This window comes from Dipteris shenzhenensis, chromosome 17 (assembly GCF_047967505.1).
Source record: "Dipteris shenzhenensis isolate YYH24624 ecotype China chromosome 17, Dip_SZ_1.0, whole genome shotgun sequence".
NCBI classification, from domain to species: Eukaryota; Viridiplantae; Streptophyta; class Polypodiopsida; order Gleicheniales; family Dipteridaceae; genus Dipteris; species Dipteris shenzhenensis.
In genome coordinates this window covers 39439063-39511151 of record NC_141612.1, presented here as the reverse complement: position 1 = coordinate 39511151, position 72089 = coordinate 39439063, and the positions used below count along the sequence as shown (strand labels likewise).

At 41.2% G+C, this 72089-nt stretch overlaps 1 long non-coding RNA gene and 1 pseudogene across 2 annotated transcripts; both read right to left on the bottom strand.

Moving 5' to 3' along the window:
• Window positions 1–24628: 24628 nt before the first annotated feature.
• On the bottom strand, window positions 24629–68355 carry LOC147892096 (pentatricopeptide repeat-containing protein At5g39350-like; annotated as a pseudogene). The gene is made up of 4 exons (XR_015542401.1): window positions 68126–68355; window positions 67032–68060; window positions 65783–65794; window positions 24629–27291 (listed from the first exon to the last, which is right to left on the bottom strand). The product of XR_015542401.1 is annotated as a pentatricopeptide repeat-containing protein At5g39350-like (transcript).
• LOC147892097 (uncharacterized) lies at window positions 46394–47026 on the bottom strand. Its single transcript, XR_015542398.1, has 3 exons — window positions 46896–47026; window positions 46696–46767; window positions 46394–46601 (listed from the first exon to the last, which is right to left on the bottom strand). It is a non-coding gene; the product is annotated as an uncharacterized LOC147892097 (long non-coding RNA).
• Window positions 68356–72089: the final 3734 nt, after the last annotated feature.

Genomic DNA, 72089 nt, shown 5'->3' with positions numbered 1-72089 from the left:
CATGGCAAGTTTATCTACATCTTGCCACATCCTTGCTTGCCTAGTCAACAATGCTACATCACCATTCCACATCAGCACTACCATGTGGCACACACACTGCCATCTTAGCATAGATAACTCTGTAAAGGCACACCTTGCACACTGCATGGTACACCCACCTCGCACACCATTAGGGTGCTACGTCACCTTCTTTTTCCCTCCACTTTGATTAAGTCATACCTCTTGATCCAAGAAAAATTTGAGGGTGCTCCAAAAAAGAAAATCGATTGGTCTCTTGAGCCCTCTATGCTTGTCACCTCACATGTAGGTTTTGACACCTAGATCTAATACTTTTTAGCCTTGACATCAAAACCACTTCTTTTGCATATTGAGGCCTCTTCATTGACGGTTGGTGTAGCATATATTAGTTTACCATAGCGGAGATGTTTGAAATTATCCAAGAAGCCAATCAAAGCCATGCTCAAAATTCTTGACTAATTCTTATAAGTCCTTATGCTCATATGCAGTTTGACATCATAGCATGACCTGAAGCAACCTAACCATCTCTAGATGAGTGAGCAGAGTTCATTTGGAGGCATTGGCATTTGTATCTGGGGGAGCATTGCACATCATATCATTTTGCACTTCACATGTCTTCAGTGTAAAGCTTCTTTGGCTTTTTTTTTGGCATTTGTGCACATGTTTAAGCCTTGTAGAGCCTTCTAGGCTAATCTTGACATATTTTTCCATGTGAGACTTGTAACAGATTGGATTGTATTGTAGTTCTATGTTCTTTAGCAATTCAGATTGTAGTCAATACATGAATATTTTCACAGTCACTTTGAGTACTACTTTGCATCATGCCTACCACTAGCAATCTCAATTTGGAGGCATCTACTAAGTTAGACAATGCCACTTATGGTTACTTATACTTCAAGATAAGTGGGAGTATGTAGATGGGTCTACAGCTAAATCATCTGACGGTGCTATAGCACATCTCGCCATTGCCCAAGGATAGGAAGATTGGGACAAGAATGACAAGTATGCATATCATTTGATCAAGAAAAATGTTAAAGATTTGTCATGCTTGGACAACTAAACACAGTCACAATATCAAAAGAAGCATGGGATATTTTCTCGGCTCTTATGAGTCCAAGAATGCTTCCAGGTTTTTGACACTCAAACTAGATCAATCAAAGTGTTCACAACATAGCAATCAATTTGATCATGCCTACATACACATAATTAAGGATTACAACAATCAACTCGCAATAGCATGAGAGAATGTGAAGTCTACAGAGATGGTTTGAGTAATACTCAATGAACTAGGAGAGAGAGATGAGAATCTAATCTAGAGTATTTCCATTCAAAGGCAAGTTGCAACACTTGAAGAAGTACAATCAATGTTACTTGGTGAGAAACTCATGAATCAAACCAATCAAGCAAGGAAAGGTCAATCCAATGAGCAAGCATTCACAGCCTCAAATAGAGGCAAAGGAAGAGGCATACGAAGAGCATATTAGAGAAGTGGACATCAACTTCAAAATTAGCATCACTATAACAACATCAGCACTGAGCATCCATAGTAGCATCCAAGAGGAAATCATTTCAATAGAGGGAAAATTCAAGAAGAGGAAATGCATTCTTTGGAAAAACAAAAGAAAGAGGAAATGCATCCACCAAAATGTCAAACATTTATGAGGCATTCATTGGTGGATACAGGTCATGCATTGGGTATCTCCATATATTTTGTTGCATAGGATATGCCTACATACATGATGATCATTGTTGCAGATAGTTGATGTCAAGTCACATAAATGCATCATGGTTGACTATAGTGAAGAGAGCAAAGCATACAAGGTGTATGATTCCATCAATTAATAGGTCCTAGTCCCTAGAGATGTAGTATTCAATGAAGAGTAAGAAATGTTAGATATGCTCAATGCCCCACCCTCTTGGTAACCACCAGTGGTCCAAGGTGCTCAAGTTGTAAGGATCCCATATGAGGAGAAGCCATGTGTGAGCTCGGGACACTGGATGGATCCTGACTTGCATGTCAGATGAGGTCTATCAATGAGACCGTTGATGGTAGAAAGGTGATTGTGTGAGAGCCCCTTATTCTTATTGCTAGGGCCTAGGGGCCAGTTGGCCCCCAACTGGGGGGTTTCAGGGGGGCCAACGGCCTCGCTGGTGGGGGTGCGGGGGTGAGAGTCCCTGAGGCGATGGTATAGGGAATATTCCTTGAACATTCCATGGATGACTAGTCAGTTCCACTGACTAGGTTGACTGGTCAGCTTCATGGACTAGGTTGACTGGTCGGTTCCACTGACTACGTTGATCTGACTACCGCCCTCATAGCTATAAAGAGGCGACCTCCCCGGTCCATTGTATCATATCAAATCTTCCAGTAGAGATCTTCCAGCTAGTAGCTCTTCACCTAGTATCTGTCTAGATCGCCATCTAAGCTCCACTGTGGGAGCGCACGAGTGGACGGAGCCATCATCTATACTACATTAGTATTGAAGGAAAATTTTGTTCATCTCCAGTTTGTTGTGTACTCTCTATTCTTTGTTCAGTTTCTATTCCGCTGTGCCGTGTAATTTAACAAGAAAGGAAAACATTAAATACACAGGAAATTGTCACACTGATTACTCATTCACCTATAGAGAAGGTTGATAAAGAAGAGCAACAACAGAGTTGGTCGACAAGAGAAAGAAAACCATTGGCCAAGTTGAGATATGTTCAGAAAGGCAAAGCAATTTAGATTGAAACCACCAATTATGCTCTCATGAGACTACTATCATGGCTACAAAATAGCCAATGTACTTTGAGGATGCAATAGATACCTAGATGAGGAAGTCTACATGCAACAACCAGTAGCGTATGTTGAACCAAGAAAAGAGAATCAAGTATGTCGTCTCAAAAAAAGTCTCTACAGCTTAAAGCAAGCACCCAAAAGTTGGTATAGTAGAACTAACAAGTATTTTGCTAATATGGGATACATCAAGTCCTTGCAGATCATACTCTCTAGTACAAAGTTCAAGGGGAAGATATTAATATTGCACTTTTGTATGTAGATGATGTTATTGTGATAGAAAATAATGAGCTTCATTACTAATATGAAACAAGGCTTATCAATAGAGTTCAATATGAAAGATCTTGGACTTATGCACTATTGTCTTGGTATTGAGTTCTAGAGAGACTCAAGATAAAACCTTTATGATCTAGGAAAAATAAGAGAATATTCTCCTAAAGATGTTTCATATGGAGATTGCAAGATTGCAGCCACTCCCATGGACAAAGCGTGAAACTTACCAAAGATTTAGAAACCCAATAGTATCGACAATTGATTGGATGTCATATATTTGACAATCATAAGGATGATGGCAAATCATGTAGCCAAGATATTCTTGAGGTACATCAGAGGTACAAGACAACTTAGAATAGAATAGAGATGAAGTCATCCAAGGTTGCATGGATACTGCTATGTAGGAGATCATGAGACCAGGAGATCCACACAAGGATATGTGTTTTTCCTTGGTCAAGGTGCAATATCATGATTGTCAAACAAGCAACCAACTATTTATTTGTCTGCAATTGAAGTAGAATATAGGGCACTCACAACCAATGCAAGATAGATAGTGTCTAGAATCATGAGAGCAACACGTTGTTGGAATCCATCATAGCTCAGCTAGAAGCAAGAGAGAATCCATGTACTAGATGCAAAGGGGATCAAATGAGCTTTTTGGGACCATTAACATAGATCATTAGCACGAGGGCACACGAATCACAAGAAAATCCTCTTGGGCATTTTGAGACCAAGACATCAAGGAAAAGAGGCAGTCGAGATATTCTTACAAAAATAAATTGCAATGCTTCGCATTCAATGACTTCAAGCATTGTAGAAAGAAAGAATATTGCACAAACCGAGCATCCAATGTAAGGACCAAACTTCAACATATGGAAAGGAAAGAGATACTGGCCGATGAGTCCCAAATGCAGGTACGTAGTGAAGGGGGTATGGACCAAGAGTGATATTTGGCTAGAAAAACCAGACGAGTCCAATGGAGGACATACCGAAGAAGTTGGGAGGGGTTTATCCTCTACATATATGATGATTAAACCATCTCACTCGACTGCAAAGAATTTGTGAAAGCCATCAGACCTTAGAGGAGGCGGGTGGGGGGATTCAGTAGCTACTGCTGCACCAACAATCTAGGCATTGAGGATTCGCCCACTAGCCTTCACTGAAGGCAATCTAGATGGTATGAACTACACTCAGTGGAAGTTTAAAATTACTACTATTCTAGATTCATATGAGCTTCTAGAGACAGTACTGGGGACTGACCTAGAACCACAAGGAACCCCCGACCTAGCAAGTCCGAGGAGTATGATACCTCCTAATGCCAACCTTCTACGAGCTTGGAAATGTAGAACGCAGATACTCTATGTGCCCTAGTTACAAAGTACTACTGATAGTGTTTTGACCTTGATTCGACCTTGATTCAGCATACATCTAAGGCAACTGTGGCTTGGAACAAAGTTCTACTGATAGTGTTTTGACCTTGATTCGACCTTGTTTTGACCTTGATTCAGCATACATCTAAGGCAACTGTGGCTTGGAACATATTGAAGAGTCAGTATGAGACACGGAATCAGACAAGGATCCAGAACCTAGAGGATCAACGGAGGCGTTCATAACCTGAATCAAAAATCTACGTGACCAGATGGCTGGTGCTGGGATATAAAACACTAGCAAAGAGCTAGCTCGATAGTGTCTCCAGATATGTCCACCAAGGTTTGATGGACTAGTAACAGTGCTTAACACTCAGGTGAGACCCCAACCATACACTGATTCATGGGTGTTGGATAGTGGTGCCTCCCATCACATGACCTACAAGAAGGGTCTATATTGTTCCATGCAGCCTCTATAGGAACCCATCACCATGACGGTTGGAAATAATGCAAAATGCCCTGTTGAGGGTACAGGTACAGTTTCATTTGTTTCTATAAATGGAGATGTTGAGAAACTATCTAATGTGCTATATGTTCCACAAATCAAGAGAAATTTGCTATCAGTTGGTTCCATAACTGACCTTGACCATGAGGTGAGGTTCAACAAGACAGGAGCAAAAATTCTGGATAGTGTAGGCAATCTTGTTGGCACAGGAGTAAGGAGGGCACAAGCAGACTTTGGCACAAAAGATTCAGCCACATCGGATTTGCAGTGCTAAAGGAGATGCAGAAGCAAGGTATGGTTTCTCACTTACCTATAGACATAGAAATCAAAGAACTGTGTGAAGCTTGCATGATGGGCAAGCAACAGAGAAAGGCATTCCCACAAGAAAGCAAGAATAGAGCAAATGCTCCCCTAGAGTTGGTGCATGTTAACTTGTGCAGTAAGATGCCTACACAGGCCTTGGGGAAATCTTCCTATTTTTTATTGATTGTCGACAACTATAGTAGGAAGATGTGGGTGTACTTTCGCAAAAAGGCTCAAGCTTTTGGTAAATTGAAAGAATGGCTATAGCTTGTTGAAAATGAAACAGCGAGAAAAGTGAAGAAAATCATATCAGATGGTGGTGGTGAGTTTGTTTCTACAGAGTTTGGAGATTTTTGCAAGAGCAAAGGGATCAAGCGACAAACGATGACATCACATATGCCTTAGCAAAATTCAGTTATTAAATGCTGAATGTGGACCACCGTGGAGATGGGGAGGTGTATGTTGAAATGTGCTAGACTGCCAAACCACTTTTGGGCTGAGGCTATCAATACTGCGGTTTACATCCTTAATCGCATCTATATAAAGGCATTCAATGGTAAAACACCACATGACGCTTACAGCAGTAAGAAGCCATCTATCTGCTATGTGCATGTACTAGACAAAGAGAGAAACAAGATACAACCAAAAAGCACCAAATGTATCTTCTTAGGCTATTGTGATGAGAAGAAAGCCTATAAATAGTATGAAGAAGATCATCGCAAGCCGCGATGTGGTGTTCAGGGAGTAGCCACATGCAGTGGAGGCAAAGAAGAGCTCTTCCACTTATCATCAAGCAAAGAGATAATTCACTATGGACCTGTCCCAGGAGTTATAAAGGAGGAGGAAATATCAGATGATGAAGGTATAAGTCACCAACCTATTGTTACACCACCGGAAAAGCCATTGCCATGATGGGTAAGGCAGCTCTACGACCATGATAACCAGATGGCTATGTCTGTTGACCAGCATGTAGATGGACCAAGGCAGACTCAGAGAATCGAGGAGCAAAGGAGGGCTTTTGCTCATATAGTTAATATGGCCTTGATGGCTGAGATTATTATAGAAGTAAAGGAGCCTGTGAGTTTGGAGGAAGCACTTGTAGATCCAGATTGGAAAAATGCTAATGCAAGTAGAATATGACAGCATCATGAAGAATGAAACTTGGGACCTAGTAGATCGACCACCTAACAGAAAGGTTATTGGCACCAAGTTGGTTTAAAAGGTAAAGTACAAGGCCGATGGGACTTTGGAAAAGTACAAAGCCAGATTGGTTGCATAAGGATTTTCATAGGTTGAAGGGTTTGATTATCAGGAATCTTTCACTTCGACTGCCAGAATGACCACTATTCGCACAATACTATCGGTAGCTGCTCATGAAAATTGGCCAGTTTATCAAATGGATGTTAAATCAGCATTCTTGAATGGTGACCTCAAGAAGGATGTGTACGTGGCTCAGCCACCTAGGTTTGAGGCCCCCCATTCTGAGAACAAGGTATGTAAGCTGAAGAAGGATCTGTATGGGCTGAAAGAGGCCCCAAGAGCATGGTGCCAACAAATAGAAAAATTCTTTCATAAATTAAACTTCAAAAGATATGCCTCAGATGCTAACTTGTATGTGTACAGGAAAGGTGGAAAATCTGCTATTATTGTTCTATATGTGGATGATCTCCTTATTACAGGTGACTCTGAAGACATGATCTAGCAGACTAGAAAGGCATTCAGCATGGAGTTTGAGATGACAGACTTAGGCTTGATGCACTACTGTTAATTAAAGTCTGGCAAGAGCCAGCCAAGATCTTCATCTCTCAGTAAAAATATGCAAGGGAGATCTTGAAGGCATTTGGTATGTCCGAGTGCAAGGAGATAGCTACACCATGCCTCACCACTAGTAGACACCGGGAGGTACAGGAAGTTGGTCGACAGTCTCATCTATCTCTGCAACACTAGACCGGACATCAGTTTTGCTATTGGCATTTTGAGCAGGCTCTTCAATAAGCCCTGGGAGAATCATTGGAATGCAGGGATGCGGGTGCTCAGGTATGTGAAGGGCACTTTTGATTATGGCATCACTTATGGTACGGGCACTTCCTTGGCTGGTCATTGTGACTCAGATTGGGCTAGAGATGTTCATTCTAGGAAATCAATTTCTAGATATTGTTTCTCTTTAGGTTTAGGTATCTTCTCTTGGATCAGTAAGAAATAACCAACAGTGGCATTGTCTTCTACCCAGGCTAAGTACAAGGTAGCATGTTTTACTACTTTGTGAAGCAGTGTGGCTGAGGAGGATCTTATGGCACATGAGAGTGCAATACGATGAGGCAACTATGTTGAGGTGCAACAATCAAAGTTACATGGCCATTGCTAAAAATCTAGTGTTTCATGCATGCACAAAACATATAGAGATTCAATATCATTATGTGCATGATTTGATCGAGGATGGGATAGTGGAATTGGTCTATTATCCAATAGAGCAAAATGGAGCAGATATCTTTACCAAGGCACTCGGGAAAGATCAGCTTCAAGGTCATCTTCAGAGACTCGGCATTGGGCCGAGAATGTAGTTCAACTACGGGTGGACATTGAGGGGGTGTTTTAGATATGCTCAATGCCCCACCCTCCTAGTAACCACCAGTGGTCCAAAGTGCTCAAGTTGTAAGGCCCCCATATGAGAAGAAGCCATGTGTGAGCCCGGGACACTAGATGGATCATGACTTGCATGTTAGATGAGGTCTATCAATGAGACCATTGATGGTAGAAAGGTGATTGCCTGGGAGCCCCTTATTCTTGTTGGGGCCTGGGGGCCAGCAGCCCCCTTGGTGGGGGTTTGGGAGCGAGAGCCCCTGAGGCAATGGTATAGGAAATATTCCTTGAATATTCCATGGACAACTAGTCGATTCCATCGACTAGGTTGACTGGTCGGTTCCATTGACTACATTGATCCGAGTACCGCCCGCCCTCATAGCTATAAAGAGGCGACCTCCCCAGTCCATTGTACCAAATCAGATCTTCCAACAAAGATCTTCTAGCTAGTAGCTCTTCACCTAGTATATGTCTAGATCACCCTCTACGCTCTACTATGGGAGCCCACGGGTGGATGGAGCCATCATCTGTACTACATCAGTATTGAAGGAAAATTTTCTTCATCTCCAGTTTGCTGTGTACTCTCTATTCTTTGTTCAGTTTTTGTTCCGTTGTGCCATGTAATTTAACATCCCCTACCTGGTCGATATGCAAACTTGATATTTTGTGGATCTTCTCTTCTTCTTTGATCAGAATCAAATGGTGTTTTCTAGATCTTCTCTTCTACTTTGATCAGAATCATATGGTATTAGAAACTTCAAGACTTGCGCAATTTTGAAGGTAAAATTGGAAATATCCACAAAGTATCAATCCACGTTAGTGTGAAGAGGCTACTAGCCTTGGAATCAAAATGTATGGTGTCTCCACATTGCACCACAATGCTATTATTTCTCGTAAGTATTGTGAATGAAACACATACTGCATGAAGTTAGGTGGCCCACTCAATAGAGGTATTTGTGAGGCATCTTGACAAAGTGGGACTAAATTGAAGCCTTGCTCTCTGGCCATGGATGGCGTGAATCTTTTCAAATTACGGTCAACATCTTGGTCGACATGGCCCATAGTCGTGGTGAATTACAATATCCCACCATGGCTAACAATAAAAAAGGGACACCTCATGCTTGCACTACTTGTGCCAGGGAAGTACAAGGCAAAAAATATGGACGTGTACATGGCACCTTTGATAGAGGAGTTACAGATATTATGGAAAGGAGTGCAGGTCTTTGATATTTCCAGAGCTCCTAGACATACCAATGACATTTTGGTCAGGGGCATCTTGATGTGGACCATGCATGACTACCCAGGATATGGAGAGTGCGTAGGTACATGGTTGTGTCTCTACAAGTATAATACAGGATTATGCTTTTATGACTCTCTTTCGCACGCATATCTTATACTAACACATTCATGCATGCGTTCAGGACTTGTTATAAGTGGGTACCATGCTTGTCGTGTTTGTGGACCGGGTTTGAAATCGATTGCATGATACTCCAAACATATGAGGAAAAATGTTTATAAAGGTCATGCTCGATACCTTCCGCTAGACCATCTCGCACATGGAGGTCAACTTAATCCACCATCATCATATTTGAAGGCAAGTGACTGGATTTAAGCTTGGAGGGTGAATGGAGAGGAACGTCCTCCTAGTATGAAGAGGATATCGATCTTTCACGAGCTTCCTTATTGGGGTCAGTTACAATCCCATGCATATCTTCAAGAATGTGGGGGCTACTATTTGGGCACACTTGGTTAGTTCCAAAGACTCGAGAGGAGTGCGAGAAGACTTGCATGCTATGAATAGGATGTCTCGTTTGTGGCCCCAAGTACATACTTCGAGAAAAGTTGTCCTCCCGAAAGCAACATGGATCCTCTCTACAAGGGAGGAGGCAATGGTCAAGGCAGACATTGCCTCTTTTCAAACATCGACAGGATACATGCATTGCTTGAAAAGAGCATTTTCAAAGGACAATAAGCTTAGTGGGCTCAAGTCCCATGATTGGCATAAGGTCTTACAGGTATTCTAAGCTATACAATTAGTGTACTGATAATCGTGATGCATTAGCATAATTATGATTATGTTATATTGTTGACATGACTTCTTTGTTGCTTTGATAGTTCATCCTCGCAATTACAATAAAAGGGTGCTTACAAGAAGATGTTAGAAATGCTATATTCAAGATCTGTGGTATTGTGAGGTATGCTTACTATCAAATCGCATTGATTGCATTTTCTTCAATTTAAGCTGATTAATCTATAGACTGATTATGAAAATATCTTACATGGACATGTAAAATAGATGGATATCTCAAAAAGAGATCTCCATATCGAGCATCGAGAAGGCTAGGGTGGAACACATCGAAGCCGTATGCTTGCTTGAGAAGCACTTTCCCTCGAGCATTATTACAACTCAAGTCCACTTACTTGTGCACATAGTTGATGAGGTGGCTATTGCAGGTATCGTTCATAGTCGATGGATGTTTTTTCTCGAGCGGTTTATGAAAACTTTGAAGGGATTTGTAAGATAAAGAGCAAGACTAGAAGCAAGCATGGCAGAGGGATGGCTTGTGCAATATATCACGGAGTTTCTTGCATCCACGAATCGCGATATGCTGCAAGCTTGGCATAATAAGGATGATAATCGCATCGTTGGTGAGGTTCCCCAAGGAAAAGGGATTGAAAGAAAGATGAGCAAAGAGCAAATGGAGAAATTCAATAAGTTTTGTACCCTCAATAGCCATGAGATGCAGAAGTGGATTGAGAGATATGAAGTGGCCAAAGCAAAAAGAATAAATGCAAGGATCTGGCTCTTCTCCCCACTCACATGTCACTTGATTGGCTACAGCTGGCTCTATGTAAAGCCGAACGCGATGGAGAGATAATAAACGAGTGCGAGTGAGAGTTATCATCTGGATGTATGATGCATGTAAGTTTCTTACCTCTTGACGTAATTAAGTAATTATTTGTGACAATATAGGCTATAAAATAGATGCATCTTCATTGTTTTAATGATGCTCTTTTACAGTGCAAAAAGTACAGTGCATTATGATCATATGGACGACATTTTCACGTGGAACGCATCGATTCAAAGAGAGTCACGTATGATTGTGGAGTCATGGCTAACTTCACACAAGATAGCCAAGCAAGTGCTTCGGATACCAATCTTCTCTCCTCACAGTTGGATTATTGTGGAACCATATGCAAAATTTATGAAGTTGATTTTAGACGATTTAGTATTTTCATTCTTGATGTAAAATGATTTAGAACTATTTACAACGGTCCCCATGCAACAGTGAGAAAAGATAGTAGCAGTTTCTTTGCAATAGACTCCACCAAACATTGGACCGATGAAAGTGATACTTTTATTCTTCCGGAGCACTGTGAGCAGGTGCATACTTATGATTTAATTAATCAAAGCTTTCGTTTTTAAAGATCCATTGATACATGTACTTGAGCATAATTTCATATATATAATTGACGACATTTGGCACCCATCGGCAACATGCTAAGGTAGCAAGTTGCGACCTCTTTTGCTGTCCGTTGGGCATAGACATCAACGTGTCATCCTGGCTTGCAGCCCATTGAACACACGAGCATTTTCGTGAACGCTTATGCAAACGTGTTATTGTCACAGGGCTCGAAAGATTGTCAATTAGTAGCGTTTTTTTTTCCTTCATGCCACTAATTGTGTCAATCACAACTTGTGTGCCTAATGTGTCTTTGCACAATACTTGGAACAAACACGAATGTGGTTTCGCAATAGCTCAACAGTCATGGTTTCTTTGAAGCGAAAGCTTGAATTCATACACAATTACATGAGCAGGGTTATAAGACACACTTTGACCCTAAAAGCATTGAATGAGCTCTTTCCCACACCGCTACACAAGTAGAACAACATCTCCATTAACCCCATATGGGCCAAGCATATTAGAGCTACACAAGCACAGAGAAATGAGGAACACCTGATAGAAAGCTTTCTAGACAAAATGGAAGAAGAGATCCCAACAGACACTCTTGTGCATGGCATCTACACAACACAAGTTGTAGACTGCGAGGACAAAACAATCAATATTGCACCATATGGAGGTTTTATCCCCCTCAGCATTTTCAAAGACAAACGCTACGAAGAGCTTGGATTCCCGTAGCTACTTTATGGACACACAAGGTAGTACAATGTACCTGACTGCACATCATACCAGAGAATTGTACGCTGGGAGCTCACAAACAATGATAGGAGATTTGCTCTATGCATAGAAAACTTATTTTTCAAAACAATGAAAGTGCTTATCGGGCACGTGCTATCATCATCTTGGGTTTGGATGTGCAAAGCCCAACTGCATGGTAGGCACATACAGGCAAAGGAGGCAATTGTGGATACTAATATTGAGAGGCTTCTCTAGTCGCACATTGGCTTTCATGACTTTGAATGCCTATGCACTTCGGCAGACTACAAGCATAAGCTGAAGAAACATATCTTCGCAATGTTGAGACAATTAGTCCCCCCAACCTTTTTCTTGACTTCAGCTGTGGAGAAAAAATGGCAACCACTGGTGTGTTGCTTGCACAAGATAAATCCACCGTCAGAGCACAGCAAAACAATCCCTGAGACTAGCAAACTATGTGAGTTGCTTCGTGGTGACCCAGTCACAACTACGAGGTACTACGTGCATAAGTTTCAAGCTATGAAGTGCCTTCTCAAGCAAGACACAAGCATCCTAGATCCTAGGTAGAGTACTTGATTTCTTCTTTATCACATAGTTTCAAAATAGGGGAAGTCAACACGATCACAACCTTTTATGAGTGGAAGGTTCACCCATCTATGGCAACGCACATGAACATGAAATTGAAGCTTTTGTTGACAAATACATTACCACCAACATTCTAAACCTCCCTGAGGAGTTGTGAGACATGCAAAAGCCAAGCACAAGAGAACATGTAGGAAAAGAGGAACAGCATGCCGATTCCATTTCCCATGCCCCCATGAGAACAACAAAGATTTTGAACCCACTACAAGAAACAACAACCTTAAAGCTACATAAAGCAAATCACAAAAGAATTAATTCCTACTTGTTACAGGAAATGCCCACCAAGAAACTTATTTTTGATTAAATATTGCATGCTCTCTCATTGTCAAAGGAAGAGTACATCAAAGCGCTACAATCGACCATAACACAGCCAACAATATTCTTGCAATGCCACATGAGAGACATATTCACAAACAATTTCAACGTTGACATCTCCCGCCTATGGCGAGCAAACACAGACATACGATTTGTTATGAACCCTCATGTAGAAGCATCGTACTGCACTTCCTACATGACAAAAGCCGATCACACTACTACTGTCGCAGCGAAGGAAGCTATGCATCAATGTTTGGAGGCAGATGTTCCAGCGAACGGAGCGTGTACAGAAGATTGGAAACATGATCTTGAACACCCAACACATCAGCTTCTAGCAAGCGGTGTACCTGTCACTATCCTTGCCACTCACAAGCACAACGAGGGAGTTTTGCTACATCAACACAAGCCCCCCTGAGGAGCATACTCTATTGCTAAAAAGACGCTGCGTTCTTGAGAAAATAAGCCCTAAAGGCATGGACAATTTCTTTGAGGACATAATTGGAAAGTACAGAAATAGATTGCTCAACCTACAGCATCTGTGTCTGTCCGAGTACGCTAGCTTGTACAACCCAACCGGCCATAGAACAAAAAAAAGAAAAAGACCCAAGGTGGTTCGCTTCAATAACTACAACAAAAACAAAGAGTTAGAAAATCACTACAGAGAATTGTGCTTACTGTACATGCCATTCATAGGTGATGAACCATGTATAGATGACGTTTTGTTGACATGGCATGACATGTATACACATGCACAACAAAAAATTGATGTAAACTTTAAGAAATATAACAAACAAATCAAACGACATGATAACACTATCGATCAAAGACCAAGCACAAATGTTTGTCGACACTTCGAGCATACAAGACCTAGAGGCAAATGTCTACGATCTTGGCGTAGACCTCAAGAACTGCAAACTACAAACCCAAAAGGGAAATCTTGTAAACTTCTCTGTGGCATTCATGCCCAATCAAAAGCACTTCCAACAACTAAGAAAATTGAATCAACAACAAAGAATACTACTCAAAGATGTGATGTTTAAAAGAAACACCTTCACAATGCTTCGCCCCTGTGCCTATTCTTGTCAATAAATGTAGGCACAAGCAAAACCCACATTACTATTGTTAGTCCAAGCTTTGTAATGTCACTACTCACACAAGAGCTTCACAAGTACATAATGTCCAAGGATTTTTCTATTGGCCTACACTGGGAAAGTAGCGTACAATGTAGGCGATACAACCATACACTCTGCACTACACTTGCCATTGCTCACGACAACTTACAAAGCCCTAACCACAGAAAAACTACAACTTCTCTTGGACTTGTACAAAGACATGGAAATGATTGTGTTCGACGAGATCTCTCTTGTAGGTCAAAACACTTTCATATAGCCACAGACATGCGCATGCATGAGATCAAACACAACCACTTGCAACCATTTGGAGGCGTTGACATTCTTATGTGCGGGGACCCATGCCAGGCAAGTCCCATGAAGGATAGTTGGATATTTTCAACCAAGAACTTGACATTGGCAATGGCACCTTCCGTTTGGAAAGACAATGTTTTGTACTATGAACTTGGCATGCAAATGCGCTAACAAAACAAAGACTTCATTGCAAAACTGAACAGGCTTTGTGTTGGTGGCCAACGACATTAGTGCCTCAATAAATTATATTGTCACCGGCCAACAACACGTGAGGACGTGCCTCACTTGTTCTACACAAACGTTTCAAAATATGTACACTATAATGCCATCTTCGAAAGACTACAAACAACACCACATTTTATTAAAGCAATCAACACTAGACACAAAATGTACACCAAAACAATCGCAATACCAAATGACTTGAAGGCAACAGGGGGTTTGCACAACATGTTTCACTTGAAGCCAGGAATGATAGTTGAAATCTATTCTGGAAATCTTGACATTCCCAATGGCCTTGTGAATGGTGCAGACGCCATTTTCAAGCACACATCGTTGCATATGAACCCACCTCAGGTGTGGGTGGAATTTTCAACCCCAGTTGAAGGAAGCCATACATGAAAGTTGCACCCCTACTTGTACCGTGAGAAGATCGCACCATCATGGACACCAATCTTGCGAATAGCACGAGAGTTCCAAATTGGCAAGAACCACCTAAACAGCTTTTGCAAGTACCAGTTCCCGATTTAGCCAGATCTAGCACGAACACTCTATTATTCACAAAGTCTTTCAATGTCTTCTGTTGAATTCGACCCCTTAGGAATAAAAACACATGGTTTGACATACACAGCATTGTCACATGTCTGCGATCCACACCAAACAACCTCTACCTCTTGCAACCCCTACAAAACAACAATATCAAAGTTGATCAAACTGTCTTGCAAGAGCTTGAGTGATTAGGAGGCTCATGAGCATGGAGGATTCTACAACTAGACTCCAGTACCATCAACGAAAACACATCTTCATTACAATCTCTTAACACAAGATCTTTCAATGCACACAAGGAAGACATTGCAACGTGTCACAACATTCTCGCCACAACTATTTTATGCTTGCAAGAACTACACACAAACAACATATATTCAACATCCATACCTGGGTTCAAGCACGAGAACAACGTGCAAGGACTCAGCATAGCAACATACTACAAAGAGGGCATTGCATTGGTTGACAAGAAAATATACTACAACAATGGTGTTGAGTGTCTGTTCACACACTTCAACATCCCCACGCATGGACAAACAGCCATCATCAACATCTATCGGTCACCTAGGTCCAAAATCGCAACACTCCTCATCTTAGAGCATGTAATTGGCCAACTAACCGCACAATGCACATCATATGTCGTTAGTGACTTCAATATTTGCTACAACAAACCCAACAAGGCTCTAAAAACACTCAAGCAACACATGCAACAATTAAAAATGTGACAACTAATTGCAACTCCGACAACTGTGCATGGATCCACATTAGACCATATATGGGTGAAAGAAACTGCACCATCACCCACAAAGTATGGAACAAATTATGTGTATTGGTTTGACCACTCATTGATCTACACAACAATTGAGTGTACAACTTAAACATTTCATTCATCCATGAAAACCATGGCAAGCCCCATGAATGTAATCCACCTTGTTATGATTGGGCTAAGTGCACTTGCTATTTATGTCCCTTGAAATCCGACAACTGTGCATGGATCCACATTAGACCATATATGGGTGAAAGAAACTGCACCATCATCCACAAAGTACGGAACAAATTACGTGTATTGGTTTGACCACTCATTGATCTACACAACAATTGAGCGTACAACTTAAACATTTCATTCATCCATGAAAACCATGGCAAGCCCCATGAATGTAATCCACCTTGTTACGATTGGGCTAAGTGCACTTGCTATTTATGTCCCTTGAAATCCTCCATCTCCCCCCCCCCCCCCCCTCTCTCTCTCTCTCTCTCTCTCTCTCTCTCTCAGAGAGAGAGACCCTTTTCCGTGCACCATCTCGTTATAATTGGGCTAAGTTGCACTTGATATTTATATTCCTTGAAATCCTCCCATCTCTCTCTCTCTCTCTCTCTCTCTCTCTCTCTCTCTCTCTCTCTCTCTCTCTCTCTCTCTCTCTCCCCCCCCTTCTTCTTCTCCTCTGTCTAAGCTTTCAATGCACCATTTCTTCACGCACCATCTCAGGCAAGCCACATGAATGAAATTCATCTTGTTTCTTATAATGGAGATGTTTGTAAAATTTGCAAGTAAGAGTTCACAAACTCCACACGGGGCTTCTTACGTTTCATGACTCGTACAACATGTCAATGACAAGCAATAAGGGCGGTCACAATTCATGAGAGGCAGATGTAATCATTGGAATGTTTGATACCGATGGTAGAGAAATTGGGCACTTCGATAACTTCCATTGTGTACATGGTTGATTATCTTTTGATCTTGTTGTGTAGGAATTTGGCCCAAGTCTACGAGTTTCCACGATGCTGGCATGCCTTGAATTCTGACAAGGAGAGCGTCGTATGGGTTTTGTTTTCCTCAGGCAACTGCAATAGGGAGGCCCTGTTTGAAAAAAATGGCATAAGTTAATTAGCCGTGTTGGGAGGGAGGGGGAGTAAGGGTTGTGAGAGTGGTATATTGGTGGGGAGGCCTCATGCATTTGACACGTGGACATGCAGATGTGACTATGCATGTTGCCACGTGTCGTATGCATGTGGCTCTCTCTCAATATATCCTGGTTGTCCAGGTCCTTCCATTGTGGCACATTGATGCAGCGTCTCCACGTGATCATTACAGAGTATGATGCTCCAGACACCCCACAATGGGCTGGAGGAGTCGATATACGGAGGCTCTGTGTGGTTGTGGAATGTTAGGCAAAATGAAAGTGAAAAGGATGGCGAGGATGCGTGGCTCTGCAAACGGTGAGGAGGACAAAGGTGATGGAGAGCAGGAAGGAAATGGAGCGCTGGCATGTGGCACACAGGAGTTTCTAGAGTAAGTCTGAATTGAATGATAGAGTGAGGAAGTCTGGATTGTCGGTCCTTACGTTTTCGTTGTTCAATGTTGCAAGGTTAATAAGAATAAGCAGGGCAGGCCTCATAAGAGTGGTTCGAAGAAAAAGGAAGGTTCGAAGGTTTTGGAGCTGAGTGTAACAGTTGGTGTTGGAGGTTATGATGTTGATGTAAAGTCCTTGCTTCCCAGACTACATAAGTTCTTGGAAGAGGCTTGCATAGCAGGTCTGTGTAGTGTTGAAAGAGTAGGAGCGTTGTACCATCTACACTTTCAGATGGTTGTACGAATTAGTGCAAGAAGCATGCAAAGCGTGAACTGGATTATCCAAAAGTACAAAGGCTGAGATGTAAGTCGACCCCTCAGTGGAGTGATAATGTGTCGCGCGTTGAGGCAAAGGAACCTGCATACGTATCAAGGGATGCTGGGTTACTACATGAAAGACTTCAGGCAGCCACATTTCAAGAGTGTGTTGAAGGGTGTGAAGAAGGAGGAATTGGAAGCAAGAATCGAACTTTACGTTTGCTATGGTGCTGACAAAACAAAAAATCGTGTATGTTTAACAAGTACCAATGTATTTGATCGGGCTTTTATGTTCTGGAAATTTGAAATAAGATTGCTGCAACGTTGAGCAAATGTCTTCTGAAAATGCTTCATAGTGGAAGTTATTATCGATCGCCATCTTGGGCTATTCCCTATCAACGGAAAGGTATGGATAGCGGAAGAGCAAAATGCTCTGGAGGGCTATGGTGTCTCCATATGCAGTCATGCCTTATGATGTAAGAAATATTTTCTTTTGTAGCGATGCAAGAGTCCAAATCTTAATATGCATATTAAAGGGGTTCTTGATCGTATTAAAATGCGGTTGGCTGTAAGAATTGAATTGCACAATGTGGAAATGGGATTCTTGTAACTACATAGCATACACAACATACATAGCATTCTGTTCAACCACACAAAATTCTGCTTTTATTTTTTTTTTTAATTTGTAGAGCGTCTATAAGCACGTCTATTTGTGGATCTTTCTATTTTTTTTAAATTTCTACCAAAGCGTCTAAAAGCACATCTATAGGTGTGTCTATAGGCGCATCTATGTTATATAGACATGCCTATAGATGTGGGTCTATAGATGCACCAATAGACATGCAAATACACATGCCCGTAAGTTTTTTTTCATTAAGGAAATGCATCTGTGGGTGCTTTGTCTTATTTTCGAGGTATTTCAATGAAAGCCCAGCAAATAGGGAGAAAAATGCAAACGTCTCGGGTGATGATGATTTGCTTTTCTGCAACGAGAGTCCAATTGGGAAGAGTGGCAACAGTTCAGGATCAAGCCTAAGGATCTGCTCCAACAAAGAGAACATCCCCCCAGAGACGTGTGGGAGTGACTGTTGATAGCACGGCATCTACACCTAAAGACCGACCAAGGAAGGAGCCATCCAATTTTGCGGATGGTAGTCAGTCCACGAGCTCGACTGCTGCTCGTGTCCTGCATTTTTTGCCTCTCGTAACAGCATCATGAAAGGGAATCTATATCACTTGAAAATAGAGACGTAGTAAAGCTGAAGAAAATGTTTTTTGTTTTTTGGTGAGCCTTTGGGCAAGAGCTAAAAATGTAAGAACTTATAATGTAAGGACTTATAATATGAGACTTATAAGTAATGGAAGCTATTTTTACGGTAGGCAACCTAGGGAGAAGTTTAGGTTTCTTGAGCTCTCCTTGAGCCACGTGTTCTAATTACAAGCCCTTGATTGAATTTTGATCTAAAGGCTACAACACTCCTTGTAACTTGACAGAAAATCAAGAGCTTTCAAGATAAAAAAGGTTAATCAGAGTAATCACGAGTCTTCACCGCTCAGGGTGTTTTATCTCCAAGGGCAGAGGAAGTGTTGGGATCTTTCCGCCGAGGTTGAATAGCAGGTGGCAGAGGAGCTTCGTGTTCTTGACCTAGAGGAGGTAGGTAAGGTGGGTAATAAGGCCTTCAACTCTGCGTGCATGAAAAGGCCTGACTGATTGCATATTCAGTCCACTCTCCTTTTACTTGTCTATCGTTTCAAACCTTGTGCAACCTCTTGTAGACAACAACGAGAGAGAAACGGAGAGAGAGAGATGTTTGAATGAGTCCACTCCTTGCAGAATTGATCCTAAGCATACGTTTCTACACCTAGGATGGACTATTCGATTTCATGTGAGCCTGTTAATTGCATGGATCGAGACGTTCACAACCCTATGCGTTTTCAAACTCCATCGCTCCTGTTCGCAAAACAGGTGGCAACGCTATGAGCTTCTAGAGCTGCTGTCCTAAAACCTTCGAGCTACAACTTTGTAAGGATCTCACATAATCAACCTTGCCTTGCCTGCACCTAGGTTTTCCCTTGTGATTCAAGATGTCAACCTGCGCTAGGTGATTACTCAACCTTACATTGTCTGCTTTAACCTTTAAAGAACTCTATTCGCAACACAGTCTCTAAAAGAGTAGCCTCCAAGGTATCCTATGGACGCCAATTTTACACATCGACTCGCGTGGTTTTTTTAGCAGAAAGTGGCAACCTTTCCCTGGTGCATCTGCTCCAAAATCATTGGGCAGTAGGCTCTTTCGAGCACTTTGTTGCGAAGGCAACCCTCTGACACTAGTTCGGGTGTAAAAGCTAGCCCTCCCATGACCCGCCTGAAATTGAAGTCGATGAACCTCAGTTCTATGATGCTCTAAGCGCGATTAGATTGGTGTAAAGCCATAAAGTTAGACTGACAAAGATAATTTGTTGTTTCTCCGTACAAGAAAGTTGCAGCATATCTCACTCTAAGCCCCATGGCGAGGCAAAATATCTCACCTGACGCTCTCTTCATAAAATTCATTTTTGCAAAGAGTAGTACACTGCCTTGAAAGTTGAAGCCATTGATGCCCCCCAGATCTTCTTCAACACCATGAACCAGGGAGCACTATGTTGAGAAGAGGCTTCAATGTTGCTGTTATTGATGCAATTGTTGGAGTCCATTGGAGGCACCTGTTGTAAGGATCCGCGGTGGCCACTGTCCCTAGCTTGTTGCTGTAGAAACTTGAGGTTATACGTGATGGTGAAATTTTCGTTAGTGGGAAAGGTCTAATGTCAACAAGCCGCTCTGCTGTGAAAGGACCCGAGAGGTTATTTGAGGATAGATAAAGCATAGAGAGATTCCTGGTAATGTTCGGCGCCACCCCATCGGTGAGGAAATTGTTGGATATGGGCATTGTATCTATATTGCAAAGCCGATTGTCAGAAAGATCCAACACCACCGTGCCCTGAAAGTTTCCAAATTCTATTGGTATAGACCCAGAAAGGAAATTGCTCCAAAACTCTAGAAACGTGAGATTCACTATCTTGGTTAGCTCCATTGGGATTGGACCTGACAATCGATTGGAGCCAAGATTGAGCTCAAAAGGATCATAAAGGTTTGTAAGCTCGACAAGGATGCTGCCACCATTAAGGCTTTCACAAAATCTAGGTAGAATGGCAACAATTTTGATGTCAAAGTTATCAGGTTGATCCTCCAACCGGTTCCGCATAATCCAAGCATACCTCATTTCTCCGCTTTGTCGAGGAGCATGGATATGAAGCACAGGTCCGAGTAGTCCTACCACTGCTTCCAGGTGCCCATCAAGCCCAGGGAACTCAACATATACCGGGCATTCAGACTACAAAAACTTGGGATCATGCAGCAGCGGACATTGAACAGATTGATTGGAATCGGAGTGTATATGATGACTTTTTGGGGCTTATTGCGGATGAGATGAAGAATGGCTATACAAGGTTCATTATCCTTGGTACTATCGGGATTGGAAAGTCTTTGTTCTCTATAATATGGATGCTGCAGCTTGCAAAAGATTTAAAATTTATATTAATTTTTTATATAAAAGCTAGACTAATCATTTGTTCTTCAATAATATCGTATTTTAATATTGTTTCCATTTCAGACGTGTTTTTTATATCTTTCAGAAAGTGAAGCAGACATACATACTTGGTGTGTATGCGAATTTGGATGTTCAACTTGGAATACAAACACGCCCATTGAGATTAGGTAATGTGTCAGTCTCTTACATATTCGCGATACTCAATCTCGATGCTAATATTCTTGGCGATTCCAATCTCGACGCATGGGGAAGGACCCGTTTTCTCGGATTATAACTCTTTGGGGAAGAAAGCGCGTCGCCTCCCCGCCCACACTATGTGTGGTTATATAAAGTATATTATATATATGTTTTGAATTTCACCTTATTTGTTGACTTTTGCTTTTGCATATTCTAAATTCTTATATGTTTTTGTGTTGAGGTACTCACAATAAGAGAATGCTTACTCACACACGACATTTGCTCAGACCTACTATTGCGCCTGCTTAGATTATAGTAAGGTATTTCCCTTTCTTGACTTTCAAGACTTACACAAATCATATTCTTCAGTTTTCTTCCATCTCCTTGAGTCACCTGATACAAATATGAGCCCTTAGACTAATTTTAGCCCTTAGATTGACTTTAATTACTGTCAATCATGAAGGCTTTATTCAAATAGCGTAAAAACTCGTGGGTAAAAGCATATCTTTGCTTTTTAAGTACAAAAAAGGGAAAGGCATACAATTCTGATATTCTCAACTTACTTTTTTCATTTCAATTTAAAACATTGTTAGTTTTAATCAACTTATTATAAATTTCGTAATTCATTCCGTCGTTCCCCTTAGGTGGCCTACCGCACCCTAGTTGGTAAGAATTTTGCAAATATCTCCGTATCTAAGATTTCAACTTCAATTTGAATTTGCAGATCTATTGAAGTGTGAAATTACAGTTGTCTTGCAAAAAAATTCATGCGAAACGGATGATTAGTTTGAGAGAGATTTTGAGACATTAAGAGACCCATTAGATTTTTAGACAAAAAAGTCTAATAGGTGAAGTGATTTCTGTTGAGGGCACCAAGCAGTTCAATTTCTTGGCGTAGTAGAGGGAGTCTCGATGTATAATTTCAATCCTGCAACCCATTTCTGGAGACTTGCTGCGAGCAGTCAATAACGTTCTCTTAAACTTTTGGTTCAGGAGTTCAACCCAAATTGAATTGGTGACAGTTGAATTACTAGGTCGTTCGGGATTACTACCGGATTGTGGAATGGAGGGGGGCATTCAAATGACACTACCAAGCGTCGATTCTCCCAGCAGTGTGCTTTGCTAGACACGCTAGCTCTCTCTGTGGATCTTTATATCTGTCATTCCCAGCTAGCCGGCACAGTTGTCGGGATCCTTCGATCGCTGGTGAGGTATCGTGCCCGGTTCCGTTTCCCTTGGAAATGCGGGCAACTAGACGCCTTTGCTATGTCCCGTTGCAGAGTATATCTGCCCAAATACTAGGAGTGGCATTACCGGCCTGGTAAAATAAAATTTCAGAGATTGCAACCTCTAACGGAATGATTTGGTGGAGGAAGATATTTTCATTCAATTGGCATATTATTTGGATCGGATTGTTCCGATTTGTATTCAAAGTAATAGAGCCTAAGAATTGAGAACCATTGAGACACGGAGGGATTACTCGCAAGTTTGTGACATGACATTATGGCTTGCCCCTGAATCGATCAACGCCGGTGTGGGGTTGAGTTTTGATTTCGAGTTCTACCATGTTTTTCGAGCCTTTCTGTTTTCTAGGTCAATGTGGGTTTGCGTCTCCTCTCGAGCTTCCCTAGCCTCCTTTTGTTTGCGCCCTTTTTCTTTAGCTTTGTTGCGCTGTTGGCACAACATCAGAGGTCTACAATATTCATTGACCTTACTACCATTGATATTCTTACAATACCATTAGACGTGGCCTCGGTTCAGACTTTATATGGGCCTATTTTTGCTTGCTATTTTTGACACCAAACAATAGAACTAGGTCATTGAGCTGAAGATTTTGTGAGGCATATGATTTGCAAATGATGGATATGCTAGGAAAGTAGTAGACAAGTGGGTGCCACTCGGCAAGCCTCTCATATGGCAATAGTCATCACAGAAGCGTATGGAGGTCATTTGTATGTCCTTTGACCAAAACAGTTATGCAAGATTCTGTCACATTCGAGATCAGGCAAACAACAAGAACAAATTCAACTGCAACACATGAGAAATAACGTTGATGATGACAATAACAGGACGACAACTAATCTCATATTAATGTTTCCTTTTGGATTGTAGCATTTTACGTTGAACAACTCACGTAGGATTATAACTCATGTGACGGAATTGTGCATGAAAATAAGGGTTATTTGATCTGAAGTAGGTGGTCATCTTTATTTAGCTTGTTAGATTAGTTGTAGCTTCAACAATTTAGTTTGTTAGGAGATAAATTGGAAAGGGTTGTTACCTAAGATGGCAATGCATCATGCCCAACATTCAAGCAATCTATGGTGGAAGAACAATATTTGCGGCGATGAACAAAGTAACTACAACATGACAAATAACAATGATAATGACAATAATTGGATGACAACAATAATGTCTTAAGGAATCAACTGTAACCTCATATTAATGTTTCCTTTTGTTCTCTAGTGTTAATGTTACATTGAACATCCCACAGCAAAACAGAGATGACAACTCATGTTAAGGAATGGTACATGACAATAAGGATCATCCGATAAAAGCTAGATGGTCGTATTTGTTTGGTTTGTTAGATTAGTTGTACTTTTCAACAATTTAGTTTTTAAGGAAATAATTAGCAAGGGTTTTAATATCTAGATGGCTTTATAGGTGTGCAAATGTGCACACATATAACACGTGTATATCCATCCACGAATGTATATATCTGTACATACACATATGTACATCCGTGCATGCAGATACACACATCCATGCATGAAGACGTATGTGTCTTTTTGCATTGTATGTAGCTAGTAGAGAAAAATTATATTAAACTACGAGTGTGATGGTAATAACATGGCATCCATGATTGACAGTTTGATAGGTTGGTATCAAAGGCAGTGCTCACCAGTACTTGTACTCTCTTGTTTTTATTTCCTTTTTCTTTTGTTCTTTTTCCTTGGTTTGTCTTTTCAAGTCGTACATTAATCCAATTATAGCAGCGCTGCTTTGTTCAAGAACAGACCTCTACAGAAAGAAACACGATTGGTGTGGTTGTTGCTTGAATACCGATCTCACCTTTAAATCCTGTGTTCGCAGTTACATTTCAAAATCCTTGTGCATCCTCAAATTCTTAGTCACAAACTCTGTGTCACACTCAGCATTTGTCCCTATGGAAGTCCGAAATCAATGGCCATTTTCTCTGCATGCTCACAGAACGCAGATCCCTTCCCCTCACAAGAACTGGGTCTCAAGACCAGATCTAGATTTGGCACATGCCCTTCTTGCTTCATGCGCGAACTTAAAAAGTCCAGCATAGATAAAATTTCCTCACTTTGGTTGCTACCCACCACAAACTCATGCACATTCTTGTTCACCTCTATCAAAGCAGTTGCAGGCTTTTTCTTTGCCCCTGCATGTTTCCTCAGCTCCTCTACTCCATATACATCATTCCATCTGCCAGCATTTGCACAGATATTTGCCATGAGCACATACGAAGCAGAAAATTCTGGATTCATCTGGACAAGCCGCTGAAAGCACCTCAATCCTAGTTCTGCTTCCCCATAATTTTTGCAGGCACTGAGCAAAGCTGTCCACGCTTCTTCAGATGGATGACACTGCATAGTTTCAATAAGCTTCTCTGCCTCATATAGATGCCCTGATCGTGCAAGCAGGTCCACCATGCAAATATAGTGGTCTGCCGTTGGTGCAATCCCGTATCCTTCCTTCATGACCTTGAAATATTCCTGGCCCTTGATTACCAGGTTGGTATGGCTGCATGCAGTAAGAAGACAAGTAAATGTAACAGCATCTGGCTTCACACCCTGTTCTTGCATGTCGTCAAAATATTGTGCAGCCATGTTGCCCTCATGATTTATGCCATGCCCTTTTATAATTGCATTCCATGATGCAACATTTCGAACTGGCAGCTTGTCAAAGACTTTGCTTGCCTCTGAGAGGGAGCCACATTTGGCATACATGTCAATCAAAGCATTGCTGACAAAGAGATCTTTTACAAATCCCTTTTTTGTGATCTCAGCATGTATTTCTCTGCCCTTGTCTATGATTCCTATGCTGCCACAAGCCTTCAATACACAAGCAAAAGTGACAGCATCTGGAGAGATGCCCTTCACTCGCATCTGTTCAAAACAATGTAGTGCTTCCTGACCAGGTCCATGTTCAGCGTATCCTCCAATTAGCGCAGCCCAAGATACAACATTTTGAACTGGCAGCTTGTCAAAGATTTCAAGTGCCTCTGAAAGCAAGCCACATTTGGCATACATGTCAACCAAAGTGCTGCCAACAAAAAGATCTCCTTCAAAATCCTTTTGCAAGATCTCGGCATGTATTTCTCGGCCCTTGTCTATGGCTCCTATGCTCCCACAAGCCTTCAGAATGCAAACAAGTGTGACAGCATTTGGAGAGACATCGTCCCGTTGCATCTCTTCAAAAGTTTTCAGTGCTTCCTGGGCAGATCCGTGTTCCGTATATCCTGCAATCAGTGCAGTCCACGAAATAACATCTCGAACAGACAGTTTGTCAAAGGCTTCTTGCGCCTCTGAAGGTGAGCCACATTTGCCATACATGTCAACCAAACTGTTACAAACGAAAAGATCTCTTTCAAATCCCTTTTGTGCAATTTCAGAATGTATCTTTCGGCCTTTGTCTATGGCGCCTAAGCGGCCACAAGCTTTCAGGACACAACCAAGCGTGACAGCGTTTAGAGGGAGACCCTCCACTTGCATCTGTTCAAAATATGTCAGTGCTGATTGACAAGGTCCCTGTTCAGCATATCCTGCGAGTAGTGCATTCCATGATACAACATCTCGCACTGGAAGTTTGTCAAAGACATTTTGTGCCTCTGAAATTGCACCAAATTTGGCATACATGTCAACCAAAGTATTACCGACACCCTGATCTTGTCCAAATCCCTTTTGTGCAATCTCAGCATGTATTTCTCGGCCCTTGTCTATGGCTCCTATGCTGCCACAAGCTTTCAAGACATAAACATACGTGACAGCATCCACAGAAATGGCATTTAACTGCATTTGTTCAAAAAACTTCAGCACGTCTTGACCATTTCCATGTTCTGCATATCCTGCAAGCAGTGCCTTCCATGACACGTCTCCTTGGGCTGGGAGGTTGTCAAAGACTTCTTGCGCTTCAGAGAGTGAACCACATTTGGCATACATGTCAACCAACGTGTTGCCAATGATGAGATCTGTTACACATCCCTTTTGTGCAATCTCAGCATGTATTTCCCGGCCCTTCCCTATGGTTCCTACAATACCACAAGCTTTCAGGACGCAAACAAAAGTGACCACATCAGGAGATAGGCCCTCCAATTGCATCTGCTCAAAACATTTCAGCGCTTCCTGACCAGGTCCATGTTCAGCATATCCTGCAATCAATGTATTCCATGACACACCATCATGAACTGGCAGCTTGTCAAAAAGCTCCTGCGCCTCTGAAAGTGAGCCACATTTGGCATACATGTTGATCAAAGTGTTGCCTATGAAAAGATCTTGTCCAAATCCCTTTCGTGCAAGGTCAGCATGTATGTCTCGGCCCTTGCCTATGGCTCCTATGCTGCCACAAGCTTTCAAGATACAAACAAATGTAACAGCATTGGGAGTGACACTGTCCTGTTGCATCTCTTCAAGGCATTTCAGGGCTTCCTGACCAGCTCCATGTTCAGCATATCCTGCAATAAGAGCGTTAAATGACACGACATCTCGACCTGGCAGGTTGTCAAAGACTTGCTGTGCCTCTGAAAGTGAGCCACATTTCGCATACATATCTACCAACGTATTGCTCAGAATAATATTTCTTCCAATTCCCATACGTGAGATCTCCATATGTATTTCTCGGCCCCGTTTCAAATCTTTCAGCCTTGCACAAGCTTTTAGTAGGGCCATAAGCGTATAGCTGCTAGGGTGTACAGTGTCCTCTTGCATGTTCTTGTACAGGCTGAGAGCATGCTTTGTTTGCCCACATTGAATATACCCTAATATGATAGAAGTCCACGAATGCTCATTTCGATGAGGCAATCTGTTGAAAACCACTTGAGCGTCGGACGCATTACCACATTCGACAAACATTGGCACAACATAGTTCCCAATAGCTCCATCAGCCTCCAATCCATTGTTGCAAATTTGTGCATGCACGCGCTTGGCATACGCTAGGTTTTTGCCTCTCCTGCACTTCTGCAAGACATGGGTAAAGTTTTCGACCGAAGGAAGCTCAGCCATCCTGTCAAAAACACGGATTGTCCCTTCTAAGTTCAACATCTTCCAATCATTACCCTCCTGACCTGCTAAAGCTGGCCTTGCCCATGGGGCCGGTGCCGGGCCTCCAGCGTTTGAGCACCTGTTCTTGCTTGCGCAGACCCAATGCTTTGGCTTCCCATCTGAGCTTGCTTTTACGAAAGCATGTGCAGCCAACCTGGTTTGTAGCTCATTCTCAATTCCAAACCTTTGAGTTCACTCAACAGAGACAATGATCTTCAAAAGTTACTACTTTGTCCAGACCCATCGGTCACTTATGTCCGAGCATTGAGAGAGATAGATGTAACAGGATACAGGAAATGATCCCGCCATAAGCGCTTTGTACGTAATCCTGGCTCCCAATCTGCACGAAGGGACACAATAAAAGACACCTTCGAGATTGATGCCGAAAACGAACAGGCCGTACGCCAGGCGAGAAATCCTGCACCATTTGCCCAAGACCTTCGGTTTGAAGGCCGCAAACCCTTCGTCCTAGCGGACGATTGCTCTGTGCAACGGATTTCAGCTCCACAATTGAGAATTGCAACCTCGAATATGATGGTACAGATGAGGTAAAGGCAAGCGGGCACCGTGAGGGCCACTCCTGGCTGATCGCAGGATGCAGGAGATGCAAGAGGGCTCTCGAAAACATCATGGCTGACTGGCAAAGCACCTCAGTGGAAATTTTGGGATTTCTGAAGTGGCTAGAGACCAGCATTCCGGAAGGTCCTTCCGATTTTTCCATCCATCTCCGTCTCCTTCACCTCGTCAAGCCTCCCCTCTTCTCCTCAAGAACTAGCTTCGAATGCCCAGCTGTTTTCTCTCCCTCCTCCTCCTCCTCCCCCTCCTCCTCAGCGCATCAATACACTTAGGCGATCTTGATCTTGTTTGATCGTGAATTTGCCCTCCCTTTTCCTGTAGCATCCTCATCCATCGAAATCGACGTATCTACGGAGCGGAAGATAACCTCCAGCGCTACATAAAAGCTTGGTTATCATTCCCAGATCCTTCCAGGGAGGTGTACCATTTCACAAGACGTTGTGTACTTGAAGGGGATGTAGCAGCTCCATTCAAAGGTCCGGCTATGGAGGATGGATTCCTTTATCACCCTAGAACAAAGCAACAGTTGAAGGACGCCAAAAAATATCTAAAGGATAGGGTTGGGGTGCATGCCGAATTACGAGTGAGTCTACTCTCTAAACTCGTGTAGTCAAACATGCATGTGGCCAATCTTGCAGCTCATTTGTCGTCAACACAAGCTTGGGGACACGATTCGTGAGTTCGACCTAAGGCCTTTCACTAAAGCAGCCAAAGAAGATGTCTTCCTATGGTTAGACCATTTCACAAATTTGTCGAATACCATAGATTATCTGACGCACAAAAGACGAGGAGATCAAGCATCGTTTAAGGGGTTACTGCCACCTGGTATCACTAATTAGATGAAGCCTCATTTACATGTAGCAGGTACGTTCAGGGGCTAATGGATTTTATTCTTCATGATCCTATTTTCCAAGGTAGGGTTCTAGTTTATCTTGCTGATGTCCCAGTTCAAACACATATATGAGAAGAACATCACAAAGTCTGGAGCAAGTGTTATGATTGTTGCATCAAAACAATCTCAAACTTAATGTGAAAAAGTGTAAATGGGCAGAATCTCAAATCAAGTATTTGGAGGCTTTATTATTCTGAAGAAGGTGTGAGGACTAACTCTCAACAGTATAGAATTATAGAGGCCCAACTACTGCCAAGCAAGTGCAAAGGTTCCTGGGATTGGTAGGTTTTATTGCAACATTTATGCCACATCTATCAATAGTAGCTTCACCTTTATGGAAACTCCTACTCAAAGATGTAAAACTTCATTGGTCCCAAAAATTTCAAGATGCATTCAACACGATCCGTGGTGTCCTAAAGGAAGACACTCTATTACGACACCCTGACATGACCCAGCCTTTCCTAATTTTCACAGATGCCATTAATCAAGGATTGGGTGCCGTGTTGATGTAGAAAGATGCGAAAGAAATTTGGCGACCAATTGTTTATCCAAGCCGCTCACTGTTAGGCCTAGAGACTCTGTATTCTGTAACGCAATTGGAGAGTCTAGCAGTGGTCTAGGCAATCAACAAACTGCATGCATACAGTCATGGCAACCAATTCAACATCTAAATGGACCATGTAGCCCTCACCACAATCTAATGGCAAAAAAGCACTTGAATGGATGACTTGCTCTATGAGTTTTGTTAATTTAGGATTATGATTTTCTAATATCATATAGACCTGGTAAATTATGTGAAGTAGCAAATGTTGTCTCAAGTCCACAAGTCTAGGCTGTGCAAAGTCATCCACATGATTTGCCGGTGACTCCTAGAACACCCTTACTTTTCCCCTGACAACTGCCAGCTCTGCGATTGATGAAGAACTCATACGTCTCTAGCAATAAGATGAAGAGATTCAAATCATTCAGCCACCAAGGAAGTCTTTTTTCTTTAGGATAATAGGTAATCATCTTCTCTGTTATCATAAAGCGCCGTTTCAACTACGCATTTTTCTCACGCCCATTGTATGTCAACAAAACATGCACGCTTTTCATGATGGCACCTTTGGGATACACATGGGTTTCCTAAAGGTCCTTAACAAACTCAAGGCGAGATTTTTATGGCCAATATGCGCATGTTTCTCCATATTTACCTTTGATCATGCCCAGGTTGTCAAGACTTCAAACGTCCAACTATGGAGCCCACCAATGAGTTCATATCTCAATTACTCAAAAATTCCAATTGGTTGCATGAGTCCATTTCCAACATCCACATCTCAAAACATTTACGTCATTGTACTTACTGATTATTTGACCCGGTGGACTATTACTCAATCACTGCGTCAAATGTTACCGACTTTTTGATTAACAATCTCATCCTTCCATATGGTTGTCTTGAACACTTCAGAGGTAATGAAGATTGTATCTAACAAACTAAGAAAAAATTCACAAGTCCCAATCATCTCAATTGCAATGGATTGACAAAAGGTCTTAATAGGATGATTAAGCTAATGCTTTGTATGTACGTTGACCAAAAACACAACAACTGATATTTGTCTTGTTTGTGGTAGCATGTTTCCTCTCAAAGTTTAATTCTTACATTTTTTTCACATCTACCATATTAAATATGTATATTGTAGAGAATCTACAGAATTAAAGATAAGCTATGAAAAATCTCACTATGCGGGGACTTTTGTTTGCCCACTTGAGTAGTTGCCCTTGTTAGAAACCCGATGGACGACTCCTTGCTGCTTGGTAGTGTAGGTCCTAGGTGGATGTGCCCTTTGTATTGGACCATGGGTGTGTGAATGGGTGCGAGTTTTTTTAATTAAAAAAGTGACTAAATAATTACAAAGATATTTCCAATGGTGAACAACCCAACTGAATCCAAATGACAAAGTTACAACCTATCATAAGGACTATGCAGGATAGAAAGATAAGCAATCAACAAGACAAGCAAATGATAGGAGACGAACAAGAAACGAGATTGTGGTAAAATTTGCCTTTTGCATTCTCATTAGGCCCTTATATCATGGATTCACAATAGCCTCAATAGCTCTACATTCCTCAATAAGAGGATCACAACAAGAAAACCTAGACAAAGCTAGGTCACCATTTGGCAAAACACTTGGCAATTTTACGTGGCAACTACATCGTTATGTCTTCCTCCCCCTGAAAAATGTACTTCTTTTGCATGATAAGATCTGATTTGAGCAATGTGAGCTGTTGTAAAAGTCTTCCTTCTATCTAGAGCACATTGTTTCACAGCATATGTGGTCTTACCAACTAGTTTGATTACTTTGAAAGGACCAATCCATTGTGCTAAAAAATTTTGAGCTAGGCCTTTCTTTTTTATGGGATAATGGACCATGACATGATAACCTGGGTAGTATGTTACTTGGTGATGCTTTTGGTTATGGAGTAGCTGTTGTTTAGCCTATTCTTTTTTGAGACGGGAGGCCAAATTTCGTATGAGGAATGAAAGAGCATCCTAAAGGTAATTGGAAATTTTGTTTGCTTCTTTGTGCTTTATCTTTAGCGGGTCAATGAGACACTACATATACACAAAGCATGGTATTCATTATGTGGGATACAAAATTTTTGATGCAGTGTTGTATTATTGTTAATATGCAAGGGGAGGCTAGCATGTATCCCTTGCTAGTCAAGGAGCAATTAAGACATTATCGAACGGCGATGGATACAAATGGTAGATTATCGATATGCCAAGCATAACTAAATGCACATGATAATTTCGAGAGTGAAAAAATGATGTTGAAAGTGGAAAAACCATTTTGTATCTCAACTTAAACATAGTGAATGGAAATGCAAATTCTATACAAGAATACATTTTACAATTGCTTCTTTTTACAGGGGGAAAAGTATAAAGTTATCACAAGATTATCAAGTGATACAAAACATTTCTACTCATCTACACATACATACTAAATCTATTCAAGGATCATGCTTTAAGCCATCACAAATTCTATTCAAAACATATTCTACTCATCTACATATACATACTAGGCCTACTCATCTAGACATACATACTAAATCTATTCAAAAATCATGTTCTAAGCCATCACAAATTGCTGCTTCCTCACTTTCCACTATCCTAGGAGGTAGTGCCCATGTGAACGTGTGTACTCTTGTTAAAAAGTGTCCCCACTCTTCTAATTCAAGATGTCACTCCCTTTTTTGCCATGCATCTCATGCTTAGTTTTTGCCCATGCCTCAACCACTTTGTTAGCCCTACATTCTAGGCGCAACGCTCTATGTTTAGTTTGCCATAAGGTGTCCCACTCTACTAATTCAAGATGCTGAGTCCTTTTTTGCCATGTGGCCCATGCTTAGTTTTGCCTATGCCCAAGCCACTTTACCCATCCCTTTTCTAGGTTTGAAATCGTTCGGCAAGTCAATCAACTATCACAAACCCAACTCATTAATAGCCCTTCTTATCCCCTCTAGTTTCTTCAAATCGTGCTTAAATCCTATGTCACTCTTTTGTCATACTGTCAATCTCTGGCTTGACTTGTGATCCAATACAAAAACATGGTAAGAACAATTGAGATAAAAGATGAAGTTAAATCAAGGATTCTTGTAGCATATAAATCTTAAGACAGATTCTAATTGCTCATTCTCCTAGAGTTAGTGACAACCAAAAAGTTATCCCCCTCTTCTAGTACATTAGTGAGATCATCAAATTCATACGTAAACTGTGGTCCACATTTCTTTCTTCGACACAGTCATCATGTAGAGGGTAAATCTAGTGTAGCTTCCATTGTTTCATAGTTGCAACGTCCTCACAATTCTCAAGATCTACCATGATGCATGCATTGCAAAAGTAAGAAAGCTTTCATATTTGGGGCAAAGGTGGTTGTTTGAAAAGACCCATATGCTGTGCAAACTTTTTGTCCCATCGATGGTGGTACGGTCATATTTGTTCCTCCTTTTTGCTTCATCCACCTTCACCTCATGCAACACTCTATGCATTAAGTTGTTGTTGAGGCTCTGTTTATCGTATATTGACTGTGCTGCTATGGAGAGGTGAGATGTAAGTGATGGCTTGCATCGTGGGAATATTATAACCTATCATGAGGGATGTTAACTGATGTTGCTAAAGAGATCACTTAATAATGGTGACATCCATCGTGTTCCCCCTTGCCATGGCTAGAATTAAAGAAATTCCACAGCATGTTTAGACCCATGAGAGATATAAACCTTGCAACAAAGTAGAATCCACATGCTGATTTAAATTGAGAGGAAGCACCATCTAACCACACCAAATGTTGTTTTATTGTTTCCTTTACTTGGGGTTCTCCTTTGGCTAACCAATCCCCATGCAATAGAAAAGCATGCTAGACAAATAATGTGTCATGTTCTCTATCATTCAAAATGTAGAAATGGTCTATGTGTTGCACTTTCCTAAAATCCTTTGAGTTTACTGGAAGACTTGGATGAGTCATAGAATTCGACAGGTGGCCATAGGTGATATGCACTGAAATTGTTATCTGCTTGCTATACCACTATGCACTTTGTATTTTGTCTTGTTCATGAAAAGAATAATTTTCAAAAAATTATTTTTCTTACCAATGCGATGTGCAATCTTGAAGCACATATTTCAGGATAGACTTGAGTATGTGGTCGATAAGATTCTATAGTGGAGCAGTCTTGTATGACAATAGCCATCTCTTCTTGTCTGATCTTACCACATCAGTCATTTCAAATCTCCTCCGTTTTACAATCATAGGGTTGTCTTTCTTGAATTCATTGGGCTAGACAAATTGATTATGCTTTCCACCATCCTTCACACTACACCGTGGGCATTTGCCATGAATGCATTTAGTTTGTGCCACTCAAAATCTCCCTTTGCTTATCTTTGCATCATTCCTTCACACCACACCATGGGCATTAACCACAAATGCATTTATTTTAGTGCCACTCAAAATCTCCCTTTGGACAAATCAATGGCTTTCAGATAGAACATGCTGTGCTAAACTTGTTTGCCCTTGCAACACACGATGAGGATCCAAGTGCCCAATAGATGGGACATTTACATGCAAGACATGGGCATCTATCTCCATGCGTGGTCTTCTAGACATGCAAATAGTACCCAATGGCGGAACTTAAACGAACCCTTTAAGGCTTGTGCACAGTATCATGGCCATAGGGTACCGATACATTATTGAGAAGACATATTTCCATGTTTTTCACCATACATCACGCATGGGCATCGAAAAAATGCCTATGTGGTCTTCTAGCCATGCAAATGGTATTCGGTGCCCATGATATTTTGCACAAGACTTTAAACCCACCCATTTTAATTCCTATGCAAAGTATCATGGCCATTGAGTACCATTTGCATGGCTAGAAGACCATCAATGCATGTCTACCTCATTTGCAAAGTCTCATTATCAGTCGAAAAACAATTATTGTACACCAAAATGGTACGTTGAGTACATGGTATTTCTATTAGATATGCTCAATGCCCCACCCTCCTGGTAACCACCAATGGTCCAAGGTGCTCAAGTTGTAAGGCCACGATATGAGGAGAAGCCATGTGTGAGCTCGGGACACTAGATGGATCCTGACTTGCATGTCAGATGAGGTCTATCAATGAGACCGTTGATGGTAGAAAGGTGATTGTGTGGGAGCCCCTTTCTCTCGCTGGGGTCTCGGGGCCACCAGCTAGGGGGTCCCAGGGGGCCAGCGGCCCTCCTGGTGGGGGTTCGGGGGCGAGAGCCCCCAAGGAAATGGTATAGGAAATACTCCCTGAATATTCCATGGATGACTAGTCGGTTCCACCGACTAGGTTGACTGGTCAGCTTCACTGACTAGGTTGACTAGTCAGTTCCATTGACTACGTTGATCCGAATATTGCCCTCATAGCTATAAAGAGGCGACCTCCCCAGTCCATTGTACCAGATCAGATCTTCCAGTAGAGATCTTCCAGTTAGTAGCTCTTCACCTAGTATCTATCCAGATTGCCATCTAACCTCCTTTGTGGGAGCGCACGGGTGGACGGAGCCATCATCTGTCATCAATATTGAAGGGAAATTTTATTCATCTCTAGTTTGTTGTGTACTCTCTATTCTTTGCTCAGTTTCTGTTTCGGTGCGCCGTGTAATTTAACATGGTATCAGAGCCCGGGCGGCTCTAAGGATCGAAGAATAAAAGAGAGGCGAGGGCTTCAACAGCATACGGAGTGATGGCAACAGGAAGCAGCTCGAGTTCAACAGCTACTGCTACACCAACAATCCAGGCATTGAGGATTTGACCATCAGCCTTCACTGAAGGCAAGCTAGATGGTATGAGCTACACACTGTGGAAGTTTAAAATTAATGCTATTTGGATTCATATGAGCTTTTGGAGACAGTACTGGGGCTGACCCAGAACCACAAGGAACCCTCGATCCAGCAAATCCGAGGAGTACGATACCTCCTAATGCCGACCTTCTACGAGCTTGGAAACTCAGGAATGTAGATGCTCTGTCTGCCCTGGTTACAAGTACTACTGATAGTGTTTTGACCTTGATTCAACATACATCTAAGGCAACTGTGGCCTGGAACATATTGAAGAGTCAGTATGAGACGTGGAATCAGACAAGGATCCAGAACCTAAAGAATCAACTTGCAACTGAGAAGTTTAATGAAGGAGGGAGAGCGGAGGCGTTCATAACCCAAATCAAAAATCTACGTGACCAGATGGTTGGTGCTGGGATACAAAAGACTAGCGAAGAGCTAGCTTGGCAGTGTCTCCGGATATGTCCACCAAGGTTTGATGGAATGGTAACAACACTTAACACTCACGTGAGACCCCAACCATTGTCATTTGAGGAGTTCTGGGCTTTACTTATGGAGCAGGAATTGAGGCTTAAAGCTCAAGATGGAGGGCAATGGGGATGCTGTGTTCTCTGCCACTGCGAAAGGCAAAGGTGGTTCCTCCACCAAAGATGAGTCCTCTACTAGTGGTGACAAAAAGAAGAAGGGCGGCAAGAAGAAGTTTCAGGGAGAATGCTTCTACTGAAAGAAGAAGGGCCATGTGATTGCAAATTGCCGGGTCAAGAAAGCAAATGAAAAGAATGGTACCCTAAAGAAGACAGATAAGGGGAAAGAGACAGCTAATACAGTGGAAGCAGAGTTGGATCTATTTCTGGCCATTGAGGAAGAGTGTTCCTCAGTTTAAGAAGCATCAACCTCACTGATTCATGGGTGGTGGATAGTGGTGCCTCCCATCACATGACCTACAAGAAGGGTCTATATTGTTCCATGCAGCCTCTACAAGAACCCGTCACCATGACGGTTGGAAATAACACAAAATGCCCTATTGAGGGTACAGGTACGGTTTCATTTGTTTCTGTAAATGGAGATGTTAAGAAACTATCTAATGTGCTGTATGTTCCACAAATCAAGAGAAATTTGCTGTCAATTGCTTCCATAACTGACCTTGACCATGAGGTGAGGTTCAACAAGATAGGAGCAAAAATTCAAGATAGTGCAGGCAATCTTGTTGGCACAGGAGTAAGGAGGAACAACCTATATGAGCTAAGTGCTCTTATAGCCACCGCTAGAGTGGGCACAAGTAGACTTTGGCACGAAAGATTTAGCCACATCAGATTTGCAGTGCTGAAGAAGATGCAGAAGCAAGGTATGGTTACTGTAGTAGCAGAAATCAAAGAACCATGTGAATCTTGCATGATGGGCAAGCAACAGAGAAAGGCATTCCCACAAGAAAGTAAGAATAGAGCAAATGCTCCTCTAGAGTTGGTGCATGTTGACTTGTGCAGTAAGATGCCTACACAGGCCTTGGGGGGATCTTCCTATTTTTTATTGATTGTTGATGACTATAGTAGGAAGATGTGGGTATACTTTCTTCACGAAAAGGCTCAAGCTTTTGGTAAATTCAAAGAATGGCTACAGCTTGTTGAAAATGAAGCAAGGAGAAAAGTGAAGAAAATCAGATCGGATGGTGGTGGTAAGTTTGTTTCTACAGAGTTTGGAGATTTTTGCAAGAGCAAAGGGATCAAGCGACATACGACAACACCACATATGCCTCATCAAAATTTGGTTGTTGAACGTCGAATGCGGACGACCGTGGAGATGGGGAGGTGTGTGTTGAAAGGTGCTGGACTACCTAACCACTTTTGGGTTGAGGTTGTCAATACTACGGTTTACATCCTTAATTACAGTTATACAAAGGCACTCAAAGGTAAAACACCACATGAGGCTTATAGCAGTAAGAAGCCATCTATCTCCCACTTCAAAATGTTGGGGTGTGAATGATGTACTAGAAAGAGAGTAACAAGCTACAACCAAAAAGCACCAAATGTATCTTCTTAGGCTATTGTGATGAGAAGAAAGCCTATAAGTTGTATGACCAAGAGGCAAAGAAGATCATAGCGAGCTGCGATGTGGTGTTCAGGGAGTAGCCACATGCAGTGGAGGCAGAGAAGAGCTCTTCCACTTTATCATCAAGCGAAGAGGTAATTCACTATGGACCTGTTCCAGGAGCTATAAAGGAGGAGGAAATATCAGATGATGAAGGTATAAGTCACCAACCTGTTGTTACACCATCGAAAAAGCCATTGCCGCGATGGGTAAGGCAACTCTACGACCATGATAACCAGATGCCTATGTCTGTTGAGCAATATGCAGATGGACCAAGGCGGTCTCAGAGAATTGAGGAGCAAAGGATTACTTCTGCTCACACATTCAATATGGCCTTGATGGTGGCTGAGATTATTGCAGAAGTACAAGAAATGTTAATCTACCTAAGAATCACCTGTCTACCATCAACGATTTCATTGATAGACCTCATCTGACATGCAAGTCAAGATCCATCCAGTGTCCTGGGCTCACACATGGCTTCTCCTCATATGGGGGCCTTACAACTTGAGCACCTTGGACCAATGGTGGGTAGCAGGAGGGTGGGGCATTGAGCGTATCTAACACCCCCCCTCAATGTCCACTGGTAGGTGGAACTACCTTCTCGGCCCAATGCCAAGTCTCTGAAGCTGACCCTGAAGCTGATCCTTCCTGAGTGCGTTGGTGAAGATATCTACTCCATTTTGCTCTATTGGACAGTAGACCAATTCCACTATCCTATCCTCGATCAAATCATGCACATAATGATACTAAATCTCTATATGTTTTGTGCACGCATGAAACACTACTGGATTTTTAGCAATGGCCATGCAACTTTGATTGTCACACCTCAGCACAGTTGCCTCATCCTCTTCCACTCCCATGTGCCATAAGATCCTCCTCAGCCACACTATTTCACAAGCAACAAAACATGTTGCCTTGTACTCAGCCTCAGTAGAAGACAATGCCACTATTGGTTGTTTCTTACTGATCCAAGAGAAGATACCTAAACCTAAAGAGAAACAATATCCAGAAACTGATTTTTTGGAATGAACATCTCCAACCCAATCTGAGTCACAATGACTAGCTAAGGAAGTGCCGGTACCATAAGTGATGCCATAATCAAGAGTGCCCTTCACATACCTGAGCACCCGCATCCCTGCATTCCAATGATTCTCCTGGGGCTTATTGGAGAACCTGCTCAAAATGCCAACAGCAAAACTGATGTTCGGTTTGGTGTTGCACAGATAGATGAGATTGCCGACCAACTTCCTGTACCTCCTGATGTCGATGTCTGCTAGTGGTGAGGCATCCTCCATAGATAGCCTCGCATTTACCTCCATAGGTGTAGCTATCTCCTTGCACTTGGACATACCAAATGCCTTCAAGATCTCCCTTGCATATTTCTGTTGAGAGATTGAGATCTTGCCTGGTTCTTACTAGACTTCAATCCCGAAACAATAGTGCATTAGTCTATCATCTCAAACTCTATGCTCAATGCCTTTCTAGTCTGCTAGATCATGTCTTCATAGTCACCTATAATAAGGAGATCATCCACATATAGAACAATAACAGTAGATTTTCCACCTTTCCTGTACACATACAAGTTAGCATCTGAGGCACATCTTTTGAAGTTTAATTTATGAAAGAATTTGCTTTCCATTTGGTACCATGATCTTGGGGCCTGTTTCAGCTCGTACAGAGCCTTCTTCAGCTTACATACCATGTTCTCAGAATGGGGGGCCTCAAACCCAGGTGGCTGAGCCACGTACACCTCCTCCTTGAGGTCACCATTCAAGAATGCTAATTTAACATCCATTTGATAAACTGGCCACTTTTTATGAGCAGCCACCGATAGTACTGTGGGAATAGTGGTCATTCTGGCAGGCGGAGCAAAAGATTCTTGAAAATCAAACCCTTCAATTGTGCAAATCCTTGTGCAATCAATCTGGCTTTGTACTTTTCCAAAGTCCCATCGGCCTTGTACTTTACCTTCCAAACCCACTTGGTGCCAATAACGTTTCTGTTAGGTGGTCGATCTACCAGCTCCCAAGCTTCATTCTTCATCATGCTATCATATTCTACTTCCATAGCGTTTTTCCAATCTCGGTCTACAAGTGATTCCTCCATTAAATCTAGTGTACAAAGTGATTTTCATAAATTATATTTTTTACACTTTTGTCGAATGGAAATATCGACAAAAATATGGATGCTAGTAAATTTCCAAAGAGTTTATTAAGGGATGTATCAACAGAACAAATCATTAGCAAAAATTATAACATATAGGATTATTTTTTTGCAAGCTTTGTCATCATAGATGGATTATGCAATGACGTAGTGTTTTAATATGCAAGTGTAACCTTTGTAGGTGTCTTCAAGCTCATGAAAATCGAAAGAAGAGACTAATAGAGCAAATCTTTTATCAATGAGTCTTATGTGATTGTGTGCAATGCAAAGGACAAATAAGGAGACTATGCACCAATCATGCACATAAAGAGATATGGTCACTTCGAGTCTACCTGAGATACAGTTGAATGATGACATATAAGTCTTGTTTTTCCTTATTTGTGAGCAAATTCACTAAATTCATTTCATATACTAAATATTCATGCTTTATGTGGCTTTTTAGAGTCGATTATCTAAATTCTTTTCATGCAAGGATATGAATTTGTTCCAGAAATTTTGAGATTACAAGCATTGCATAATCATCCTCATGAGTCAATGTTGACCCAACGATATTGAAATACTCTAAGGGAAGATCAAGAGCCAGAAGAGCAACATAATAGAAGCTTAGAGGAGGGTGCACTAAATGAGGATGAAATAATGCATGACATGATAAGCACTTACTTTGATGCTCCTTCACCTCAAACTAAAAGAGATGATGTCGAAGTGATCAGGGAGGATAACATGAGTCTTGAAGAAGAGAGCTTGTGACATGAAGCAAGCACCATGTTGTATGAAGGGGAAAGCAAATCTTTTCTTGTAGCCATTCTTTTGATTTTAGATTTAGAAGCAACTTATGGATGGTCAGACACTAGCGTTTCGTCCCTCTTTTGGTAAAAGTTTTGATGTAGTCCAAACTATAGTTTTATTCATGTACTTCCAGTTTGTCGATTTGAATTCATTGAATGAATAAATGTCTCAAGTTACTCCAACACTACTTACACTACTTCCAAAAGAAAATGCAATGCCGACTCAAGAAAGGATGCAAAGAAAATGCTTGCATCATTAGGAATGGATTACAAGTCAATTCATACATGTCCCAATGATTGCATCCTTTACAAAGGAACATACGAGCACTCTACAATAATGTGGTGCTCTCAATACTGACAAAAAACACAAGGAAATTTTTTTAAAGGAAAGGTACTACAACACATGTCCATCTTCACATGCATCGTGCACTTGTTTTGTTGTGGATCATTAGTTGTATGTATGGATTGGCATTCTCGCAACCGCTCCATGGATGAAATAGTAAGGATCCCTACATATGGAAAGGCTTGGAGACATGTAGAGAAGAGTGGCTATAGTTTGGGCTTGAGCCTCATCATTTGCATCTTGGGCTGGCTATGGATAGTGTTATTTTGGACATCTACCCATATCATGGTCCACGTGGCCAGTAGTAGTCACAATATACAATATTCCTCCATGTCTAACCATAAAGAAGGGGCATTTGATGTTGGTAGTCATTGTGATGGGCAAGCACAAGGTAAAAAACATGGATGTATATCTAGCTACCTTGGTGGACGAGTAATGACAACTGAGGAGCTCAAGTTTCACAATCACTGGATGATGAGCAAAATAATTGTTGTGCTCATGTGGTGTGAAAAGACTAAATCTGCAAGAAGGCAAAGGCCGGGGAATGGAAGCTCACTTGGGTCCACCCAAAAGATTGGAAAATTGTGAAAAAGGAATTAAAGGATCCCTAGAAGTACAATCAACAAAAGAAGGCAATAGATTTGAGAAGAGTAAAGTGGGCCAACCCCACTTGGGCTCAAGTAGCAAGGCCTGATTTTATAATTATTTTATAAGTACCTTTTGTTTCACTCTTTTAGTATGCAATTTTGGAATGCCGCATGTCAATTGCTAAAAGTAACTGATATTCTTGTAATGTTAGGAAATTAAAATGGGTCGAGAGTGTACAAATGAGGAGTATTGTATGCATATATTACCAATATGCAAGCTCTAATGGGCTTGCTTGCAGAGAAAGGGGAATGTGTGCCCTTGCTCAATGTAAGCCCTCATTTATTTTCAAATGATTAAATTGAATAACTAAAAGATGTACTAACGTCTAACATGTGTGTTGGTTGAATAGGTTTAGATAGAGATGAGTATTTGAATCAATCCTTTCAAGAGGATGAGAAGGGGGAGAAGTAACAGGAGGGGACAGTGGCAACCAGAGCAAAGATGAAGATGAAGATGTAAGGAGCAGTGGTTCGGAGGATAGGAGCAGGGACTCATACTAGCTTCTTGTATATAGGATGTATAGAAATTTTTTGACCTCAAACAATGTAATAGGCAAAATTTGTCAAGCAATGTAAACAATAAAATACAATATACACCTTAATACAAAAGGCAAGATTAGGGCAAGCTCTGATTTTCCCTTAAAAATTTGGCCACACAAACAGCAAATATTTTATCAACGCCGATATTAGCATTGAAAATTGTTTATTAGTGTTGAGATTATTGTCAAAAACAAGCCTGGAAGACTTTGACAAGCATCAAAAATATCGTCTACAATACCATTGATTTTTTGTCAAAATATCATTTATCAACAAAAATATCGACGAGATTTGCACGGTACTAATATCAACAATAGTTGTGATGCTATCTAGAGTTACAAAACATCAAAAATGAGGTAAATAGTTGTAGTGAAAGTTGACTCGATGTCCTCGGGATGATAATGAAAAGATACTATCCATTTCTAGGTAGAATTTTGCTATTCTGTTGCTACTTAAGTTTGCTTCTTTGCACTTCTGATATCTTGATTTGACATGAGGTTAGGGCTAGCATGATCTAAGGTCTAGAAACACAATTTAATGATGGACTATCATCATCAATTTTCTATTTGCATAGCCGTAGTAGTCATATCGCATCTATGCACAAAAATCCCCTTGTATAACAATGTGTGTGTGTGTGTGTGTGTGTATCTTTTGTCTGCATGTCTATCTATAGGTATGTATGTAGGTAAGTAGGTAGATATGTATACATACATACATACATACATACATACGTATGTACATACACACACACACACACACACACACACACACACACACACACACAGATGCACGCATGCATGTGCACAAAATTGTTAGACACTAACATATAATCTAACTACCCACCCCAACAAGAAAACAAGAAAAAAAGTTAAAAATAAAGCAAGAAATAAATTTAATAGAATGGAAAAAGACCAAGAGTACCAAGACTATCTAAAAGTACTAAAAATCTATACTAGCTACTTCATCTTTGAGAGACTATCGAAGCACACTTCATACGTGACTAAGACACTGCTATAAAACTACAAGAAGGCATACAGAACGTATGACTCTACAACACCTACAAAACCAAGCATGACAAATCCAACTAAGAAACAAAGGTGCTACATGTAGCCTCAACCAACACTATGATCTCACAACTGCAGCCCAATGTCTGCCTAGCTCATGCTATAGTCAAGGACCCAACACAATGCTAAGGGAAAATGGACAAGAAGGAAGCATAAATGAAAGCACAACATCGACTTATCATATGCAAAAGCTACAATCAGCACATCGAAGCAAAACTCATCACCAAATCCAACTAAGAAACAAAGCTGCTACATGTAGCCTCAACCAACACTATGATCTCACAACTGCAACCCAATGTCTGCCTAGCTCATGCTATAGTCAAGGACCCAACACAATGCTAAGGGAAAATGGACAAGAAGGAAGCATAAATGAAAGCACAACATCGACTTATCATATGCAAAAGCTACAATCAGCACATCGAAGCAAAACTCATCACCAACATATTCAAACCAATATGCACACACTTTTCTATCACACATAAGACCCACAAACACATTGAGGGAATCAACCAATCTGGCTTATAGCCAACCACATAACAAGTACGTAAAAGCGATCAGCACTACTAAATAACAATAGCTAATGATTGAAAATAGAAACATAACAAAAGTAAGAAATGGACAGGGAAGACCAACGACACTACTAGTTGGGAGAAAGATGCTCTAATAGAAAGAAATGACCAAACGTATGTCGCTTTAAGCCCAAAAATAACACATAATGTACTATTGTGGATGACAGTGGACACATCCTTGATGGAGGTATGAGGCTCTAAAAAAATCGATGCCAAACACAACTAAGAAAACTCAAAGGTACTACCTCGACATTTTAGCTCCAAGAAAGACCTACACTACCACCACTCGATCCAAAAGGACTATGAACAAACAAAGAAATAAGAGACCATTAGACTACCTATGACAAACATACCAGACCCAATGAATGGGTTCTCAAAAAGGGAACATAATAAAAGGAAAAACACATAACCCTGATGACCATCAACATTTCTAAGCAGAAGAGGTCAATCTAAGAACTCTCCACACCCAAATCTAAATAAACAATAAAGAGCTACAGCATAAACACCAAAGTCTACCCCTTGCCAAAATAGACACTCAATAGACACCACTCAAAACAACAAAGAGCATGCAAAGCAAATCATATTATCAAGAAATGTGAGCAGCTACATTGAACCCAAAACCACTTGAGACAAAATAATGCAATACCTAACAAAAACACCACACACACCATCAACCCAGACATGATAGCTACCACCAAATTGCCTACATACAATAGTAAGAACACCCAACTACCTCCCAACTGAGATAAAACACTATAATATCTGACAAAAACACCACGTGCAATGAAGCACATACACATACACCATCAACCTAGACATGCTTGCCAACACATGATTCACCTCCCTAGAGAAGTAAGACCTAGAGGAAGCTATGATAGAAATGCCATACTTGGCAAAAGAACATAGAAGAGATCTATATTGTCTACAATTAGTCAACATCTATTATGCCACAGCTAGTGTTGAATTAATAAAAAGCCTAGAACAACTTTAGCAAACTTTAACTACCATTCTCCTTTTGACACCTTGCTACTTGAACTACTACCCATCAAGTCGATAGCACCGATGAAAAGAAAAACCTTGCTTACTTGTAATGATAGAGGATTGGCATGCACAAAATAGGCTTCAAAATTAACCAGGCAGTATTTTAAATTAGTGAAAAATTCAGACACAACCAAGCATACCAAAGCGACTCAAAGAATAAGAAAAGACAAAAAAGTGCTAAAAGAAACCTCTCATGGAGAGAGAGGTAAACCCAAGTGCCGTGCCTAAATAAAGCTCACCAAAGGAAGTACAAAGAAGTTCATAGTTTTTTCCCACGAAAGAAATCACCCCAAAAAGTCCACCAATTAAATGAAAATACTATAAAATGTAAACGTATAAATGGTTGAGCAATCGACCAGGTTGTATACAAATCCTTGCAACTCTTGGCAAGATAATTCAATAAATCCCAATGAATGGGGCACATCATCAATTGCTTTAATAATAATGAGCGTTATTTACCCTAGAACTTGGAGTTGTGTCATGCCGAGGAGATACTCTGCGTTTGACTTCACATGCGACATGCCTAACATCCATTTATAAGCATGGAGGACCTGCCCACATTTCTCAATAACCACATGCGTGAGGCAACGTGTTGATATGTTTTTCACTTGTTAGACTCTTAAAGCGTATGGTAATGCCTATTGATTGTCATCTTGTTGCATTGAATGATAGCTTAGAAATCCTCAAGTTCCCTAGGTGTTTGCTGGCAGAACTCTATATTAATTTGCCTCTACGATCGCAAGATAAAATTGACAAAGTAGCCTACACCTTCAGCATATCAATCCTAAACTACAACAACTATTTTTTGAGTCATTAACAGCATTTTGATAGGCCTCCATAGCGCTAGATATGTCCATGTTTACTTTCTGTGATGTAGCTTGCATTCAGCCTCCTCAAGGATGCAATTGCTTTGTCATGTTGTCCAGGCGCATTTTGAACGAACAAGCTATAGCTCTGATGTCGCTGGCGTTCAGCCTCTTCAAGGATGCAATTGCTTTGTCATTTGGCCAGGTCCATTTTGAACGAACAGACAAAAAGTTGACAGCCCGCCAAGAAGAACATAAATGAAGAGTAGGCACATAGAGAAAGGTGGTGTAGAGGAGAGACATGGGAGAGAGAAACGTTCAACGGTTGAGATCGAGAGATAGGAAGATGAAAGCTGGAGAGACGAAGTGAGAAGTGCAGGCAGACGATGCTCCATTTCTCTCTCTGGAGGACCCAAAATCTATGAGCTGAGTTACGCAGAATCATATTTTCTCAAAGAACAAATTGAGCTTGGTCCTTGCGCAAATAGGTTGTAATAGAAGGGCGACATTCTCATGAAGCTATCTGTATACGCATTAGCTCAATCACGGGGTGCCACTTTCTTTTATACGGAGTATGATGTCCACACTCTAATGTGAAAGGAGGTTCTCCACCTCCAACAACATGATCGCTCATCGCCCAAAAGGTCGGAATGATGTTTAATAACTTATAACGTCGTTTCATTTCTCCTATATCACAGAACTTTTAATAGACAGAGATAATTGCAAAGATCAAGGTATACTTTACTAGGAAAGAAGCATGTTATTTCATTATTCTAGGCGCAAACTTACGAAGATATACGGCACCCATCGCAACAGCGTCGATACAAAGCAAGCTTCAACAACTGGATCCATAACTTATTATAAGTTCTACATCCTGCCCCTCGTCTTCTCCATCGAGCCAACGTTACGCACCACGTTCTTCGGGATAGACCTTCATGCTGCCGCTGTTGGAAAACATGCAGCTGAAGCTGAGCCTGCATGCATGTGCCAAAGCCAGCGACGAGATGATGACAACCATTTGCTTGAATATTCAGTGAGAAAGCATAAACGGCGTTGGAAACCCACTACCTGCTCTCCGGGGGTGCCTCGAATATCCAGCGGGAGGCCAAGGATGTTTCATCAAAAACCCTCTTCCCGCATCTGGGAATTCAGCAAGAACAAAGGTAAGGAAGCCCGGGGACTAAAACAACGCCAGATCTAGTGCAGAAGAAGTCAGGGAGAAGAAAGCAAACCATAGGGCAACGAGGAGGATAGGGGAGAGCACTCACTGGCAGCCGCTACCGCACTGGCATGAGGAGCCGCAACTGCAGCTGGAGTTTCCACAGCTGGACATGGCGATAGCTTTGGGGATTCCTTGGAAGGCTAGTGTGAGGTAGATGAAGATGCATAGGTGACTCGGTATCCTTATCCTTATTTATACAAAGCTGATAAACTCATTTTTTACTGAACATGTATGGCACAATAGTACACCATGTAGTATAAATTGTAGTACAACGTTTCGTGTAGTACACTTAATTCATCGTTGCATCATTACCATATGAACAAAGGGGATTATGTGATTTATTTCCATGGAAGAGCATACTCTCGCTTTTTTTATGGTCAGCGTTGTTGATCCTATCGCTTCTTGCTCGTGGGAGATGAGGCTTAGTGGTGTACAAGAAGTCACAAGTTATTGTCCAATGGCAGAGCTACGTAATGTCGTGTCAAGCAGTTGTGAAGTTGAATGAGTGCACAAGATCCTGTACAACTGAAGCCACCTGAGGAGGCATGCAGGATGCACACCATCCCTTCATAAGTGATGTTATATACTCTGACAAGGTCATTAGCATTGAAGCTCCTTGCTAGGAACAAAGCGGTATGATCTTTAGTTTATGTATTTGGCATCATTTCTCCATACGCATCGTTTTGTCTTTTGGGTACTGATCAAGTGTAGGAATCGGAAGGATTCACATGCAACCTTGTTGTTGATCATATGCATAGGCCTTCAAAAGGTCATGTATACCAAAATTTGGTACTTCTAAGATTTCATTAATTTGTGTGTGAAATTCTCAAGAGAAATCCAATTTGTTGCCTAGAGTTCAAATAATTCCTTCCAAAAGTTGCTAGAAAATTTGGCAGCATGATCTAATAGAATAGATCTAGTCATGTAGCATAATGCTTAAAGATATTTTGAATAAAGAGCTTTGCTACTTCACGTGACTTGATAGTTTTCTTACAAGGAATAGAATAAGCATGTCAATTGATAAAGGATAGTCAGTATTTGGTTTACACCATTGTCCATCTTAGTATTTGGTTTATACCATTGTCCATCTTAGAAGATCCAAAAACAAAATCCATAATATCATGCCAAGTCCCTTTTGTGGCATGATATCACCACACTCTTAAAGGTGGATGCAACACCTGGATGTCCCATGAAAGGTAAAGCATGCCATTCATGCATAATCATTTGACCCCCAAGGAGCCCCCAAGGACCCAATAGTGCATAGCTTTCTTTTGAAAATGCCCATCATTGCAAGAGTAGTCTGGCATGAGATACTTGTCTTGCAAGCTTTTCTATACAATGCTAGAAAAATCAACAAATCCATCATCATAAGATTTTTTGAGCTGTATGATGTCCTCATGTTGAGTGGTTGTTACCACATCAACAAGCAATTTTCTAGACAAATCATCTACCAATATGTCATAATTTATACTGGATTTGGAAGTTGAGGATTTGTGGAAATGTAATCTGTCTAATTTGTCGAATTCATGAATCAAAGGATGAATTAAAAAATGATATAGCCGTTAATGCCCATTAGATAATGCTTCCACATCTTTACAGCACACTGATAAGAGCTAGAAGCTTTTCTCAAGTTGATATAGTTTCGTTCTACAATATTCAGTTTCTTACTTTCAAATGGAACAATATATGTCCTCCTAGCATAACCACAACACCACCCCTTGCATCTACACCCAAAACAAAGGGTTTTTGGAAATCTAGAAGGATCAATATTGGTCAATGTGTGCTCATAGCCTTCTTAAAGCTTCTTCATGGATTGTGGATCATTGGAAAATAATACCCTTCTTGGTCAATTTATGCATAGGATGTGAAATTTTTGTGATGCATGGTAAAAATATTATATAAAAAGAGCATATCTAACCAAAAAAGTTTAGTATTGGAGTCATCCAATCCTCAATGTCTTTGGATATTGCTAGATGCATGTGAATAATATTTGTACAAAACAATATGACTAAGACCTAAGTGACTTCTGATACAATATCACTCTTTTTGAATTGATATATAATGAATTCTCTTTTAGTATACTTAGAATAATATCCAAGTCATGCGATGCTCCTCTAAAGAGTAAGACATCATCAAAAAATACTACATAAAATACTTGATATATGTACAGAATTGTTTCCATTGTTCGAAGAATAAAGGCCAAGGCCATAGCAAGGAATTTATAATGATTAGAGGCCATCCAAAACATTATCTTGTGGACATCTACAAGAAACACCCCTCTTCAATAAAATACTTGATTTTTGTAAAAAATCTATTCCATCATTCAAAGAATAAAGGCCATGGCAAGGAATTCATAAGGACTAGAGGCCATCCAAAACATTGTCTTGTGGACACCTTCAAGAAATACCCTCACTTAGTGAAAGCTACCTTGACATCAATTTTGTTGAAGATGCTATCTCCTAGAAGATGATACAAAATGTCATCTATACTTTAAAAGAAAAGTATTTTTTCACCTTAATATTCTTAAGGGTGCTATAATCCACACACATTTGCTATGATCCATCTGGACTAGTAATATAGGTCTTGGGAGGGCCAAAAGGTGAGCCACTCATCCGAAACAATCCTAATTTGACAAGTATTGAACTTGAATTTTGATCTCTTCCTATTGAGGAAGACTTGTTAAATAAAGAGCTTGCTATAGAGGAGAGCTCTTTGGTACCGAGTCAATGTGATGGAAACAAACCTTCTCTACTCGGACATAGTTGTTGTGATTATCTTCTTCATGTTGTGGAGAAATCCTTGGAGGTTTAGATCATCCTTAAATACTTAGAATATCGTCCATGAAACACTCACAATAATGGCTGACTAATGAAAGACTTTGGTTCTCAAGTAAGTGCACACTTTTATCCTTTAAGGTCTTTTGGACAAGCAGACACTTAACAATTCGATCTCCATCTTGACTTGTATATGCTGTAGGATTGGAATTGTGCTTCTAGTAACACCCATCTAGATGACAAAAAAAGTCCCATGATGTTGTAATTAAATCTTATTCATGCTTTAGCTAAGTGAAGCACGCCTATATGGGTCAATGTTTACTTGGGTATAGCCATTTATCATTTTTTGTATATAGGTATCTTGCCTGACCCATAACTTATGCATTGCTCAATGGATTTCGATAAACTTTATCTTCAAGTCATAGTAGACATTCCAATCTTTACCATGAGACTAAAAAAAAAATATGGTATATATATATGAAATGAGACTATTAAAGTATTACAAGTGATATGTCGCATGTGAAGCATGGATACTGAAGATTATATAGGATATAACAATTTATTCAAAAACATTAAATTTTTATTTTACACATACATGCAATCAAGTAATCATTCAAAAGTACAATACGTGAGCTTCTTCTCAAGAAAATGACACACCTAATTGAGAACCTTAGATGTGGTTTAAGGGGCCTCCAATATTGTGCTAAAATTATGCACACATGATTCGAGGGCTCGCTCCATATCTTTTTCTTATTTTCTTGAAAACCTAAACCAATTGAAAAAATAGAAGCCAAACTACTAGTGCATGTTGGTCTTAAAATATCGATACTTGGTGATATTGGTATCTAGATTCACCCCTAGAATGGAAGAATTTAAAAATGTGCAATTTGTGCATGTGCAAAGATCTTTAAGTGGATCCAACACTATTTATAGTTTTGTATTAGTTCTTTTTCCATGTAATTCCTTGCTATCTTGCTCATAAGCATGCAAAGTTCATTGCATTTCATAATATAAGGCATCTAAACTAGATAGAATGCTCTTTGAACTATTTGTATTTTGAAGCGATTTGGGCCACATTGCACTTGTTGAGCAACCGATATATCCAATTTTGCTGACGTGTATTACCGAATGAGGGAAATCACGACGGCTAAAAATTTCACTATCCCCTTGCACTTTTAACTTTTTTCATCTTCACCTTGCAAATCTTTGAAGATTAAAGTACGTCCTTCTGCCACCCTGCAAAGTATATTCTTCTCCTAATGCCTCACACCCTATCCTATGTAGAGTTAAGTTGACGTGACCTCATTGTTTTGGTTTGGTAGTATCTTCTTTACTTGGGTAAGTTGTCTTCTATTCCTTTTTTACCTCATAACCTAGCTAATCTTTGTTTTGGTGGCAGTTTGTTAATCGTCTCCATGGCCTCAATGAAAAGATGTAGCTCGTCATGGCTTGCAAGTGAAACTAGCTAGAGACTACAATATAGGAAAGCTGAAAAGCTTGGTTAAGCCTCAAGGAACAAATTGTGGGGCAAGAAAAGAAATGGAACAGTATCAAAATGGCAAAGAAAGATGTTTATAGAGGGACCTTGTAGAGCAGCAGCCAGCAAGAAGTGATTGCAAATGCACACATCGATCATTGCCATGAGAGCAAAGAACACGAGTTGTGGTCTCAAGTTTGGTGGGATAATTTGAGGTAGCAACATCAAGCCATTCAGGTGAATACCAGTCTTGAGTCTTTACAAGCTTTATCCTGCACCCTAAAATTTGTAGAGTGACAACCCTACCAACAACTTGGGATATACACACCCAAGAGTCTAAGAAATGGCCTACAGAAAGTAAAAGGAGATCATCTAGCTATAAAGAGAGCAACATTATCTCTTTTGGTATCCTTTGAAACAAAGGAGAAATAGCTTGGGTGCACAATAACAAAAATGTTGTCAATTAGAAGGGCTCTAGCTATTGGACATAGAGCGGAAGCAATGCAAGATCATCTCGATTAGAGAAGTCTTTAGGCTTCAACAAAATGCAAGAAAGGGAGAGACAGCCTAAGTGCAAAGGTTATTGATCGAGTGATAATGTTCTGGCATAAGAATTTGAGAGTTTCTCCAAATAAGGACATCTACAAAAAGAGGACGAGTAGGACCAGCACATCATGCATATGCTTGATATAACACATGTCACTAGTTGCCTAAACCATCTCGGTGGTTGTCTATGAATGAGTTTTGGAATAGTTTAATTATTAATTTATAAATTAGGCTAGCTTGGACTTAATGTAATTATCCTAAACCACAACCCGATTGTTGGAAGATCACGCAATATATCACCGTTTTGGTTTAACTCAAACACCAGTTATGTGATTGTCCTAAACCAACATGGTTGAACAGCAATATATTTCACCAGTCCCTATGATTAACTTTTTGGAATCATTTAATTATTTAATTTCTAAACTAGACTAGCGTGGACTTAGTGTGATTGTCATAAATTAGCCCGGTGGTTGGAACAACAATATATTTTGTAAAAGAAACAATTTAATTATTCTTCAATTGATGACCAGCCCGGTGGTTGAAATTGTTGCGTTTCCTAGTAGCTAAATATTAGTTAAGTTTAATTTCTAAGCTAGTTAGGGTTATATACCAACAATTAATTTCAAAACCGGGCTATTCTAGACCAACCCCGTGATTGGAACATCATGCAAATATTAGGTCAAATAGTAGTTATGTAATTGCCCTAAACGAGCGTGGTTGAAACAAAAGTATATTCCACAAATAGAAATAATTGATGACTAGCCCGATGGTTAGTTGAAATTGCTATGTTTCCTAGTAGTTAAATTATTTAATTTAATTTTCGGGCTGATTCGAGTCATTTATTAGTCATCCAAACCAGGCTGGCTTGGACTTATGTGATTGTCCTAAACCAACCCAGTGGTTGGAATGTCATTGAAAATATCACCGAGCTAGTTTAGGTCAAACAGGAGTTATGTGATTGTCTTGAAGGTCAGCATGGTTGAATAGAAAATAACCAAAATTTTATTTTACTAGTAATTAAATTAGTTTAGCTTGATTTCTGGGCTGGTTCGGGTCATGCTTGGATTTTTATTATCCAAACCAACCTAGTGGTTTGAACAGCAATATATAATTCAACGAGTTTAGATATTTAGTTATTTTGCTTTTGGTAGCTTGATTAGTTTAATTAAGTGTGACTCTCCTAAGTCAGCCCAGTTGTTAGAACACCAAGATGATACAGGCTAGACACTAGTTATGTGATTGTCCTAAACCAACTCGGTGGTTGAAATTATTTTGTTATGTAGCAGTGAAATTGTTTTATTTTCTAGTAGCTTGATTAGTTTAAATATCTTGATTATACTTTTTTTTTTTGCCCGTTCCTATGTTTGTTTTCCTCATACTAGTGGAGAAAACATAGTGTTTGTTTTAGCAAAATTTTATTTCCCACATGTGCGATGAGCAAATGAAGTTGTATTTGAAATTTATGGCTCAGAACTCTAACCTTTCCATTGGGCAAAGGAGCTTTGAGCATTGTAATCCTTGGTATGTCAAGAACCTCAAAGACAGGAATGTGTGTTGTTGTAAACTACACATACACTTTGACTTGTCCCGGCAAGCTTTGAATGACTTAAGATTTGGTCATGTTGGAACATTGCTCCATGGAGATCAATGCCCATGTCTCACAGATGAATGTGCAGTCTGTAGGCCATCCAGATCCTTGTCATGTGTTGCGAGGGATACTAAGTTTGATAGCCTAAGGCACATTCGTGGCACATGCACGCATTGTAGTATGAAGAAGAGGCAATTGGATGTCTGTCCAAATGAAATGAGGGAATTTAACCTTGCTTCTCTAAAATGAAGGAAATTTGAACATGTTAATATTGAAGGATCGAAGAAAAAGAGATGGCTACTATCATATAAGAGCACTCAGCTATCGAGGGATCTTATAGAGCACTTGGTTTAATCCATCCCAAAATACGTGCTTCACAATTTCATGGCTAGCTAGCAAGATAAGTAGTTCAAGAAGTGCCTTGCAAATTTTCCCATGACATGATTGTCTCTATCATAGATTTTACTCATCATGACAATTATGAGGACATTGCAACTGTGAAGAGATGGGAGGCCGTGCAAGTTTTCCCTCAACGTGAAGATGGGGTGATAAATAATGGAGAGACAACTGATGACTCATTATAGTTTGGGGAGTGTTTTAATGACCTCACTAACTACATTAGGAAAAAAAGGAGCTCATTTTGGGCCTTTTGGCCAAGAGAGAAAATAGCCCTCCACGAATCAAAGAAGGGCCAATGTAATGTTGAAAATTTTAGAAAAAGGAAAACAAAAGAAGTGCAGTTGACTTTGCATTCAATGAGGACACTTGAGCTACTTTATTATATCTGACGTACAGTGCAGAATTTGGTATTTTTGACATCACCGGCATGTTTGGAGCAGGCCAAAACCCCGGTCCAACCTGTCAAATCGCCTTCATTTATACAGGTTTCTTTTCAAGGCCTGTTTTCGACGTTTCAAAGGCCTTTCTGGGAGTTTGGCCATACGCGCCGGTGATATCAAAAATACCAAATTCTACACCGTATGTTAGTGGGGTTATGTCATATTTAATTGTTTTAGAGGAAAGAAAAATGAAGAAATCATGAATTTTTCTCATGGCCCCAAAATGAGCTCTCTTTTTTCCTAATTTCTGGAAGAAGGGGATAACTTTGCAATTGTCCTTGACTCTGGGGAGAATGAGGAGGATGACCCATACTTTGTATTATAGTGTACCAAGCCCAAGCACAAGGTTGAGGAAGAATTTGTACGGATCATTGAGGAACTAGCTATGAGAAGTGGAATGTAGTAGTTGGATCTATCTGGTACAAAATAACATTTAAGGGAGGCAAAAATTACGAACTATTACATAAAAGCCCAAAAACATTTGTGTGCTCTCATCTAGTAAGAGCCATTCAGTTTTGGTTGCAAGCTGCCCCTAGATGAAAAAAGGAAAAGAGTGTCTTCAAAATGGATTTAGGCATATTGCATGAGCACATCATGGGGTGTCTTGGAGTAGTGAACGACTAAGACAATACAAGAAAATGCATTCTAAGAAAAATGTGTTCTATTTATCCTAGAAAAGTAAAAAATGTATTTATAGTTGGCTTGTATTTAGTAAATCCCAAACCCACCATGCTTGTTTTACAACCACTCTAGTTCTTTTATGTATATTAAATCCTCACCATACTTGTTTTATAGAAAATCCCAAACCCAACGTGCTTGGTTTTTACAATAAATCCCAAACCCACCACGCTTGTTTTAGTAAATCCCAAAAAACCCCATGCTTGTTTTAGTAATTCCAAACGAGGAAAAATATATGCCACTTATTTACTAGAGAGATGACAAGGAGGCTCTTTACCAATGGCTTTGAAAAATGAAAAACGCATTGAACATCGATAACGACAAAATGATAGAGCAACTAAAAAGGGAGAAGGCAAAAACCAGAGCATTGATGTAGGAGTTGTGAGAGAGCTTCAAGTCAAGGAAGGCTGCAAATTGGATAGAGAGCAACCATGGTGGAGAAGACAAAGAGAATGTGTAATTTGGCAGGATTTGTATAACTCCCTGCAATTGGATCACACTAGGGCTTTGTGCAAGCTTACCATGGTTCTTGAAAGTTTTGAAAAGAAATCCTCCAACCTAACTAAAACCTAACATAGGGTGAATTTCTTGAAAGAGGCCTATTAAGAAGTTGCTAGACAATTTCACCAAGTTCAACAATAGCAATTGATAGAACTAATCGACCTATTGGAGCGTGTGAGCATCAAGTGGAGGTGTTGTAGGAGAATGTACGCACCCTCAAGGTGAGGTAGGAAGGAATCAAGAAATAGCTTGCTGATGTGAGCATCAACCTGTGGTATTGATAGCCACAATAATTAAAGTGGATGACTATCCTCTTCAGATGCGGTAAGGTAAGACATGCACAATCTGTCATCTACACATCATAGATGAGTGCATGATCCGATGGCCCAAGTATGGGCACACTTTACATGTGTTTTGATTTGGGGTATGCAAAATCACTTTGTAGTAGAGAACCTAATTGTGGTTTGCCATTGCCCACATCACGAAAACATTAATTGTGCCTCCTTGCTACATCTATCAACAACAGCGAGAGACAAGATGCTTTAGCAAAAATTGCCAGGTGGGCCTCCAAGGTAAAAAGAAAGGGCCTTGAAGGGAGGCACCAACCCCCTGAAAGAAGGGATGTTGAAGGGAAGAAGCTCAAGCTCGAGCCTCAGGAAGAAGGGTCGATCCCCCCATTAGGTCTGATCCCCCCATCATGGAGCATATGTAGCCTGAAGAGCTCAAAGAGACCTGATTAAGGGACCTTAAATCTAAAAGTAAAATGTGGAGCTAGCCCTCTGAAGGAAAGCAGCAAGAAGGGCTCATCCCCCAAGCTATCAGATGTACTTAAAAGACCTCCAAGTGACTAGATGTAGATGAAAGACCTCAACGTGTGAGATGTATCTATTCAATTATTAAGGAAAACACTCTTTAATTACTTATAGAGTTGTCAAATGTTTGCAGGCATTCAAATATAAGTTTCCTTTATATAAACAAGTTGTTTTAGGGCTGCAACTAGCATGGTGGTAGTAGAAGATAATAATTTAAGATCAAAACAAGCATGGTGGTATTACATGATAAGTGGTCACCAGTGCGGTGGTTGGTTGCATATGATATACGGGCCCTTAAGGGGTCCCATTTGCGGGCAAGTGCCATATTGACATGACTTATGACCCTTGCCCTGAAAGAGGAGTTCTCAAGGGCCATATCAACAATTGCATTTATACAAGCTATTTTAGGACCGCAACCAATTCAGTGGTTAGTGAGCTTTTTTCATCCCTGCTAGGCCTTGTACCGCTTTGTCCCCCCGTCCATTCTAACATCTACCAACCATTATATGCATGCTTCAATCCAAGGGTTTTCCTACAAGTGGATGCATGCCTCTACACAACCATTAATGTCATTGGATCTATGCCTGCAAGTGGTAGAAGAGGGTGATTCGCATGCACCATGTGGCCAGAGATAAGGGACTATCCATGGTGCAATCGAATATAGCCATTAGATCTACTACAGATCTAATGGTCCATACCAATGGGCGCCAAACAAGTGGGATCATTGAATGTCATACATGCCATACAATCAATTCCATTGGACCTTATGGGATCAATAGTTGTGGTGGAGTTAAACAAATACCCTTGATGCTTAAAACAATCCAATGGCTACAATTCTTTCATGAAACTTCACATTTCCCTTTATAGTGGTTTGAAGGGGGGAAATTTCAACAAATATTTTTTTCCACAATGAGAAGGAGGAGAGAGTCCCCACTTATTTTAATGCTTGAGCCTCCTCATTAGTCTAGAGCCTAAACAAGGATTAGACCCATCCTTAAATGCCTAATGCAAAGGGCTCTTTTTGACTCCATATCTCCCCTATTGGTTACAAGATTCAAGTCCAGGTTGACGAATTCATGGTGGCGGATTTGCTACAGCTTGCTCGATGCTCTCTTTTATGACGTTTGCTGGTGCCGGAAGTCAGTCAAGGATAGCTCCCTCCTACCACAGTCTACTATCTGTTGTTCAACCATCTTCTGAGGTTGTTTTGAGTCAAAATAGGCTCCTCTTGTTGGCCGAATTCTTGTCTTCTCCTTTTGCTTTGTGGAACTGCCATTCTTGTTGAGTTTCTCGAAGGTTGGATGCCCTGTCGTAGGCCCAAGAGAGGATCGGGGCACTAGTTGTGATACTCTCTTCTTGGGGATGCATTGCTTGGCATTGCTTTGATTTGTGTAGATGCATTGCTTGGCATGATGATGGGTTGTTCTGCTTGTGATATGTATGGCTACTGAAGGGAACCAAGAGAATAGCACTGAGAGTTGGTCATGGGCATAGCCACAGGTTGGCATTGTATTGGGTTGCACCTACGGGTTAATTCAAGAAGGGAGTCCCTTGTATTTGAACTAACCAGTGGATAAATAAATACCGCAAGGGGTGCCAAGTGTTGGGACCAACAGGTGTCACTGTGTATGCTTTTAAGTAGGGGCATTCTAGCCTTGTATGGTTCAGTGATGCTATGCTATGAATTTGTATGCTCTAAGTATTGTGTTTGGGCAATGGCAATGGAACATGGTGGTGGTATTTTGGTATTGTGAGATAGTGGTGTCAAATATATTGCCCTTTGTCAGTCAAAGACCGGTATCAAAAATTTGCTTACTTCGTGGTGCAACTTGGATCACGTACCACCATCTTGGATCAAAACGATCCGGATGAAAAACCACCTATATTGACTGCAAGCACTCAATCCAAGCTATTATTATGAGAATCTACAAGAAAAGAAACATTTTAGCGCTTGCGAGTCCAAGGCACGGAGCACCCTGCTCTCTTGCACTACCTTTCCAACACAATCAATCACAACCTGACAGTGGAGCCACACGAGTGTGTGGTCACACAAATTAAACCTGTCCTAAGGTATTTGAAGAGCATCCAGGACACACCTTCTTGCACTTGTGTTTGATGTCAAACATTGAACTTCAAGAGCAAAATGCAACGTGTCTCAGTAGCATCAACTACATTCATGAACCAACATGACCTCATTTTAACGATCCTGCCACGCCATAGCATATTATGCAACTTATGCCATTCACGAATCAAGAAAGGGAAAGAGCCTAAGTTTGCTTCGAAAAACATGACCTTGCCTCCCCAACAACATTTCACAAGCATGCTAAACACTTTGGAGGACCGCTTGATCGCGATAAGAATACCTTTCGCACAAATTCATGAATTAACATTCGAAGGACAATATGGCCTTCATGGCACAATTGTAAATATTTTCGCAGACCTTCACAAAGCACAATAAGTGCTACCCTATTTCCTGAGTGTTGTAACGAGCAAGCAAGTTATTCTCTCTAAGGAGATGCATTGTTTGACAAGGTAGTGAAAATAGAATGGAGGAGCATTTGCACGAACATTTCGTATGTGTAAAAAGGAAAAAGTTCAACCAAGTAGAGGATGATGTCAGTGTTGTTGGGGTGTGCACTTTCAAATGCAGTGTGTTTGTCTACATCATACACCTCCATTTTGTGTGGTCACCGTGCATTGTGCAAATAATAGAAAAAAGAAAACGTGTGCATACAAGGAAAGAAGTAAAGTTGGAGTTGCCTCAATTGTACGCATCCATTTTGTGATTGTTTTGCATCGTACACATAACAAACAGAAAAAACATCCACGTAGAAAGTGAGAAGCAAAACTAGAGCTATCTTAGTTGGAAAGAAACACAAGTAGCATCACAATACGGTGAACACAAAAACAAAGGAAAAATAGCCCCAAATCACGCGTTTGGCTCAAACGCGACCAAGTGGCCAGAGGTGTTGATGGTGAAACTATCGATCGCTTAATGTCAAGAAGCATGGAGTGTACATCCAAAACACTCTAAGCATACAACTCAAGGAAGGGTGTCTCAAGGCCTAGCAAAGTGTCTACATGTGCTCCAAAATTGTGACTGCAACGTCGCGGCACATGCAAGCATTGCAGTTTGAAGCTGAAGAAGAAAACATTCAATGTATGTCCAAATGAAATGAGGGAAGATAACCACATTGCTCTAAAATGGAGGAGATTTGAAAATGTCAATGTTGAAGGATCCAATAAAAAGAGATGGCTACTATCATATAAGAGCACCCAGCCAAGGGAGCTTGTAGGTCACATGGTTCAATCCATCCCAAAATATGTGCTTCATAATTTCACGACCAGCTGGCAGGATAAGCAAGTAGGATAAGCGGTTCAGGACGTGCCTTGCCAATTTTCCCGGTGACACTATTGTATATGTCATAGATTTTGCAGAAAATTATTCTTTTCAAGAACAAGACGAGATACAAAGTGCTCACTGGTACAACAAGCAGATAACAATTCTTGTGCATATCACGTCGCAACCATAAATGCGACCTTTCAACAAAGGAACTTTGCTAATGAATTGCATGGCCGCAGATGTGTACCAATAAGGGTATCCAAGATCACGACTAACACACGTTCCGCCACAGTTGCCACACTGGAAGTCCACAAGCTATGCATTCAATTGTGTGACGTGCAACACGCCTATGACCTACAGCAAAGTAGAAGAATTGGTGAGGTGAGAGTGTTGCAATATTGAACAATGCAAATGTGAAAGAGCTTACTCTTTGGCCATAGCCACCTAGCTTTGACACTTGAGTCATTCTTAGAGCTCATCCTTCTTGTTGCCATCAGGCATCTTTGCAAGGATAGTGAAATCATAGAAGCCAAGTGTGTTATTCGTTGTCCTGTAAGACACATTTTTTAGGGTGTACATCACGATCCCATCTTTGTTGTATTCTTGGACCAGGCGAGTGAGGACACTCTTGTGTTACGCCGACAAATGCAAGCTACAAGAAAATAAAGACCTTAGAAATTGCACTTATTGCTTGCTACTTTGGGCATGACAATAGGAAACACTACTACACACGGATCATATTGCGATGTTTAAGTACCGACGTTTAGCGCGTGTAATCGTCGGTATGAAAAGCACGTCCCGTAAAGTGTCGCTATATAGCAACTTTAGGCAAACATCGCTATATAGCGACTATTATAAAGGTCGCTATATTGTGACTTTTAAGTATCGCTATATAGCGACACTGAGATACTATTTTATAGCGATGTTTTCCAGAGAGGTTTTTAACTCATATAGGCCTTAAAAGTTAGTTTTTTCCAATGACAAATTTTTTACATGTTTGATCTTTTGAGAGAATAAAAATATGAGAGCATGTACATCAAGCCTTTGAAGCTCATATATTCATGTCCAAGTTTGAGATGAAAAAAATTCAATGAAGAGCATTTACATCAACTGTTTCATCTTGAGCCAAGTCTAAGGCGCCAAACAAGTCTATCTCCAACTCTATACCGAGTTGATCTCCTATATCATCATCGTACTCTAGCATCGTACGTTCACCTAAAAGTACTTGATCATCTTCTTCAATAAAGTGTGGTGATTCTTGATGATCGTTGTCTTCTTCCTCAATATCGTGATCTCCATCTTCCTCCCGTGCGATGTCATTATCCGCATCCTCCTCTTGGCTCATATTGTGATCTTTATCTTCTTCACTAGATTCATCCTCCTCTTGGATCATTTTCTTGGTACAGCCACGCATTGCCTTTAATATGGAGCATATAAGGCTTGGTTGTGATGAAGACTTAAGAGTCTGATCCAGAGCAACAAATAAGGGGAGCACACCCTGGAATAAGAGTGCAAGATGCAGCCCATGAAGGGCAGAATACTCAGGTTGATGCATTGGGGTAGCCAGCTCCACAAGTACATAACTCTGCTAGTATAGTTGCATTGGGTGCAGACCCAAGTGTACAGCCACATTCTATGGCCGTGATGCAAACTCAGATGGCTTCTATGTTGCAAGTTTTAACTCAACTCACTCAGAGCTTTGCTGAGATTGTACATAATCCAGCTCTATTGCCAAGGGCAAAGGCGCAGCCCATACAAGATCCACAAATGCAGGTGGGATAGCCACTACCAGAGCCAAAGACACCAGTGGTACAGCCACTTGCAGTGCCACAGAGGCAAGGACCAAATGGGAATGAGCATGGTAGCAATGCTCAGAATGTGCAGCAAGGGCAACAAGCCCAACCACAGTATGTGATTCAGCCAACTCACTTTAGAGGAGGATCTGGCCATGACCTCACAGCCATCCCTAAATCCTTTGTATGCTAATGTGGGGATACAGCCTGGAATGCAGGGAGGTAGTCCCATGGTGTCTCACACTCAAGCAGAAAAGAGCTGTAGATAAGCATCGCAGGAACTTTGGTCTTCATGGAAGGTGATTGGGTATTGCTGCATTTTCTTAAGGCACGTCTTAGGAGCAAGAAAGGGAAGGTAAAGTTGTACACCAAGCTGAGTATGAGGTACTACGAGCCCTTTCAAGTTCTTGAGAAGATCAATGAGGTAGCTTACATGCTGAAGTTACCTGAGAAGTGGACCATCCACAATGCTTTCCATGTTAGCTTGTTGAAGCCTTTTCATGAAGAAGTGTCACAGGATATGCCAGTTGAAGAGCAACTTGAAGTTGATGAGCAAGATGAGGTCTTGATTCCTAAGCAGATTGTGGCACATAAGGATTAGAAGGTTAACGGTAGAGTTGCCAGATGCTATCGAGTGAAGTCCAAGAATTATCCTACCTTGAGGCATTTGGTCTCGAGCCTACTGTGGTAGCGGCTCATTCCGGTTCAGCAGAGCATAGATCTGGAGCATTACCGGATGCTCATGGGAGGGGTAGCACCTCCGCTCCCACAATGCAAACAGGCTCACAGGATATCTAGAGGTCACTTGGTGACACTGTGGCTCCACCTAAGGCACTGATGCTGACAGTGTTTCTGCTGTGAGACTTCTATGATGAGTGATCGTGACACTCCAAACGGTTGATACAATACCACATGGATGGATCTGCAGTCCTGTTGTATGTGCATTGTATTTTTGTACTTCATGTGATGTTGTACTATGGTTTATGGGCTGTTTATGCCTATTGTGATACCCTTTTCTATTTGCGGTAATTTTGGGACAACAAACAAGATAGTTTGCTGTTTCAAGAGGGGGGTATGTCTCGGGTACATGATGGTGATGGTGATGGTGATGGTGAAGTGTTTAAACTAACCGTCACTGAATATAGCCTACCTATGATTTCATGTGCAACAAGTGCAACTCCTAGTGCCATTAGAGTGGTTCTATTCTCTAAGCTCATTGGTTGAGTTCACTCGGGTCATCCTTTAAAAATTGACCCACTAGAGGTCCTATATACTGGTTCCAAGCATTAGGGTCATGGTTTGCCAAGTGACACCCTTAGGGGCATTAAAGTCCCATGCCTTTTTTGCCATGTGTTTGTCTGTGGAGCATGTGTGGCCTCTCTCCTTGCCTTGTGGCACTTGTGTGTCACATCTGGAAGCACCTCGAAGGCCTTGGAGCCCTTCCTTAGTCTTCCTCGCTATTCTGGGTCTTCTCCCCTACTAAAGGAGTCTTCTTCTGAAGATGGCCGATTTTTGCAACTCTCCCTTTGCTGGCTGAAGTCGATTTTGAAGCTTTCTCCGCGACTGTTCTCCTCCCCTTGGTGTTACCTCTGCTGCTGGCATGCTCCCTGGGCCTAGACGCCTTCATTCTAGGCCTTTTCTGAAGGTTTTCTCGACTTTCTTTGCAACAGAAGTTCTCCTTTCCTGCATCTGAAGCCATATTCTTGGACACCTCACTCCTAGCTCCTATCTGGTGCAAGGCACACTGATTTCTGAGGTTTCAGTGGGCTGGAATCTTCATTCTAGTGGACGAATTCATGGCAGATTTGCTAAAGCTTGCTGCACGCTCTCTTTTATGAACTTTGCTGGGTTTGGAAGTCAGTCAAGGACAGCTCCCTCCTACCAGAGTTTGCTATCTATGTTCAACCATCTTCTGAGGCTGTTTCGAACTGGAACAGGCTCCTTTTGTTGGCCGAATTCTTGTCTTCTCCTTCTGCTTTGTGCTACTATCATTCTTGCTGAGTTTCTGGAAGATTGGATGCCATGCAGTTGGCCTGGGAGAGGATTGGGGCATTGGTTGTGATACTCTCTTCCTAGGGGTGCAGTGGCAAGCCTTGGGCTCAGTAATGGCTTTGATTTGTGTAGATGCATTGCTTGGCATGATGCTGGGTTGTTCTGCTTGTGATAACTCAAGGAACCAAGAGAATAGCACTGGGAGTTGGCATAGCCACAGGTTGGCATTGTACTGGGTTGCACCTGCAGGTGAGTTCAAGAAGGGAATCCCTATTATTTGAACTATACCAATGAATAAATAAATACTACAAGGGTCACCAAGTGTTGGGGCCAACAGGTGTCACTGTGTACGTGAGTAGGGGCAAGCCTCCCTTGTTTTGTATGGTTCAGTGATGCTATGCTGTGAATTTGTATGCTCTAAGTATTGTGTTTGGGCAATGGCAATGGAACATGGTGGCTGTATTTTGAGATAATAGTGTCACATATTCTGCCCTTTGTCAGTCAAAGGCCGGTTACATGAAACCTACAGGACGATGCAAGGAAATGATACTTGCCCTCATAACGCACAAACAAGCAAAGCTTGATTTCAAGGCTCCCCAAATTAGGTAGAATGGAATTGTGCTTACCATGTCTAGCTAGTCAAGATTGGAATGAGGCCGTTTCGAGGTGCCTATCTAGATCCATCTATCCTAAAGATCTTTAACCTCCATTCACTTGCACATATTTTGACATGATAAATCCCCATATAAGCCATTAAAATCACCAAAGAAAGAAAGAATACTGATCCTAACCTTGACTTATAGTTATCTTTCCGCATATGGTCAAAGTCCACCAACTCAATCGCTAGCTATTAAAGATCCCGATATTGCTTGCCTTCAATGAAAGCCAAGTACATCTCCGAGGTGCCTATTATTGATCGAAGTCCATTCACTAGACCAACCTCTTGTATCAATGAAATATTATTGATACAAGAGGTTGATCGAAGTCCATCCACTAAACCAACCTCGAACTGGAGTGATCCTGATCTGGGACTAACAAAGCCAGAATCTTATATAGGCCTCCCCTCCTCTATCCCTCAAGCAAGATCTTTACATGTCTCTTTCAAATTGATGACAACCCCCCATTGCGGGACTCTAACTTCATCATATGCTTCATCCAAGCACCCACAGAAATTTTTGCAAAGGTCTTAGATGTAAAGGGCATTAGAGAGCACCTCTTCTTCACCAATCCGACTAATGGAACCACCTCTGCTGTCCCTCACTATTATTGTTGAGTCCAAATGTGCTAGCTGCAAGGACTTATGTCACCCTGTCTTATTCGACAAGTGCTCCAATGCATCATGTCTGCAATCCGACCCTCCTCTCCACATGGCAGAATGTTCATCACGATTCACAATAATAACATCAAGAAAAAGTTCTTCACTTAAAGCTAGATTTGCATCCTCTGACTTAAAGACTCCTTTGCAGGCTTCTTTTACCTTCCTTGTACTGGTATACTTTATGCAATCCTTGTCAACGTATCCTGGAAACTGAGTAGCCTCAAACATTTTGATGTTGGGACCGACTGCCACCAACTGGTCCAGGATCCTTCATGATGTGGTCATGCACCATGTCACCTTTCTCCATCCTGATTGTATGTAATTGATTCAGGAGATACTCATGTTGAGTTACTCTTCTCACAGGTGTCCTTCAAGATCGTCCAGGATTCAAAAGATTGTTTCTTTACAAGTATAAACACCGACACTTGTTGTTAGGATGATGCGACAATGGTCTTTGGCATCTTTTGTCTTTCCACTCCTTACCTCGCTTGGATCTGCAGATGTCATGTTCTTCCCAGTAACTCTCTCTTAGGGCTTTAACTGGTGACGTTTCAGATAACCATGTGGCTGTGAGTCTTCAGTTTCTGAAGTGGATAGTTGGTACCATCCAACTTCCCCCTTCACCAAAGTTGGGGATAAGCATTTGGGAGGCTACAAAGACACTTAAAACTGAAGTACACGCTGCACCAACGCGCAAGAACGCACACTTAAGTAAAACGTAAGAACAGGGCCTGCTTCCTTTAGACGTTCATGTAGATCATAAAAGTTGAATCTTTGGGCTCTGGTAGCATGCCAGATATAAGGGCATCAACTAGATGCCCAGACCTCATAGTACTGATAAGGAAAGTAGAATTTCAGAGCTGGCAAAGTACAGCAGATAGACAGACAAAAGAACATCAATGAAGCTTCACAAAAAAAATCGGCTGAAGATTCAAAACACGGCTCAAATGTGCAGCCAAGTGCTGCTTACAATATAATCGACAGGGCCAATGGCCCTCTATTTATAGGAGGTTTCAGTGGAATCAGGGCCAATACTGTCTCCTATGTGCCTTGCTGGGCCAATAGCCCTCTATAGATAGGAATGGGGAGGGCTGTCTTGAATCTTCCCCCTTCAACCACTTCAGCCAGACCAGCCCTTAGATGGACTGATCATAGGACTGGCTGTTAGCTGACCTAGTCAGCTCCAGGAGAAGCCCAGAAGCAGCCATTACGGCTACCCAGGAAATACATAAAGCTTATGGCCAAACCAAACAGCTCTCATGGGGCACTCACAAATAATCCCACCTGAACCGATCTGCACATCCCTAGATGGGCATGTGCTCAATTCCTTCAAACCTCAACAGGTATACACACAACCCATGATGGGCATGTGTTCCCCTAGTCAAAGCCTCATGTTCTCTTCAAATGGGGCTCACATATAGGGCATTGACTGTTTCTAACACATCCCTCCCTCTCACTGCATCTCACCCATCCATCATTCCAAATGGAATTTTGCAAATAGCTAATGTGGATGTACTTTGTCGTCAATAATCCCCACAAGTGCATTTTCCTTCCTTGAAGACATGAACACAGTCTGTAACTCGGACAATAATAGTTCGCTGCTCTATCTTTGATATAATTGTAGTGGCTGCATGACAGTCATCACAAACCTGGATATTTGTGACAACCCGTATTGGTGTCCCCTTGGGTGTATTGAGCAGGGCAAATGCGATAGCCAGCTTCTCACTATGGCCACATAATCCATCCTTCTTTCCAGAGTTAGATACGTCCCGGAACAAACCGTGCAAATCTGGGACATACCCTCTCTCCTGCATTTTGAGGGAAAGGTCTTCTAGCTTTGCATATATATGTTTGCTTTGGGAATGTCTTGTATCCCCCACCATAAAGGTATGCACAATCCCGTCAACTTCAGTCCAACTCTGTCCTGGCTTCTTATGTGCTTGTTTCACTCTCATAGCCTCAATCTTCTTCTCATCCTCCTGCATGTGAGCGTCTGCATAGATGTTACACATCAAAACATAAGCTGAAGCATCCTTTTCATCCAACTGCACTGCATGTTCAAAGGCCTGTCTTCCAAGCTCCACATTACCCCACATTCGACAAGCACCCAACAGAGTAAGCAATAACACAAGATCAGGTTGGAAAGTCATCTGCTTCACCATGCCTACCGCCTCGCCTAATTGGCCTGCCCGGCCAAGAAGATCAACCATGCAGGTATGATGTGCAATTGTTGGAGTAATGCCGTAGTCTTTGCTCATGGCCTCAAAGTACTTCTGGCCATCGTCCACTAGACCAGCATGACTGCAGGCAGATAAAACACTAAGGAACGTGATCGCGTCTGGCTTTATGCCTTCTCCCCTCATTCTCTCAAACAAATGGAAAACAGTCTCGATTTCTCCTAGCTGGGCATATCCTGCGATTAGTGCAGTCCATGAGACCACATCTCGAGCTGCAAGCTTGTCAAAGACTTCCTGTGCTTTTGCAAGCGAGCCACATTTGGCATACATATCGACCAAAGCACTGCCAATAAAAGGATCTCTTTCCCACCCGTTTCTGGCAATCTTATTGCCTATTTCTCGGCCCTTCTCTATGGCTCCTACGGAGCCACAAGCTTTCAAGCTGCAAACAAACGTGACAGCATTCGGAGACACACCCTCCAGTTGCATTTGTTCAAAGCAGTTCAACGCTTCCTCCTCAAGCCCGTGTTCGGCATATCCAGCAATTAGTGAAGTCCACAAGACTACATCTCTAAATGGAAGATTGTCAAACATTTCTTGTGCTGCTGAAAGTGAGCCACATTTGGCATACATATCGACCAACATACTACCAACAAAAAGATCTCTTTCCAACCCCTTTCTGGAAATCTCAGCATGTATTTCTCGGCCTCTCCCCCCATCTTTCAGCCTAGCACAGGCCTTCAGCACGGCCACAAACGTATACTTGTTAGGAAGTACACAATGCTCTTGCATTTTCTGGTACAAGTTGAGGGCGTGCTGTGATTCCCCGAGTTCAATATAACCCGTGATGAGAGAAGTCCAAGAATATTCATTCGGATTGACCAACCGGTTAAAAACCCGCAGAGCATGGCAAATGCTTCCACATTCCACCAGCATTGGGACAAGGTAGTTCCCGAGGGATTTATCAGCTTCCAGCCCACATTTGCACATGTAGGCATACAAGCGCTTAGCATACGTTAGATTTTTCTTTTTTCTGCATTTGTGTAAGGTGCATATAAATTTCTCAACCGACGGCAGCTTGGACATTCCTTCCAAAGAAGTGAGTGCCTCCTCTAAGCTCAGCATCTCCCAGCCTGCGTTCACCGGTACTCCAGGCCTAATGCTGATTTTGCAATTGCTGACATGCTCCACCAAACCACGGCCTTGAGCGTTCCACAGGGCCTGACCAGTGGGTGCTTTGGCGCCGTCCATTCCCTTGCTTCTGGACTCCTTTTTCTCGAGCATGTCTGTAACCCAACCTGGATCGTACCAACCGTGTATCCATAACGACTCTTTGGTAAATTTATGCTTGAAATCTGGAGCTTTGGGTTTGCCTGTCAAAATTCAGAGGTCGTCAGACTAGACAGTATTTCTACAGTTCTACCTGTGGAAAATTCACAAGTTGCTTTGGGTTGTCCGAGGGCAGCGAGCGTGAGATAGTGTCACCACAAGCGCTCTCTCCGTTAACTGCCTACGAAGTATGGACACGATGGAAATCAATTGCCAGAAAAGTATCACTTGAAGTAAAGCTAGCGTCCTGGCGTGCTTATCGTCTCTGGTTGCATGTGATCTGCCTACTCAGAAGGCCAACCTGCGCCAAGGGGTTTTGATCGAGTCGTCCATCCGCCACTCTGTAGCTCTGCCGCTCCAGTATCCATTGTAAGATAGTAAAAATCTTGCAACTATTGGGTTCCAAGATGCTTTTGAGCCGGGATTGGCACGAGGTGACGTGCCCGGGCGAGTGGACCTTGCCCCACTTTGATAGAAGTTCCACGTTGGAAAAAATTCCTTCTAATGCCCAAGCATTCCTTCAAGAAGAACCTTGGTATGCCACATCACCTTCCAACACAGGCACTAGCTATTTAACGTGCCATGTAGCCAGCCACATGCTATTCAATTGCTCACCAACTTCACACTGGTCTGCCATCGTCTCCAACTAGGTGGGAACAATTGTTGTAAATTGAAGGGTGAAAATGCATATGAATAGGGTGTTGCAGTTGATCCCAGATTACTGGCCTACGGATTTTATCACTTCATCTAGGTAAGTGGGGGGGGTCATGCCCTTCCTATGAACAACTCGAAAACTAATTAATTCATTCATTATTAAAGGGCTCCCCTATTGGAGCCTTAGAGAGATTCCCTAAAGACCTCAGTTCAAGAGAGACCCACTAATGACAATATAGTGTAACTCCATGTTTTGAAACAAAAAGGACAAACAAGAAGATTTAAAAATTTTCCAATTTCCAAGTGTATAAAGTTTTATGAACCATGTAAGTCAAATATAAGTTTTTTGGTTATTGGCCTCATGGGATATGTAGGGATTACATACATACATACATATATATATATGTACACACACACAGAGTTGTTGGGAGGGACAAGGAGAGAGGAACTAAGAGGAAGAGAGAGAGAGCGCTCAGGTTTGTTGCTCTAAGGCTCCCAAATGGGGAGGTACCTGTGAGCTCGAAGGCGTGGAGGGGTTATTAGGATCGGCTGTGATTGGTCCAATGGCATGGACATTAGAGATCATGTGGGCTATGGAACGCTCGATGTGGGTGGTTGTTGGTCAATGCAACCGGATTGGTCCATGCATGCAATGATGAGTATTGGCTTTTGGAAGTGCATGAAGATCACGTGGGGTTTCATTACGAGGAGTTAGAGGCCACAACCTACGAATTCTCAAAGGCACACGACTGCCCTCTCTTTGTCAAGCCCCGGCATGTGGAGCCATGAGCCATGAGAATGCGCTTAGTCTTCTAGTATTGGTCGTAGAGCAGTTGCTAACAATCTTGTAGGGTCCACAGTCAAGTTGTTACAGGGTCTCAATGGCTTATATTTTGCGACAAGGCCAGTAGGCATGAGCTAAGCATCATATTCCATGTCGTGTGATTTTTTGTTAAACAATATATAGTCATGTTTTCACCGAAAGTTGCAATATCATCACAACTAATTATGCTCCTTTAAATTAGTGTTAAGCATTGACAGTATTTAGAATGCTTGAATGGATCCTATGTGTGAGCTTCTGTCTTGATTGTCTCCTTAGCATTTCGTTCATGATTTTATGTATAATACGATCTCCGAGAACAAAGTCATTGCAAGGTTTATGCCTAACATTTAGTATAAAAGCCAGGGTCAGGAGTATCCTGTGAGTGTTGTCAGTTGTCTATCCATACAAATTTTGTTTCACCACCCCATGAAGCCTCAGGGACATCCATCGTTGCATTGATCTGCCTATTGAGGCCATGTTCAAGGGTGAAAGTGCCTATTAATAGTGTTACAATCAATCTCAAATTCTTGGCCTACAAATTTTATCACTTCATCTGGGTAGGGGGGCGGGGGGGGCGCGGGGTCATGCCCTTCCTACGGACAACTCAAAAACTAATGAGTTCATTTCCCCTATTGGAGCCTTAGAGGCGTTCCCTAAAGACCTGAGTTTAAGAGAGACCCACGGCAATACAGTGTGAACTCCACATTTTGAAACAAAAAGAGCAAAAAAACAAGGTTTTAAAAAATCCCAATTTCCAAGTGTGTAAAGTTTTATGAACCATGTAAGTCAAATATAAGTTTTTTTGTTCTTGGCCTTGAGGGGATATGTAGTGAACATGTGTGTGTGTGTGTGTGTGTGTGTGTGTGTGTGTGTGTGTGTGTGTGTGTGTAGAGAGAGAGAGAGAGAGAGAGAGACATCTAGTTACAAAAGGCATTAATGTAAGTTTGTGTATAAGGCTTTAAAGCGAGAAAAAAAGCATACTAGAATATACATTTCAGTTATTAATTATATGTGTGTGTAGCTATATATAAAGACTCGAACTAAATTAAGGAAATAAAGGAATTAGTTTAAAAGAAAAGATTTAATAATTGAACAAAGAAAAGTGCAAATATGTCAAGGAAACCTTGAGGGGCAGCAAGTGCAAGTGTGTGTGTGTGGGGGGGGGCAGGGGCCAATTAGGAAAAATTGTGTAGACATCATGAGTGCATGCTTGTATGAGACATCGAAAAAGTGTGTGTGTGTGTGTGTGTGTGTGTGTGTGTGTGTGTGTGTGTGTGTGGGGCCACCCCCAACCCAAAGGTAAGACCACATGGTGGGAAGTAAGCCCACCATGTGGAACTTACTCCCTACCTAATAGTAAATGCCATAAAAAGGGATCTCTATGATAAGTGTCAAAAGTGATATAAAAGTGATGCCATTAGTAGATGCATACTCCATTTTTGGGAATCAATGTTTCTGCACACAAAAAAGTAATCATTAGTAAACAAAGGAAAGGGACACAAAATAATTCCAAAGACAAACAATTGACCATGCTTAAAATTATCCTATGATTATGAATTAATTATATGGTACTAGCCTGTTGGGAGATCAGTTTGTGTGTTTAGATTTAATAATCCCATCAATAAATGAACCATACAATTAATTAAATCATTTGGATAAGCAATGGATTGAAATTTTTTTAAGAAAACTAAATTGAAGTAACCTTTAAAATATTGCAATCCAAAAAAATTGGTAAGGAAAGCAAGAGGATTAGCAATAGAGTTTTTCTTTATATTGAGTTTGCAAACTTTAAGCAAAGAATTAGTACAACGGTGTCGAATCTGTCAACGAGTCTAGGCTCCAAGGTCAGGGTCCACTTACCTGTTGCCATCCAAACAAAACAATGTGTAAGAACATCATAGTTTTGTGAGGAAAGACAAGTAATGCTTGTAAACCCCAACTTGTTATCGCTTCCATGGAGCAAGACACCTCTCAAGATTCTGAAAATATTAAAATGGGGTGTCAAAAATTAAACACATATGAAAAAAGAGAGGCGGCCTTGCACCCTTGCAAGAAAAAGTTAAATTCTTTTTTACAAAAGCAAACAAAGGGGGCCATCCCACCCCCTTGCAAATGAAAGAAAACTATTGTAGATTATTGGAACATACTGTACATGGGGGGTATTCCACACCCGCGATGAAGAAAATAATTATGGTAAGGGGGTAGTCCACACCCAATCCTTAAAAAGGAAAGTTGTACCTAGATTTCATTTAAAGAGGGGGGTAGTCCACATCCTTGTGAGAAAAAAGTAAATTTATATTGGAAATTCCCCATGGGGGTTCCTCCACACCCAAGGCTCATTTCACCAAATGTAGAGAGCGGATTAAGGAATTAGTGGTTATACGTAGAGGGGAGGTGGGATTTGTATAAATAAAGAGGGGGTGAGTGGAGGGGAAAAGTCAAGGGGATTACTTCACATTCTCTTTTAAAGAACAATTAATTAAAGAAAAGGAAAGATGAAAAAATAATATAATTATTGAATACCATGCATAAAGAAAATGCATTAACAAAAAGCCCAAGTAAGGAAGAATAGTAATAAATTAGAAAAGAGCAATCG